Source organism: Lolium perenne, chromosome 4 (genome assembly GCF_019359855.2).
Source record: "Lolium perenne isolate Kyuss_39 chromosome 4, Kyuss_2.0, whole genome shotgun sequence".
Classification (NCBI taxonomy): domain Eukaryota; kingdom Viridiplantae; phylum Streptophyta; class Magnoliopsida; order Poales; family Poaceae; genus Lolium; species Lolium perenne.
This window is the reverse complement of record NC_067247.2, coordinates 29715089-29784665: the sequence shown is the minus strand read 5'-3', so window position 1 is coordinate 29784665 and position 69577 is coordinate 29715089. Positions and strand designations below refer to the sequence as shown.

The 69577-nt window shown below is 46.4% G+C and overlaps 7 protein-coding genes and 1 long non-coding RNA gene across 8 annotated transcripts; 3 read left to right on the top strand and 5 right to left on the bottom strand.

Moving 5' to 3' along the window:
- Positions 1–18186: 18186 nt before the first annotated feature.
- Positions 18187–20908, bottom strand: LOC127292042 (polyubiquitin). The gene is made up of 3 exons (XM_051321391.2): positions 20653–20908; positions 20426–20515; positions 18187–19294 (listed from the first exon to the last, which is right to left on the bottom strand). Exons 1-3 carry the CDS (start codon positions 20905–20907, stop codon positions 18407–18409), a joined length of 1233 nt encoding a protein of 410 aa, XP_051177351.1. The 5' UTR covers position 20908; the 3' UTR covers positions 18187–18406.
- Positions 20909–25676: 4768 nt separating this feature from the next.
- On the top strand, positions 25677–29288 carry LOC127292039 (GDP-mannose transporter GONST1). Its single transcript, XM_051321389.2, has 10 exons — positions 25677–26033; positions 26135–26354; positions 26451–26640; positions 26806–26945; positions 27080–27209; positions 27348–27446; positions 27960–28114; positions 28547–28663; positions 28782–28879; positions 28962–29288. Exons 2-10 carry the CDS (start codon positions 26146–26148, stop codon positions 29009–29011), a joined length of 1188 nt encoding a protein of 395 aa, XP_051177349.1. The 5' UTR covers positions 25677–26033; positions 26135–26145; the 3' UTR covers positions 29012–29288.
- A 1188-nt stretch (positions 29289–30476) lies between these two features.
- On the bottom strand, positions 30477–31087 carry LOC127292040 (uncharacterized). Its single transcript, XM_051321390.2, has one exon. The coding sequence runs from the start codon at positions 30952–30954 to the stop codon at positions 30595–30597; it is 360 nt and encodes a 119-aa protein (XP_051177350.1). The 5' UTR covers positions 30955–31087; the 3' UTR covers positions 30477–30594.
- Positions 31088–37037: 5950 nt separating this feature from the next.
- LOC127292038 (uncharacterized) lies at positions 37038–41074 on the top strand. Its single transcript, XM_051321388.2, has 3 exons — positions 37038–37538; positions 39320–40020; positions 40513–41074. Exons 1-3 carry the CDS (start codon positions 37152–37154, stop codon positions 40568–40570), a joined length of 1146 nt encoding a protein of 381 aa, XP_051177348.1. The 5' UTR covers positions 37038–37151; the 3' UTR covers positions 40571–41074.
- A 994-nt stretch (positions 41075–42068) lies between these two features.
- LOC127348296 (uncharacterized) lies at positions 42069–42719 on the top strand. Its single transcript, XR_007879726.2, has 2 exons — positions 42069–42218; positions 42358–42719. It is a non-coding gene; the product is annotated as an uncharacterized lncRNA (long non-coding RNA).
- Positions 42720–45187: 2468 nt separating this feature from the next.
- LOC127346658 (phosphatidylglycerophosphate phosphatase PTPMT1-like) lies at positions 45188–45847 on the bottom strand. The gene has a single exon (XM_051372934.2). The coding sequence runs from the start codon at positions 45845–45847 to the stop codon at positions 45188–45190; it is 660 nt and encodes a 219-aa protein (XP_051228894.1).
- Positions 45848–46099: 252 nt separating this feature from the next.
- LOC127346657 (probable L-type lectin-domain containing receptor kinase S.5) lies at positions 46100–52333 on the bottom strand. The gene is made up of 2 exons (XM_051372933.2): positions 51878–52333; positions 46100–47284 (listed from the first exon to the last, which is right to left on the bottom strand). The coding sequence occupies exons 1-2, from the start codon at positions 52230–52232 to the stop codon at positions 46320–46322; spliced, it is 1320 nt and encodes a 439-aa protein (XP_051228893.2). The 5' UTR covers positions 52233–52333; the 3' UTR covers positions 46100–46319.
- LOC139838885 (uncharacterized) lies at positions 52274–53165 on the bottom strand. The gene is made up of 2 exons (XM_071828901.1): positions 52402–53165; positions 52274–52277 (listed from the first exon to the last, which is right to left on the bottom strand). Exons 1-2 carry the CDS (start codon positions 53163–53165, stop codon positions 52274–52276), a joined length of 768 nt encoding a protein of 255 aa, XP_071685002.1.
- Positions 53166–69577: the final 16412 nt, after the last annotated feature.

Here is a 69577-nt window from a genome sequence, read left to right as displayed (position 1 = left end):
GTATTATGATGTAGTGCCCAAACGAATCTCATAGTAATCATCTTGTCATGTATGGTCTTTATTCTGTCAATTGCCAGATGTAATTTGTTTACCCAACATGCTATTTATCTGTATGGAAAGACACCTCTAGTGAACTGTGGACCCCGGTTCTTTTCTTTACACTGATAAAATCATCTTGTTCTGTTTACTTACTGTAAGCACTATTCTCTTTAATTTCACTGCAAACAAACATCTCTTTCCACACTATATGGTTAATCCTTTGTTTTCAGCAAAACTAGTGAGATTGAAAACCTCACTGTGAGTTGGGACGAAGTATTGTGGTTGTGTTGTGTGCAGGTTCCACGTTGTTGTTGACGCCGGTAGTGCGCCCTGCCACAAGTCAGCTAGCAGCACCTTCAGAAGTCACTCCTTTCTCCTACTGGTCGATTAAATCTTGATTTCTTACTGAGGGAAAACTTTCTGCTGTGCTCATCATACCTTCCTCTTGGGGAATCCCAACTGCTTGTATCGAGCACCATCAGGTAGTGGTTGATCATTTGACCAAGGTAGCTCATTTTATACCCTTGAAGATCACATGTATCACCGTCAAGCTAGTTAAGATTTATGTCTGCATGAAGTTCCCAAGAGAATTGTGTCCAATAGAGGTACACAATTTACATCACACTTTTTTGCGCCAACCACATGAATCATTTGGAACCAGACTCGAGTTTAGTACATCCTTTCACCCACAGACTGATGGATATACCGAAAGAGTTAATCAGATATTGGAGAACTTGTAGACATAAGAGTTCTTCAAATGAGATCATAGGATGGGAGAAGGTTGTGATGATTCCAAGCATAGATGATTCGTTATAGGAAAAAGGTAGCACAATCTAGACATCAGAGTTCTGATGATTCCAAGCATAGAGAAGTGATTGATATATAAGGTTGGAGACAGAGTATAACTCAGAGTTTCGCCACGATGTGGAGTTAAGAGATTTGGCATGAAAGAAAAGTTAGCATCTCGTTTTATTGGGCCATACAATATTCTAGCATGCGAAGAAGAGGTTGCATATCAGCTGGAGTTACCCAAAAGTGTTGTGTGCCATTCATGAAGTGTTTCACGTACCTCAGTTGCAGAAGTGTCACCTAGAGATGGTAGATATACCATTGAGAGACACCATTTGTCAACACCCGGATTTTTACGTCCGGATGCCTATTATGTCATACATCGCAATCCCAGGAAATTGTTGTTGCGAGGCATAATAGTTAAGTATCACAGTCATCATTCATTACAAACCATAATGTCTTACAACGTGGAATCACATGATCCATATTACACAAATAGTTGATCTAATGATCAACGAACAAACACAAGTTCATAGCGGAAGCGTAAGATACAAGGACTTTCTAGTCCACAGGCCAACGCTTGACGTTAGAAGCTCCTAGTTGTGGTAGACGTCCTGCTGATCGTCCTCCTCGTACTGCTGCTCGGCTTCATAGTCTGGCCATTTGAATAGCCAGGGACAAAGCCGTGAGTACTTTAAGTACTCGCAATCTAACACTAAAGTAAGTACTAGCATTGACATAATGGTATTCTAAGCTCTAAGTTTATTTGCATAAAGCCAATTTTATTTCATAAACACTTTTGTAAACAACTCCCCAAGTGCTAACTAACTCAAGTGGGAACATTAGTGTCATTCCCACCACTCAGTTGTAAATCAAAGTCAAAGTCACCGTTCAAGTTCAAGTTCAAAAACACCAGTCACATAGATATAAAATTCTGATGACGGAAACAGAATGGCCTTTCCAATTGTCCATATCTGCGGACGCGGCTATTCGAATAGTTCTACACTCTGCAGAGGTCACACACTTGTGCCACAACATTTGATTACATCCGTCAGGGATAAAACCCTGAATAATCGTACTCAGTACGCGGATCATCAACCGTTAACCTTTCATTTACACACCCTAGTATAGGCACCTCTCCCCATGAGCTTGGCCTCCCGGTGAAAACCAACTGTTAACCCGGGAACTGCACAGGGCTTGGGCCGGACATTCACCTCATATTCACGTCATATCACATCATCTCTTTTGTTGTAGAGGCAGCTTTCGGCATAACCCCGATGACGCTTGTTTAGAGGGAACCCATACTAAGACACATAAATTTCCAGCTAAGCCCTACCCATAATCAGGTATTGTGGGGGTACTCAAAAATTGGGAAGGTATCGCATCCAACTCAATCATCAGTTTTTAGCCAAAGTCATCAAGTCAACTTCAGTGTCATATTCACCTTCAAAATCTTTCAATGGAAATGACTAATCATTTCCAAGGTTTTCACCATCATCATTTCCTCAACACAAGTTCCCATCTAGAGTAGTCATTTTAAAACTTAGCACTAGCAACTATGTATGAGGGTGCTAAGTATTTGCTTTGCTTCTAGGCTAAGTTTGATACTCTTGTACTAACTCCATACTAACTTGATAAATCATAAATCAAAAAGTACTTTGATAAAACAAAAGTAAATAAAACTTGTAGAGTAAAGCGGGAGATAGGATCATAAGCATAAAGTAAATGGGGTAATGCCTTGCTCATGGTGAGCTTTGCACTTTGCAAGAGTATTATCTTGCCTTGGTTGGGAAACTGGTCAAAGTGGTCTTCTTCTTCCTGGAAGTAGACCTCCTCCTCCTCCTGGTACTCCTCGGTACTAGCGTCTAAAATACGAATACGGGGTACACAATCATCATACCAAACTAATCTACTAAACTATGCACAAACATGGTTCACACACTTAAACTAGCATCACATTTGACTATTAAGTTGGTGGATGTGTTTTTCTTATTATTTAAGAAAAATAATTTCCTCTCATTATCTTATTAAGATTTAAATTCTCTTATGCATAATATGTGACCTAGGTTGACCCAAGTCAACCTCTTCACACTTAACATTTGGAGAAAAAGATTTAAATGAGGTGAGCACCTCATACCATTTAATTCTAGCATAACAAAGATTTAATATCACCAACCCTTCCTATGGGACCTAAATAACCAGAGTCTCCACTTCATTTGGAATTGGTGGTGACAAGATTTAAATGAGGAAACTCCCACATAAGATTTATTAATAGTTTTGGACACTATCTTTGACTAGAAAATAGCCAGAAGGCATTTAAATCAACTAAACCATGATCATTCAAAGTAAGCATGGCATATTTTTGTAGAAACAATTAGTATAAGTGAAATGTGAAAAATTGGAGGTGGAAGTAACTGAAAAGCATTTATGGTTGATTTTTAAGAATTATTATAAGGCAGAAAAGTCCCTGCCTTGTTTATTTTGCCATTTTAATTCTACAAAAGATCTAGGGTTCTATCCAGTGGCATTGTGTAGACAATTTCATAAGGTTTCCAAAAATATAAAGTTTGTAAAATTTGGCTCAGTATACTTGTCACAATTGAATTTCAAAGTTTGCATCAGATTAAGATATTTTTCTAATTTCCAAATTTGAGTTCAAACGGTGGGCTTCGCGCGGGAAAGAACTTGGGCTGCGGAGAGAAAAAGAGTTGGGCCGGCCCACTTCGCGTCCAGCGCGAGCAGGCCGTCTGACAGCGGGTCCCACGCGTCAGCGGGAGTTACTCACCGAACCGGTACGGGGAAGGAGAGGCGTTGGATCAGGCGATGATCTAACGGCCAGGGGTCGTCGTCGTCGACGGCGAGAAGCAGAGGCGAGCGCGGCGGCAGCAGGGGGTCGGAGAGGTCGTCGGAGCTCCGGCGGTCGTCGGAGTGGTGCGCCGCGACGTTGTCGACGAGGGTGAAGCGCCTGGAAGCAGCGGCGCGTCCTGGGGCGGCCTCCTTCTTCGGCGAGCTTCGGCTACGGGCGGCGGCAGCGAGCTAGCAATTGCGGCGGTGCGGTGGCTAATAGATGAAATTGAGGCGGCGAGGAGAACTGTGGTGAGGTGGGGAAGAGATTGGCGTGCTCAGTTTGGGGCGCGGAGTGCTCCTTTTATAGCGGCGAGAGGTGGCAGTGGGGCGGAGCTGGGTTCGCCATGGTCGCCGTCGGTCCAGGGCTGCGAAGAGCCAAGGCGTGGGCGCGTACGGTAGCTGGTGCTCTGGCGAGGATGACGCACGTGACGGTGATGAAAAAGAGGCACTACAGCGGCGGCGAGCGTGATGGGAGCTTGCAGGTCATGGCGGAAGGGCGTGGATGCTCACGTCGTCTGCGGCGTTCCCGCGGGCCAGGGGCCATGTCCAGGCGTTGCAGACGGTCGTTGTGCGTCGACTGGTGGTGAGCGTGAGGGCGGAGGTGATGCGAGGACGCGGGGCGTCGTCACGCTCTGGGCGTCCAGGGTGAGCGCCATGCGCGCTCTGGCGCGGCTTGGGCGAGTCCTGGGCGCGTCTGGGCGCTCGTGTTCTGACGCGTGTGAGCTTGGTCTCGGTCAAGGGAGGGCACGAGCTCGTCCAGGGTGGTGAGAGGGAGCCAGTGGGCATGGTGGTGCAGGCTAGAAGTGAAGGGTGAGGGAGATGGCACGGTGAGGCCATGCCATGCCACGGCATGGCATGTTTGAGTTGATTTAATCAAACCCTGGCCAATGCAAGTGGTGGTGATGGTGTAGTGAGGTGAAAAGGGAGACTCCAGGGTGCAGAGAGGGCAAGGTTGGACCAAGTCCAAGTAGAGAATGAGGTATGGGCTCAAAATTTTACCCTGCCTGCAATGTGTTCGACAGAATGCCCGCAAGAAAAATATTTTTGAATTTTGAAATTCTTTTTGGTGGGTTGTAATCAAATAATAAATGGAGCATTTTGGTGGTGGTGGTGGTCAAAATGGAATTGAGATGCAAAATCACATTTTGCATAAGATCTTGTTTATGTGAAAAAGTTCCAACTTTGCTTGCTTCCCATTTGAAATTGGTGAGGAATTTGGGGTGGTGGTTTTGGGCAAAGTTGTAGTGCTTGATGTTGTCTTGGATGAGGTGAAAAGGTTTGACAAAGTTTAGAAGTGGAAAGAAGAAAACCAGGGGCTCAAAGTGGCCATCAAACTAAAAATGGCACAAGTGACCATATTGCATGTGACTTGGATTTTGACTTTGATTTTGGTTTGAGTTGAGTTTCTTCACTTCCAAAAGTATTTAAAAGTGTTTAGTAACCATCTACAACCAATGGTGCAAGCCAAAGTGGTCTAGGTTAGGTATTTGCAAAAATGGCATAGGCCTTATGTGAGGGTGAAATGGATTTTTGGGATTTCTTTTATATTTCAAATTTAATTGGCTAAGGGTGATCAAGTGATCATTGCTAGGGTTTTTAGAGTGAGAGAGAACACATAAGCAAACATCATGGCAATTGCACACTCAAAATAATTAATAAGGTGATCTATATGCATAAACCTATATGATGAGAAAAAGTTTTTGTTAACCCTGATTTTTGGATTCTTGAATTTCTCCCTTGCTCATTTTATTGAAATTTGGGATGTTACAAACCCTTCCCCCTTACAAAAGATCTCGTCCCGAGATCTAGAGAAAACTAGGTACTAAAGAGATCTGGGTATTCCTTCTTCATGTCTTCCTCGCGTTCCCAAGTTGCTTCTTCTTCGGTGTGGTTACTCCATTGTATCTTCAAGAACTTGATACTTCTGGTGCGGGTGGTCCTGAATGCTTCTTCAAGGATGCGAATAGGCACTTCGCGGTAGGTTAGGTCCTTGTTGATATCAATGGCTCTGTGGTCGATGTTCTTAAATACTTCGGTCTTCTCAGGCACTTCTAGACACTTCCGAAGCAGTGAGATGTGAAACACATCGTGTACGGCGGACATCTCTTCCGGTAGTTCCAACTGATATGAGACTTCTCCTCGGCGATCCAGGATCTTGAATGGTCCGACATATCTGGGGGCGAGCTTTCCTTTGAGTTGGAATCTCTGCATTCCTTTGAGGGGTGAGGCTTTGAGATACACAAAGTCTCCGATCTCGAACGTCATCTCTCGGCGTCTCTTGTCGGCGTAGCTCTTCTGTCTTGACTGGGCGGTCTTGAGGTACTCGCGGATCTTGTGCACCTTCTCTTCGGCTTCGCGGAGAACATCGGGGCCGAAGACTTGACTATCTCCGATTTCCGACCAGTTCAGAGGGGTACGGCATTTCCTTCCGTACAGGGCTTCAAAGGGGGCCATCTGTAAGCTGGCTTGATAGCTATTGTTGTAGGAGAATTCTGCATATGGTAAGCAGTCTTCCCATTTGGATCCGTACTCTAGCACACAGGCTCTCAACATATCTTCCAATATCTGGTTGACTCTCTCAGTCTGTCCGTCAGTCTGTGGGTGGTATGCTGTGCTGAAATTCAGACGGGTTCCTAGTCCTTCATGCACTTTCTGCCAGAATCTTGAGGTGAATTGTGATCCTCTATCTGACACAATTGACTTCGGTGTTCCGTGCAGGCTGACTATTCTGGAGATGTATAACTCTGCAAGCTTTGGGCCTTGGTATGTGGTCTTGATAGGGATGAAATGGGCAACCTTGGTTAACCTATCGATGACTACCCAAATGGAGTCATTTCCTCGGCTAGATTTGGGCAATCCTGTGATAAAGTCCATACCGACAGAATCCCATTTCCACTCCGGAATCTGTAAGGGTTGCAACAGTCCTGCGGGTCGTTGATGTTCTGCTTTGACTCTCTGACAGATATCACACTTGGCGATGTAGCTTCCTATCTCTCGCTTCATTCCGTGCCACCAGAATTGTTCCTTCAGGTCTTGGTACATCTTGGTTCCTCCGGGGTGAATGGAATACAGGGTATCATGAGCTTCTTTCAGAATGACTTGTTTCAACTCTGAATCTGATGGTACACACAGGCGTTCGTTGTACCAAAGAACTCCTTCTTCATCCACGGTGAATCCTGGGGCCTTTCTGCAGCTATCTCGACTCTTTATTCCGTCAATGCTGGCATTTCCCTTACGGGCTTCCTTTATCCGGCTCATCGAGTGGGTTGGAGTTCAATCTTTGGCGAGGAATCCTTCGCTCACTAGCTCTAGTCTGAATTGTTCAAACTCTTGGTACAGGCTTGGTTGCTCTATTGCGATCATGGAGTTCAACTGACACGGCAGTCTGCTCAAGGCATCCGCTACCACATTGGCCTTGCCGGGTGGTAGTGAATTTCCATGTCGTAATCCTTGATTAATTCTATCCATCTGCTTGACTGTCTCATGTTCAGCTCCTTCAGGTGAAAATGTACTTCAGGCTCTTGTGATCTGAATATATCTCGCATCGATTACCCATGAGGTAATGACGCCAAACCTTCAGGGCTAACACTACGGCTGCTAACTCCAAGTCATGAGTTGGGTAGTTCTGTTCATGTTGCTTCAATTGCCTTGATAGGTAAGATATTACTTTGCCCTCTTGCATCAACACACATCCAAGTCCAGTCTTGGATGCATCACAATAGACATCAAATGGCTTGGTGACATCGGGCATGATCAGTATTGGGGCTGTGGTTAATCTGAGCTTGAGTAGCTGAAAACTTTCTTCACATTTGTCATTCCAGTCAAATTTCCGGTCCTTCTTCAACAGTTGAGTCATTGGTCTTGCGATGCTTGAAAATCCTTCAACGAATCGGCGGTAATATCCCGCCAATCCTAGAAAGGCTCTGACTTGATCCGGGTGGTTGGGGCCTTCCATTCCTCAACAGTTTTGATTTTTGCGGGATCTACCGCAATTCCTCCTATGGACAAGATGTGTCCCAGGGAATCCCACTTCTCTTAACCAAAACTCACATTTGCTAAACTTGGCGTACAAGCGATGTTGCCTAAGTGTTTCTAGAACCACTTCCAAATGTTGCTCATGTTCTTCTTCTGATTTGGAGTAGATAAGGATGTCGTCGATGAAGACAACGACAAACTTATCCAGGAATTCCATAAAGATCTTATTCATGAGGTTCATGAAATAAGCGGGGGCATTGGTTAGTCCAAAGGACATGACATTGTACTCATACAGTCCATATCTGGTGGTAAAGGCAGTCTTTGGAATATCTGTTGCTCGGATCTTCAGTTGATGGTAACCTGTCCTCAGATCAATCTTTGAGAAAACTTGGGCACCGGTTAGCTGGTCAAACAGGTCTTCTATCTTTGGTAAGGGATATTTATTCTTGATGGTGACATCGTTAAGCTTACGATAATCCGAAACCAAACGAGTAGCACCGTCCTTTTTATCCACAAACAAAACTGGTGATCTCCAAGGCGACGCACTTGGTCGAATCAGACCTTTGTACAGCATATCATCCAGTTGCTTCTTCAGTTCCATTAACTCTGCGGGGTTCATGCTATAGGCTCTACGGGCTATAGGTCTGTTCCAGGGATTAACTCGATGATGAACTCGATATCCCGATCCGGGGGCATACTGGGTAGATCATCAGGAAACACATCGGGTATCGACAAACGACCCTGATTTGATCCAGAGTTGGCTTTGCTACACTTTGGTTGCAGGTGAATTTTCTTGGTAGTTTTTCAGATAGGTGTTCTATTATTATTCCGGTGCTACTTGTCATGGTGATGGCCTTCTTGGCGCAGTCTATCAATCCATGATGTTTCGCCATCCAGTCCATACCCAGGACTACTTCCAAACCTTTTGTTCCCAGAACAATCAAGTTTGCATAGAACTCTATTTCATGGATTCTGATGGGTACATCTTTGCAAAATTTTCTAGCTTTAGTTGTTGATCCAGGTATTTGAACTACCATGACATGTTTCAAGCTGATTGGTTGAATCTTACTAGTGCACACAAAATCTTCTGTAACGAACGAATGCGATGCTCCAGAATCAAACAACACACTTGCTGGTATTGAGTTAACAGAGAACATACCCAGCACCACGTCAGGTGCTTCCTGGGCTTCCTCAGCATTCATGTGGTAGAGGCGACCCCCGCGGTTGTTCGGGTTGTTGGGGGCGAACTTCTTGCCGGTGGAGACACGGCGTTGCTGCTGAGCAGGTGGTGCGGGGTTGCCTGCGAGCTTGGCGAGCCTCTTGGGACACTCATTGGAGTAATGCCCCACTACACCACACTCATAGCAAGTGATGGTGGTCTTGTCTTGCTTGTTCGCGACGGGGATTGCATTGCTCCCGGTCCTTGGTGCGGTGTTGGTGTTGTTGTTGCTGTTGTTGTGGTTGGGGGCTCTCGGCGGAGCGCGGTTGAAGTTGTTGTTGGTGTTGTTGTTGTAGTGGCCTCCTGGCCTGGGGTTTCCTCCACTCCGGTTCTGATAAACCGGACGTGACATCTGTGCATTGGGCTTGTTGGTCCTGAAACCTCCTCCTGAGTTGGGGCGATACCTTGGGGCATTGCTAGGCCCACTCTGATTCATCATGCGGCGCTTGCGGTTCTCGCTGGCTTGGTGCAGTTTGCCTTCCATCTGGATGGCGGAGTCAACGAGGGCTTCGAGGTCGGCAAAGGGGATGTTGATCAACACAGTCTGCATCTCATCATGCAGTCCATTTAGGAACCTTTCCTTCCTCTTCTCAGTAGTGTCAGTCTCATCCGGGGCGTACCTTGACAGTGTGAGAAACTTGTCGCGGTATTCCACCACGGACATCCGGCCTTGCTTCAGTTCACGGAACTCATCTCTCATCTTCTTTATCAGACCCGGGGGCACATGGTACTTGCTGAACTTGAGCTTGAAATCAGTCCAAGTCATGAACTGTCCCGCGTTCATGGCACGGGTGCTTGTCCACCAAGCTCTTGCTGGTCCTGCTAAGTAGTGCGTGGCAAACAGCACTTTCTCATTTTCTTCCACTCCAGCTACTTCTAGATTGTTCTCCATAGTTTGGAGCCAATCATCTGCATCAAGTGGTTCCTCAGTCTTGCTGAAAACTGGCGGGTTGGTATTCTGGAAGTTCTTGAGCTTTGATCCTGGGTGATCATGGTGACCTCGATTGTTGTTGACAAGCTGTTGAAGTGCTGCAATGTTGGCTTGCCTTTCAGCTCTTTCTGCTTCTCTATCTTCTAGCATAACTTGCAACATCTGCATCATAGCGTCTTGGTTCGTGTTGCGAGTTGGTGGGGCCATCTGAGTATTGAGATAGATCATGAGATAAGAGGGAAATTTTCTATGGCTTGTTTTGTGTTTGAGTTCAAAGTTTAAAACTTGAAGTCTTTTCATGATGACACAAACATACATTCATTCATAACAAACAACACACATTACAAGCTAACACACTAAGGGTTTTAAGAACCCCTCTTCTCCAAGCTACGATACATGGGGCGGGATACAACTCACACCTACGATAGTGCATAAGTGAACTACTCCTCCTCCTCATCAACATCGATGGGGGTGTGGTCATCATCCTCGTCGTCCAGGAACTCGTAGTCTTCCCCCTCGGTGTTCTCATCCTCCTCGAAGTCGTTGTCGTCACTCAGGTAGTTGCTTCCTCCCTGAATGTCTTCTCCATCTTCCTCCATCTTCTTCATCTGCTCCTCCTGGGCTTTGACAGTGGCCTCGAGTGCGGCTATCTTCGCGCGGAGGCGGGTGATAGTGGCATCCTTCTTCGCGCGCTGCTGGCGGAGAGTCCTGCGGTCGTTGGCGAGCATCTTGATGGCGTCTCCTTGCTCGATGATGCGGGCGTGAGTCTGGTTGGCGTGCTCACGGGAGTGGTCGAGATCCTGCTGAGTGTGGTACAGCATGAAGTCGAGATGCTCCACATGGTGCTTCAGCTCCGGGTGAGATGACATGTCCATGGGCTCTCCAGCGGAGTTACGCCTCGCGAGGTGCGAAAAGCGAGGGTGCTTGAGTGCCTCCCCGCTCATCCCGCACAGGCGTGCGAGTCCCTCCTGAAGTCCGCGAGCAAGTCCGTCCAGCCAGTTGCTCTCCATGAAGGAGAAGAGGATCCTCTCAGAAGTGGGAGGCTCCATCTTGCCCCTCAAGTCAGCAGTGATGATCCACTGCCGGTTCGCCTCTGGCTGGTTCGCGATCCGGGCTCCGTGGAACTCCGGGTGCGGGCGACCAAGGTGGTCGGACAGGGCGTTGAGGTCGTGCTCGAAGATCAAGCTCCCCCCATTCCCAAGCTGATAAAACTTCGTGTTCACGGGCTCCATCTGAAAGTGAAGTAAAGGATTAAGTTAGAGAAGTGAACAGGTGTGGCAAAATTTTAGTTATATTTCTAAGGAAGAGCATGACTTTTTGTTTTTCCAAAGAGCTCGAGGAGAAGACAAAGATTAAAATTTTCAGAAATACTTCATTCCTTTTTGAAACTCAATTTTTCAGAACGTCCATTTCTAACTAGGGTCCCCTAAGGTCAAACAATGGCTCTGATACCAACTTGTCAACACCCGGATTTTTACGTCCGGATGCCTATTATGTCATACATCGCAATCCCAGGAAATTGTTGTTGCGAGGCATAATAGTTAAGTATCACAGTCATCATTCATTACAAACCATAATGTCTTACAACGTGGAATCACATGATCCATATTACACAAATAGTTGATCTAATGATCAACGAACAAACACAAGTTCATAGCGGAAGCGTAAGATACAAGGACTTTCTAGTCCACAGGCCAACGCTTGACGTTAGAAGCTCCTAGTTGTGGTAGACGTCCTGCTGATCGTCCTCCTCGTACTGCTGCTCGGCTTCATAGTCTGGCCATTTGAATAGCCAGGGACAAAGCCGTGAGTACTTTAAGTACTCGCAATCTAACACTAAAGTAAGTACTAGCATTGACATAATGGTATTCTAAGCTCTAAGTTTATTTGCATAAAGCCAATTTTATTTCATAAACACTTTTGTAAACAACTCCCCAAGTGCTAACTAACTCAAGTGGGAACATTAGTGTCATTCCCACCACTCGAGTTGTAAATCAAAGTCAAAGTCACCGTTCAAGTTCAAGTTCAAAAACACCAGTCACATAGATATAAAATTCTGATGACGGAAACAGAATGGCCTTTCCAATTGTCCATATCTGCGGACGCGGCTATTCGAATAGTTCTACACTCTGCAGAGGTCGCACACTTGTGCCACAACATTTGATTACATCCGTCAGGGATAAAACCCTGAATAATCGTACTCAGTACGCGGATCATCAACCGTTAACCTTGAATTTACACACCCTAGTATAGGCACCTATCCCCATGAGATTGGACTCCCGGTGAAAACCAAATGTTAACCCGGGAACTGCACAGGGCTTGGGCCGGACATTCACCTCATATTCACGTCATATCACATCATCTCTTTTGTTGTAGAGGCAGCTTTCGGCATAACCCCGATGACGCTTGTTTAGAGGGAACCCATACTAAGACACATAAATTTCCAGCTAAGCCCTACCCATAATCAGGTATTGTGGGGGTACTCAAAAATTGGGAAGGTATCGCATCCAACTCAATCATCGATTTTTAGCCAAAGTCATCAAGTCAACTTGATGTCATATTCACCTTCAAAATCTTTCAATGGAAATGACTAATCATTTCCAAGGTTTTCACCATCATCATTTCCTCAACACAAGTTCCCATCTAGAGTAGTCATTTTAAAACTTAGCACTAGCAACTATGTATGAGGGGTGCTAAGTATTTGCTTTGCTTCTAGGCTAAGTTTGATACTCTTGTACTAACTCCATACTAACCCAGTAAATCATAAATCAAAAAGTACTTTGATAAAACAAAAGTAAATAAAACTTGTAGAGTAAAACTGGGAGATAGGATCATAAGCATAAAGTAAATGGGGTAATGCCTTGCTCATGGTGAGCTTTGCACTTTGCAAGAGTATTATCTTGCCTTGGTTGGGAAACTGGTCAAAGTGGTCTTCTTCTTCCTGGAAGTAGACCTCCTCCTCCTCCTGGTACTCCTCGGTACTAGCGTCTAAAATACGAATACGGGGTACACAATCATCATACCAAACTAATCTACTAAACTATGCACAAACATGGTTCACACACTTAAACTAGCATCACATTTGACTATTAAGTTGGTGGATGTGTTTTTCTTATTATTTAAGAAAAATAATTTCCTCTCATTATCTTATTAAGATTTAAATTCTCTTATGCATAATATGTGACCTAGGTTGACCCAAGTCAACCTCTTCACACTTAACATTTGGAGAAAAAGATTTAAATGAGGTGAGCACCTCATACCATTTAATTCTAGCATAACAAAGATTTAATATCACCAACCCTTCCTATGGGACCTAAATAACCAGAGTCTCCACTTCATTTGGAATTGGTGGTGACAAGATTTAAATGAGGGAAACTCCCACATAAGATTTATTAATAGTTTTGGACACTATCTTTGACTAGAAAATAGCCAGAAGGCATTTAAATCAACTAAACCATGATCATTCAAAGTAAGCATGGCATATTTTTGTAGAAACAATTAGTATAAGTGAAATGTGAAAAATTGGAGGTGGAAGTAACTGAAAAGCATTTATGGTTGATTTTTAAGAATTATTATAAGGCAGAAAAGTCCCTGCCTTGTTTATTTTGCCATTTTAATTCTACAAAAGATCTAGGGTTCTATCCAGTGGCATTGTGTAGACAATTTCATAAGGTTTCCAAAAATATAAAGTTTGTAAAATTTGGCTCAGTATACTTGTCACAATTGAATTTCAAAGTTTGCATCAGATTAAGATATTTTTCTAATTTCCAAATTTGAGTTCAAACGGTGGGCTTCGCGCGGGAAAGAACTTGGGCTGCGGAGAGAAAAAGAGTTGGGCCGGCCCACTTCGCGTCCAGCGCGAGCAGGCCGTCTGACGGCGGGTCCCACGCGTCAGCGGGAGTTACTCACCGAACCGGTACGGGGAAGGAGAGGCGTTGGATCAGGCGATGATCTAACGGCCAGGGGTCGTCGTCGTCGACGGCGAGAAGCAGAGGCGAGCGCGGCGGCAGCAGGGGGTCGGAGAGGTCGTCGGAGTGGTGCGCCGCGACGTTGTCGACGAGGGTGAAGCGCCTGGAAGCAGCGGCGCGTCCTGGGGCGGCCTCCTTCTTCGGCGAGCTTCGGCTACGGGCAGCGGCAGCGAGCTAGCAATTGCGGCGGTGCGGTGGCTAATAGATGAAATTGAGGCGGCGAGGAGAACTGTGGTGAGGTGGGGAAGAGATTGGCGTGCTCAGTTTGGGGCGCGGAGTGCTCCTTTTATAGCGGCGAGAGGTGGCAGTGGGGCGGAGCTGGGTTCGCCATGGTCGCCGTCGGTCCAGGGCTGCGAAGAGCCAAGGCGTGGGCGCGTACGGTAGCTGGTGCTCTGGCGAGGATGACGCGCGTGACGGTGATGAAAAAGAGGCACTACAGCGGCGGCGAGCGTGATGGGAGCTTGCAGGTCATGGCGGAAGGGCGTGGATGCTCACGTCGTCTGCGGCGTTCCCGCGGGCCAGGGGCCATGTCCAGGCGTTGCAGACGGTCGTCGTGCGTCGACTGGTGGTGAGCGTGAGGGCGGAGGTGATGCGAGGACGCGGGGCATCGTCACGCTCTGGGCGTCCAGGGTGAGCGCCATGCGCGCTCTGGCGCGGCATGGGCGAGTCCTGGGCGCGTCTGGGCGCTCGTGTTCTGACGCGTGTGAGCTTGGTCTCGGTCAAGGGAGGGCACGAGCTCGTCCAGGGTGGTGAGAGGGAGCCAGTGGGCATGGTGGTGCAGGCTAGAAGTGAAGGGTGAGGGAGATGGCACGGTGAGGCCACGGCATGGCATGTTTGAGTTGATTTAATCAAACCCTGGCCAATGCAAGTGGTGGTGATGGTGTAGTGAGGTGAAAAGGGAGACTCCAGGGTGCAGAGAGGGCAAGGTTGGACCAAGTCCAAGTAGAGAATGAGGTATGGGCTCAAAATTTTACCACTGCAATGTGTTCGACAGAATGCCCGCAAGAAAAATATTTTTGAATTTTGAAATTCTTTTTGGTGGGTTGTAATCAAATAATAAATGGAGCATTTTGGTGGTGGTGGTGGTCAAAATGGAATTGAGATGCAAAATCACATTTTGCATAAGATCTTGTTTATGTGAAAAAGTTCCAACTTTGCTTGCTTCCCATTTGAAATTGGTGAGGAATTTGGGGTGGTGGTTTTGGGCAAAGTTGTAGTGCTTGATGTTGTCTTGGATGAGGTGAAAAGGTTTGACAAAGTTTAGAAGTGGAAAGAAGAAAACCAGGGGCTCAAAGTGGCCATCAAACTAAAAATGGCACAAGTGACCATATTGCATGTGACTTGGATTTTGACTTTGATTTTGGTTTGAGTTGAGTTTCTTCACTTCCAAAAGTATTTAAAAGTGTTTAGTAACCATCTACAACCAATGGTGCAAGCCAAAGTGGTCTAGGTTAGGTATTTGCAAAAATGGCATAGGCCTTATGTGAGGGTGAAATGGATTTTTGGGATTTCTTTTATATTTCAAATTTAATTGGCTAAGGGTGATCAAGTGATCATTGCTAGGGTTTTTAGAGTGAGAGAGAACACATAAGCAAACATCATGGCAATTGCACACTCAAAATAATTAATAAGGTGATCTATATGCATAAACCTATATGATGAGAAAAAGTTTTTGTTAACCCTGATTTTTGGATTCTTGAATTTCTCCCTTGCTCATTTTATTGAAATTTGGGATGTTACACCATTCCACTTGATTAGGTTCAATTGGAGACACTACAATAACTCGGGCAGGTCCTGGCGGTTTTAGACGCTGAGACACACGCTTATATGCGAGCTCGAGCTTAGTCTACAAATAAAAGCCGCGTGGAATAACTGCCACAAGAATAGTGAAGACACGTTTTTTTGGAAGTTATCCAAATGAGATCGTAGGAAGGGAGATGAGGTGAATGGGTTAGAGTTGGTACAAAATGCTAAGCTTTGTAATATCTGAAATCGGAAGGGTGTCCTCATTTTTATAAAACTGAAGTCAACAATGTTTTTAAAGATGAGGGCACACACAATTTTGTATATATAAATCCCAAGATAGGAAACAACTATTATTTACATGTGTCGGCGTCCATCCGAGGCCACGTGTTCATAATCCTCGGTCCATCATCTCCATTATAGATTAGACAGACCCCGCTTGCAAGTTTACACTGAATTTAAAGTGTGTTTTCGATGTCGAAATTTCTCCCGTGCCTATCGAAACGTTTGGGTTTCGCATGTAGTAGATTTCAACTTGTCATTCAAACAATTTCAAAAATTCGTAAAGAGGGTTTTGTTTGCCTTGATACCATGGTCGAGGAAGTTTGGTCAAGAAAACGTAGGAGGGTCATCATGAATTTCATGATGTGGCAACAATGTCAAACCTTTATTTTGGGGCCTGATGACTTGAGTTTGACGCAAACACTCGTCCTCCTCCCCCACACCGCGAACATGGCACCGCCGCACGCGTCGTCTTCCTCGATCCTCGGCTCCCCCGCCGGCCCGCGACCTCGCTACCTTCCGCCGCACGCCGGCTCCCCCTCCTCCGCCCGTGCCCCGAGGCCGCGCCCGCATTGACCCCCGCGTCCCGACCTGCACCGACGCGCCAAACCCCTTCTTCCTCGCCCCCTTTGCGTCGTCTCCAAGCCCCTTCATGCCGTCCAAAGGCATCTCCCCTCCTCCCCTTTTAGCATCTCCACTCCCCCTCCGCCTCCTTCCCGCACCACCTCCACTTGAATCTGGGTGGCTGGGTTGTACATCCACTTTCCTAACCAAATAAGCTAGGCTCGCTGCTTCCTGAATCTTGCCTTGACCTTCTTGATCGCGTCTATGCGCTATGGTTTTGCCATTAAAAGCCTTGACATATATCCACTTCTAAAAGATGACCAAATCAGCAACTTTTGGACAACTAGACATTCTACTTTGAGACAAAACGCAGAAATGAATATTACAAAAAGAAAATTAAAGTTTGATGCAATCCAACTATGTGATCATGGGTTTTGAGATGAAAGAAACCAAACCTTTGTATGGCATGACTTGTGCCAAATATGCCCGGAACCCAGTCAGGTATTAATTGATGAAGATGCTTTCAAAGTTGTGGCATCACTGCAGGCACCGTGCCTGCAGTTCATGCTTAAAGTTAATTAGATTCAAGGTCATCTCATAACCCTTCGCTCCTAAGGGGACCCTCAGGCGATTAGGGTTTCTTTGCCTCCCGGCGGCGGCCGCCTTCGATCTAGCCGCCTCTGTGGCCTTCGGGCCATGGAGGTGCGGCGGATCGGGGCTTTCGTCGGTTGGAGGGCTCCGTTTTCTAGTTTTGGGTGCTTCGTTCCCCGTTTTTAGGGTTTTTGTTTATAGGACGACGCTCAGGTGGTGGTGGCGGCGCCTCGTGCAATAATGTTTCCCCAGCTTCAACCCCATATCGACGGTGACGTTGAGAAGCTTGTGGGTGTGGTGTGGTCTTCGAGGATTTCGTTTGGCAGTGGGGATCTTCGGATCGTCAAAGAGCTTCATCGGCAGTGCATGCTAATTCTTCGTCTCCGGAACGGATGTGGTCTTTTCAACCCATTCGACGACTTCCCGTCTACAACCAACAACGTCAGGCCGATTCAGGGAGGAGCGGCAGCTGCGGCGCGCTGTCGACATGGTCTAGAGGTTGAAGATGAAGGGCTTCTCAAGGATCTCGTTGTAATTTTCGTTTTTCTTAGGCTGCTTTATATTTTTCGATGTTTCTTTTAATGCCAGTGTCCTATTCACAAAAAAAAAAGGTAATCTCAGTGTCAGTTAACCAGAAGGGACGGAAACCTCAGTATGTCAGGGCCGCGGTGGCGCAACCGCCTCTGACCTCTCCATGTCATGCTGGCGCTTTTCTGTGCGCTGCCCCGCTGAACCATAGCTCGGGCTTCACCACGCGCCATATCGGAGCTTTTCATACAGCAGGATCGAACAGCACATACTAAGTGGATCCATTAACATGTACATAACGAGCTCGGAGCTAGACAGGGTATTGTTGGATACTAACTTGGTTTAGCAGAGCTCTAGTCGATGTCATCTCGGCACTCGTTGGCACTGACGTGATCAAACTCTTCATCATGAAAGCGAGGTATATTAGCTAATTTATTTATAGCGGTAATTTAATGGACTGCAACTAACGCAGACTTTGTAAAAACTGCGCAAGCATACATAATGCGAAGCAACCAAAATATTCAAATAATCACACAACATGTCAAACCTTGAGCAATCGCATGCATCAAACGAAAATGCTTCGCACAAAACCAAATAAACCTACTGTTCGAAACTAGCTAGAGTGCTTTAGGCAAGATCATCCAATATATGCATTGATCGTACGCTCAAGTACTCCCTCCGTTTCAATGTGTCACGACTTCATTTGGATACAGATGAATCTACAACTAAAATGCGTCTACATACATTTATATATAGACAAAAGTGCGATACTTACTTTGAAAAGGAGGGAGTAGCAGTTTATGACTGTAGTACTATATAATATACAGGATGAGCTAGATGGTCAAGAAGAATGACACTAACAATCAGAATAATAAAGAACACAGCGCACTGCACTACTACTAGCTCATTAGGTGACCATGGCATAATATCTCAGACACCAAGCCTGGGCACCAAGTAGATGGTGGAATACATCTGGATTTTGTAGTTTGCCAGGGTCTGATTGACTTTCAGAAGCTTGCCTAAAAAGATGAGGCGCTGAACGTTAGGGGGGATGTCACTCTTACGGTGGATCATTGCCATCACATCGTAGACGGTATCTGAGCTCTCAACCTCAAGAGTGTAAATTTTGTTTCTTAGTGTCTTCACATAGATATTCATCTTACCTCTCGGACATGGGTTGCCTAGGACAAGGAGAAGGGTTGACTTATTTTGGATGTTGTGGTCCGCCAGGGTGTAGTCGTCATCTAGCTGTCGGTTGGTAAAGATGATGTGTTGTTTGTCCATCGGAAAGCAATGCTTATCTTGAATCTTTGCCTTAACATTATTGATGGTATCTATGGTTGCAACCTTGAGCGTGATGTTCATGCCCGTGAGTGACTCGGTGACAAAGATTTCAATCTTCTCTTTGACACTGAGATCTTGTTCGAGAATGGATCCATTCTGGACCCCATAATCAGCCAATGTAAAGCTGTCCAGCAGCTCCTCCCCGTTAAAGATAAACCCACAATGCTTATCCTTAACTTGCATCTTGACAAACCAGATGGTATCGAATGAATTGACCATGAGAGGGATTGCTTTCCCAGCAAGGGTCTTCACAAATATCTGGAGCTTGAAGTTGAGAAGAAGGGTACACTCATTTTGGATGTTGTATTCACCCAACGTGTGTCCTTCACGCAGTACATTATCAGCGAAGCTAAGGCTTTGTTGGTTTGGAGGGATTCTCTCCTTGTCCTGAATCTTAGCTTTCACACTCTCAACTGTGTCTAATATCCCGACCTCTAGCGTGATGGTCCTGCCTTTGTGGATCTCGACATAGATCTGCATACACCGAACATTAGTAATTCCAACAAATAGTATAACCAGGAACACAAATCAACATACTAGAAGCAACAAGTCGACAAGTTGGTAATACACATGAAGGCAATCGTCCCTATAAATCTGGTTAAAATGCTCATTTATGAACACTTTGCACAAATATGCTTCGCATGAGGCAACAACATCTTTAACCAAGAGAGCACACAAACAAACAAAAAACATCTTTGCCCAAGAACAAACCCTATCCAGTGAAAAACTACTGCGGAGGGACTCTCCAACACCTCCTCCACCTCCCCTTCAACCCTCACACGTCTTCCTCAGCAAGTTTGTGGCGGGCGACGCTCTTGCATTGCAGATTTCAGGGCGGATTAAAGTGTCATAGTGGTCGTTCAGGCGACCATGAGGGGCGCAGTGTAGCAGGTACCAATCGAGATGCACGTTGGCAGCTGCTGCGGTGGCCACGTGGCCCCTCTTCAAAGTGGATGGCACATGAGGTTCCTTCCTTTTTGGTACCACATGCCGCCGGGTCTGGGTGGAGGACATGATAAAGGTAGTATTACTATGCATTATAATTAAAGTTTATAACGTAGAATAGTGTTATATCCATGACACCAATCTAAGTTACTCCACGCTATGTATTGTACAAAGGGTTATATAGATCTTATTTTCTAGGTCGGCATAGGTTGTCATGCTGAGCTCTTGGGGTGAGCTTTCCCTATGTTCGCTGACGAGTTGGCGCCCTTCATTTCAAGGAGAGGGGGCAACGAGACGCCTTTACAGCTAGGTGGCGATGCAAATTCGACCAGGATTGTTGTAACTTTCATCGGTGGTTATGTGAGAAGTCAAGATCATCGTTGTTTTGAGATGTGCTTTATTGTTTGCTTGATATTGTTATAGTCCTTGTAATATGTATCATCAACAACAACACACCTTGTATCATTTGGTTGTTTAGATCTTCTCTGTTTCTAAAAAAAATGTGGTAAATCTTCTATTTCGAGTTGGAGTAAAACTAGAACAATTTTTGTACTCTAGATGGGAGAGAACACTATATTCTGCATTCTATTTTGCCCGGTCTAGTTAATCCAACCAGAGACGAAAGCACCTGAGGTTTATGGAGGTGAAAAGAAACCAAACCTTGTTATGGCCGCAGTCGTCCCACTGATATTCGGTCATGTAGATATCACGGATGTCCTTGCGTCCAAAGCATTGGCCGCACTGCGGGCACTGAGCAGCTCGAGGAATCAACATAGGCAGATAATCAGATTCTTAGAATCATCCAATCACAGGTTCACTTATAATAATAACTCACGATTTATCATCTCAAAAAAAAAAAAACTCACGATTTAGCCAATCGCACGCACCTTAGGCCTCCGGCCGGGGCCTTCGCCGCAGCGGCGCAGCATCGTCTCCAGGCACGATCTGCCGTACACATGCCCGCAGAGGACGAGGCAGCAGGCGCGGTGCTCGCCGTCGGATGTCCAAGGCTCCATGCAGACGCAGCAAGCGGCCACCGGAGAGCGCTCCACGACGGCGTCTGCCGGCTTGTTCTCGACGCTGCACTGAACCATAGCTCCGGCGAGTTGCTCCTCCTGGTGGGTAGTAGCATCACGCGCCATGTCACGGGGCGGCGGCTGACACTTGGATGGACGGCACGCGGTACAAACTGGGATCGGGACGACCTCTCTATGCAGGGGGCAGATATTGGATCCTAATCCAAGACGTGACAAAGCTCCAATATAACTTTCCGGATCAACAAATCAACCGACGCCAATACGCTCCAGGCTGCGATCGAGAGGCGATCAGGCGAGATAAATCGTCGTGGCGACTGATGAGCGCATGGAGGTCCAGCTATTGGGTCCAAGTCCAAAATATGTAACGAGGGCCCAATGAAACTTCTCGGGCCACCAAATCAAACAGGTCAAGCTGTGCCTCGTGGGCTATAGCCCACCACCGTCTCCTTCCTCTTATCTTCTTCTGCCAACCAGACCGCCCACCGCTCACGCGGTGCCTCTCCGCCCCACCCTCCTCCACCGCAGCTCACCGCCGGTCTGCCGTCAGCCCAGCCTTCCCTACAAACCTCCCCCAAGTTTGGCGAGCTCTCACCCGCACTGCACCCGTTGGCCGCTAAGTTCTCCGGCAATTCCCCACCTTCCCCAAAGATCTCCGACGAGCCTCGCACCCGCACCTGAAACCCTAAGGTTTTCTACCTCACCTCCACCGGCGACGCCTCGGCGCGTCGTCCCCATCTTCAGTGAGGTCCCTGCCTCGCCTCCGTCGGGGACGCCTAGGCCCCGCTTGGATTGACGTTTTTTTAGCTTAAAACTGACATAACTTAAGGTTAGGACTAATTTTAGCTACATCCTTAAGAAACACACTTTTGAATTTTGAACATTTTTCAAATCTTAACATTTTCTAGAAATTCAAAATTTGAATGATTTGAATTTTGAACTTTTTAAAAAAATCTTAACAATTTTTTAATCTGAATATTTTCCAAATTTGGAACATTTCTCAAATATGGTTTTCTTTTGAAAAATCCAAACACTTTGAAAATCTGAACTTTTCTCGGAAATAAAACAGAAAAAAAGAAAAAAACAAAACACGCTACGTGGGCCATGCCCATCCTACATGACGTGTCTGCGGTGGTTGGTAACCATTGACCTGGTTGGCACTGGCGGAGGTTGAAAAAATTTCATGGGCGGGCTAAGCTGAAAGAAAACACACACACAAAAAATCTTATATGAGTGATCCTTTTCATGGTTGTTGGTTGCTTCCATTTGCAAAACTGAAGATTTTTTTTTACAATAGATGTTATAAATTGATAATTAAAAAACTGGGGAAAGAAAGAAGACTACATGGGCAAGATAATTGGAGGCGAGAAGTGGATCAGTTTGGTCGGAGTTCTACCTGGGTCGCAGCGTGCAGCTATCGGCTGCTAGAACTATCGCATGCCTCATAGGTTGCAGTTCTGCCTACGAAGACCCCCTGGCTGCAGTCGGCGGCACCGCATTGTTGTGCCTTCTCTGCTCCACTGCTTCCCTCGATTCCCACCTCCACATCCATGGCCTTGTCTAGAGAGTCCACTAGACAAGAGTTACTCGAACAAATGTAAATGGAGGGGGAGTCTGTGCTGGTAGTGGGCTGAGCCTCAGATGCATAAGGGTTAATTATCCTTTTGCTTGTTCAAAAAATTATCCTTTTGCAAAAAGACTTGGGCGGGCCATGGCCCAGTTTGGTCCTAACTAAGCTCCGTAGTGCTGGTTGGCATATAACATTTACCCGCAAACCAACCAATAGCTTAAACAAAAATATGTACTTTTTCTTCAGGGCTTCCAACCCATCCCAAATTGTAGGGTCCACTTGAACTTTGCTCCACGTTTTGGATCTTCGTCTTCATTTCTTCCCGTCATTCCTACTTGTCCTATTTTTTAAAGATGGTTTGATCTAGTTTTGTACTGTAATTTAAGTTTAAGTTTTTTAGTGAACACGTTTGTAAAAAAATTGACCATGAAGCGACAAAAAATGTTGTCAGTTTTAGCGAGAAATATTAATGCATGTCCAAAAAAAAGTGTGCAGTTGCCTCAAGAGAGACTTTCCCATCTAGTTCCAAAAGGTTACTTAGCATCGTTGGAATTGGAGCCAAAATTGATGGATAGCAATATAGAATCACGAAAGCTCAGAATGGAGATGAAGATTTGGAAGGAATAATTAAGGGGGAATATGAAGGAAGGAAAAGCCCAATGATTCCGCGAGGATGAACAAGGGACACTTTCGTTTGGGAAGCGAGTATGTGCCACTGGTGGAAAAAGGGCCTTTGGTCGCGGTTCGCAACTGCCATTAGTCGCGGTTGCGCAACCGCGACCAAATAAGCGCGACTAAAGGCCCCCCCTTTTAGTCGCGGTTGCTTACGAACCGCGACTAAAGGTCCGTCCACGTGGGCGCCAGGCGTCCGTCGGGGCGGAGGACCTTTAGTCGCGGTTCGCCTGGCCAACCGCGACTAAAGGCCTCCGCGGGTTAATTTTTTTTAATCTATTTGATTTTCTAATTATTTTTCACTCCTTTTTTTTCTTTTTTTTTCCACAATTTCTAGTATTTCAGTTATTGGCCAAGTTTAGTCACTAACTACACTTAATCTCTAGTCAAATTCCTTACCTGTGGTCAAACTTCCCGCTCGGTCACCCATCCTCCCACTACTCCAGCACTAGCACGCTTAACTTCCAAGTTCCTTTCCCATCCTCCTTCCAAGTGCTTCGCGCGCATGTTGTTGATACTAGTATCATATCAATCCTATTAACATGTTGGGTCGATGTCACACTTCTTTATTGTTTGAATTTCAAATAATTATTTTAATAAACAAAAGTAATGATGTAATAATAATCTTGAATAAATAAATAAATATTAACTTTTTAAATTTATATTATAATTAATTTTTTAATTTTATAATTTTTTAAATATTTTTTTTGCCAAACCTAAAACCTGAAAATTTGAAAATCTAAAAATTGGCTAACTTTATGGTTAAGTAATAGTAATCTTTATGCAAGATGCAATTATTAATTTAAAAATTAAAAAAAATATAAAATACTGAATTTCTGGCAAAAACTAAAATCTTCCTGCTTTCATATTTTCATTTGGAATTTTGAGAATCTAAAAATTGGCTAACCGGGTAAACCCTGGTGAATTCGGATGTAACTTTTTCCCAGGATTTTTTTGATATATTATACGTTTTTTTCCGACGTCGTATGCAAAAGTTATTGTGGTTTTACCATTTTTTAAACTTTTTTTGCAAAAAAAGTGAAAATTCGAATTTCTTAATTTCTCCCAATAGTAGGTTGCATAACATACAACAATCTGAAAACAATTTTTTTTTTGAATTTTCTATCATTTTCTTTTGTATTTTACAAACCAAAAAAAGGCGATCCACGGGGGGGGGGGGGGGGTGGTGCAGGGTGCGTGGGTGTAAAAAAACTCGGAAAAACCTTTATTCCCGGTTGGGGCCACCAACCGCGACTAAAGGGTATTTTTAGTCGCGGTTGGCACGACCAACGCGCGACTAAAGGCCTTCGACACGAGGACCTTTAGTCGCGGTTGGCCTGGCCAACCGCGACTAAAGCCCCTTCCGTCCGCCAGCTGTCGACCGAGCCCGCTGGGCCCAGACCTTCGGTCGCGGGTCGCCTCCCGAACCGCGACTAAAGACCCCTTTAGTCGCGGTTCGAATATTTCCGCGACTAAAGGGGGCGTCTGGAAGCCTCTTTTTCTACTAGTGTGCGTTGAAGGATCCCAATCTTAGGGAATTGATTTTTCAGGAGGCTCACGATTCGTCGTATTCTCTTCATCCAGGCAAGACATATGGATCCGAAGGAAAGATTTTGATGGATCAATATGAAGAGGAAGATCGTTGAGTATATTGCTCTATGTGATGTGTGCAGCAGGGTTAGAGCTGAATATTAGAAGCCGGCAGGATTGCTACAATAACCTCATAACCGAGTGGAAGTAGGGAAAGATAGGCATGGATTTTTATTTTGCGTGGATGATAGGCATGGATTTAATTACATGATTAACCAAAACTATATCTAGTTAATTATGATTACATTTAGGTAGACCTAAAGTAGCTCACTTTATACCGTTGAAGACCACATATATTGGATAGACCGAAAGAGTTAATTACATGTATTGAATTTGATGGATAGACCAATCACCGATATTTCGGACTATTGATGGGTAGACCGAAAGAGTTAATCAGATTTGCGTGTCCGCATAGGGTAACTCTCATCTCATGTCATTTTCTACCTAACAAATAAAAGCCAACAGGGATAACTGCCACGAGAATAGGGCAGACGCGTCGCTTTTTTCGGAGTTCTCCAAATAAGATCGTAGTATGGGAGATGATATGAATGGGTTAGAGTTGGTCCAGAATGCGAAGGTTCCTAATAAATGAAATTGGAAGGGTGTCAACAAGGTTTTTAAATACGGGTACACACAAAATCTTGTTGATAGAATTGCAAGATAAGAAACAACTATTGTTTACAAGTGGCAGCGACCATCCGAGGCCACGTGTTCATAACCCTCTCGACATAGTTCATTTTCTCCATCATAGATTAGACAGACCCCGCTTGCAAGTTTATAGTACTAAATTTAAAGTGTGTTTTCGATGTTGAAATTTCTTATGTGCCTATCGAAACGTTTGGGTTTCGCATGTTGATTTCAACTTGTAATTCAAATAATTTTAAAAATTCGCAAAGAGGGTTTTGTTTGTCTTGAAACCATGGTCGAGGAAGTTTGGTCAAGAAAACGTAGGAGGGTCACCATGAATTTCATGATGTGGCAACAATGTCAAACCTTTCTTTTGGGCCCTGATGACTTGAGTTTGACTCAAACACTCGTCCTCCACACCGCGAACATGGCACCGCCGCACGCGTCGTCTTCCTCGATCCTCGGCTCCCCCGCCGGCCCGCGACCTCGCTACCTTCCGCCGTACGCCGGCTCCCCCTCCTCCGCCCGCGCCCCGAGGCCGCGCCCGCATTGACCCCCGCGTCCCGACCTGCACCGACGCGCCAAACCCTTCTTCCTCGCCCCCTTTGCGTCGTCCCCAAGCCCCTTCATGCCGTCCAAAGGCATCTCCCCTCCTCCCCTTTTAGCATCTCCACTCCCACTCCCCCTCCGCCTCCTTCCCGCACCACCTCCACTCCCGCCTCCCGAGCACCACCCTGCCTGCGCCTCTCGCCCGGCCGCTGAGGTTTACCCCCAGGTAACAACAGCAACAGCATTAGCACTTCAGTCCGGTCGATTGGGCAGGGCGGATGGTTCCATTTTCTGATGCTCGTGTGTTTCTTGCTGGAGCAAGCGCAGGCCCGGTTTCCATGTCACTGGACCACAGCCCCACGGGCTCCCTCATCGAGTACAGCGATGACATCGAGGAGGCCATGTCCCCCAACCGGAGCGTCGCCGCCGTCGCCGTCAAGGACGGCGACGCCTCCGTCTACAAGATCATCCACGGCTTCCTCAAGCAGAAGAACAACTCCATCATCAGAGTCGCTGCCAAGGTCGCCAAGAAGGCCGCTTCCAACAAGTAATGTAGAAAGAATTTCGTCATGCATGGTTGCCAGCTCCAGGGATGGAGATGTCGATTGCTCCCGACTAACGGATTGGTTGGGTTTGCGTGCAGGCTATCGAGGAAGACTTCCGATGTCTTCGACACCTTAATTCAGCAGCAGCAGAGCAAGTGGGGAAACAAAACTGGGCCCCTGCTCTCTGGGATATCTTACTGCATAGCTTCTTGCAGCATGATATTGCTCAACAAGGTGGTTCTCTCCAGCTATAACTTCAATGCTGGCGTATCACTGATGTTGTACCAGGTAATCAGCTTGTTCCTACTATCTCCTAGTTGAACCATTCTGAAATAGCTGCAGATAGCAATTTATCCTCTAGCTCAATTCTTGCACATTGTGTATGCATATGAGATATAGTACTAAGCTGACCATCAATATATCACTGAGCTGACCATTACTCATTTGGTTCAGAATCTTATATCCGTGGTCATTCTTATGGCACTTGAGCTCTTCAGTGTAATTTCAACAGAGCAACTCACATGGAAGTTGATTAAAGTCTGGATTCCAGTCAATCTTATTTTTGTTGGAATGCTGGTTACTGGAATGTACAGGTAGGCCCTGCTTCACACTAGATATATCGGTTACCAGTTTGTCACGCCATAGCCTGATGTGGTTTGTATGAATTTCATGGAATATTATTGGCATAACCTTCCTTTTGTACCCTTTTTCTCCATCATTTTTTCAGTTTGAAGTATATAAATGTTGCCATGGTGACGATATTGAAGAACATGACGAATATTTTAACAGCTCTGGGGGAAATATATGTATTCCGGAAGGGTCAGAACAAGCAGGTTTGGGCTGCCTTATTTATGATGGTACGCTCCTCTGCTTGGCATGTCCTTCATTTTACTTCCAAGTATTGGCTAATGAATTTATTATTGATCAGTAGTAAGAGTGTAACAACAGAACAACATGATTGATGACATCTACTTTCTCTCTGTTTCTGTTTGCAGATCGTATCAGCTGTGTGCGGTGGGATGACAGATCTTTCTTTCCATCTTATTGGTTACACATGGCAAATTTTGAATTGTTTTCTGACAGCAGCCTACTCGGTTAGTTAGTTTTCTGCTCATAATGTTACACATGTTGTAAATTACTCCCTCCGTCCCAAAATGTAAGGCATCTAAGATTAGTCAAAAGTCAATGTTTCCTAAGTTTGACCAAGTTTATACGAAAAAAAAATGAACATCTAAAATGCTAAATCAATATCAATATGTTCACTATAAAATAAACTTTCTCAATGTGTACATTCAATATTGTTGATGTAGATATTTTTTTCCTAAATACTTGGTCAAAGTTAGTAGGATTTGACTTTTTACTAATCTTGGACGCCTTACATTTTGGGACGGATGGAGTATATTTTAAGCCTCTTTACAATAAAATTCAGAACTTCTGATCAAATGGTTGTGTGAGGCATATTAAGCCTTGAAATAAAATGGTTTATTAATTCATATTAGATTAACGTGCATAAAATCCATAGGAAATGCCAACACTATGTTAGTCTTCATACTGGTTCTTCTGTATCTACTTAACATGCATCTCTGATACATGGTTTCTTATGACAGCTTACACTGAGGCGTCTCATGGATACAGCCAAACAGTCAACAAAATCTGGTTCCCTTAATGAAGTTTCTATGGTGTTACTTAACAATGCACTCTCAATTCCTTTCGCGATCATTTTGATCGTTGTCTTCAATGAGTGGGAATATGTTTATCAAACGTAAGAACTTAACCTTGCCCCCTATCTAACCATATCTTCAAGTAATGCAAAGGACAGGCCATGATATTATTAGTTGAGTTTTTAATTCGTCCAATGATCTGTTCTTAACAAGTTATATACTTATTTATTATTTACACAAGTTGTGTAATGTATGCAAACATATAAATTCCTTTTTAAGAAAGAACATATAAAATCTTTATATTGCACTTTGATGCTTTGAAACTTAACTTATTTTTGGTGTCTCTGTATGGAACTTTAATATGAAGCTAGACAACTAATTTGCCATATTTGTCTCCCTAGTTCCTTCTTTTGGAAAGAAATGGCAGGAGCCTTCCTTTGTATTAACCCGTACAAGTTGCTTCAGAGGTAGAATTCATTGCTGTGGGTGTTTCTCCAGTTGCATTTATACGAGTTTTTTCATGTCATTTGCAGTGAAGTTATTAGAGAGCCTATGTTCTGGTTTTTTGCGACAGCTAGTGGATTGCTAGGCCTGGCTATCAGCTTCTCGTCTGTGTGGTTTCTTCAGGAGACTGGCCCAACAACTTACAGGTGAGATACTATCTACTATCTGGTTCCTTCTTCATGGTGGCAATGGATATGCTTACATGACAGAATATGCATAACTGTAACACCATCAAAGGTTGACAAACATTTTTCTCCTTTTCAGCCTTGTTGGTTCACTAAACAAGATACCCATTTCAGTTGCTGGTGTCTTGCTATTCCAAGTCCCTGTTAGTGTGGAGAATTTATTCAGCATAGTTTTTGGTGAGTATTCTGTTTCATTACTGCTGATTTTTTCACTGCCTATGTGTGTATGCCTGATATATTTTTACTTGGTCTTAAACAGGTCTTTTTGCTGGGATATTCTTCGCAAAGGCGAAGATGTCCAAGTCCTAGTGTTTATTCTCCTGACGCGACGTTAACATGAAATGTCTCACGGCAAGGCTATGTACCAACTGTACAGATATACGTTCAGAGTTCATTTGTCCTTGACGAGGCAATCTGGATTTCATGAAAAGTACCCTTCATTCTTTCTCAATTTTGTTTCATAACTGTGGGATGCAGAAGGCAAGTAGTACTAGCCGCCAGTTCACACTCTAGCCAATTATTGGTCTCTGTCAAGAAGTTGAACAGAAGGATGATACCCAAATAAAAAGGAAATGATTCATGGCAATACTTGTTGGGTTTGTTCTTTCTCTCCAGAGAGATTTCTTTAATTTTCTGAGTTTTTTAGTTCATAAAATATCAGTAAACTGGATTATCAGAGTTGGATAGGATCAAGTTTTTTTATCCTGTACAAGATAGCTAGCAATGATAGTACTCCAGCCTTAGCTAGGATTGTCATGAAATTGTCTGTTGGATCTTAGGTTCAAGCTGATTAATTAATGCTGGGATCTTAGGTTGGATCTGCAGTCAAACTGAGTTTGACCACTTTAATGGACTCTACACACAGATTGTTTCTAGGATCGTAGAATCGTAAAATATTGCGATTAAGTGTTGTGATAATGAAAAATTGAGCCGGAGAAAAGGAACTTATGTGGAGTAGAAAAGAAAATATTGTGATTAAGTATATGCCACTATCACAGCAAAATATGTTGAGTGGCAACAGACACATATGAATCTTAGCGATTTTTCATGAATTACATAACACCGACCGGTAAGTAACCGAGCAGTGTTTATGATAAGCAAGGTAAGTAATCGAGCAGTGTTTATGATAAGCAAGCGCTGGTTCAGTGAAAGGCTGAACCAGCAGTTCAGTAACTGTGGCAAGTCAGAAGGCAGTTGCAAAACTAGCCAGCAGTTCAAACTCTAGCCGACTATTAACTTCTGTGAAGAAGTTGAACCGAACGATGATATACAAAACTAAATGGAATAATCTGGTCATACCAACACTTGGGTTTTTTGTTGTTGCTCTCCCAAGAGTTTTCTCCATTTTTCAGTTCCTAAAAATCAGTAAGTTGAAATATCAGAGCCAACCAACCTCTGGATAGAATGTAGATTTTTAACGCTGTGCAAAATAACAATCGCAGTACACCCTCCAATCCATAATAAGTGTCGATTTAGTACAACTTTGTTAAAGTTACCGTCACTTATTACGAATCGGAGTGAGCAACAAGGTTGTAAGGTTAGTATTTGGATCTCAGGTGCAAGATCATCAGTCTTGGGGATCTGACCCCTAATTGGTTCTACATAGAGATGGTTTCGTAGGATCGTACTATAAGATATGACGAGTGTCGACTCCCATGATTGATTAGCAGAAATATGGATCAAACTGAGCTGGATGAAGGGAAGAGAGGACCAAAAAAAGTTGTGTGGAGTGTAAAACTACAAGTATAAATGACATCATCACAGCAAAAATCACTTTGAGTGGCACCAACCAAACATATATGCAATCTTGGCGATGTTTCATGAGTTACATAGAGCAATCGAGTGCTATGATAAGTAAGCATGCACATACAAGTAAGCGCGTGCGTGCGTGCTCAGCCTTTCTTAGCGAAGAGGCCGCCGAGGTTGAACCCGCCGCCGCCTTCCTCGGCCGCGGGCTTCTTGGACATGGTGCCGCCGGCCTTCTTGGAAACGGTGCCGCTGGCCTTGGGCGGCGGGCCGTCGACCTTGTTGAGGAGCGGGTTGGTCTCGATGAACTCCTGCTCGTCCTTGACGATGGCGCTGACGATGAAGTCGAGGATGCTCTTCTCCTTCTTGGCCGGCGCCGGGGTGCCCCTCGTCGCCGCCGGTACGGCCAGCCGCGACCGCCGCGGGAGGCTGGTCCGTCCCGCTGCCGCCGTTGATGAGGCCGGCGCCACTGCCGCCACGCTGCTGCCGAACCCAACCGACGCCATTGCTGCTACGATTCTTTGATCCTGTTGGTGTTCTTGGTTGGCAGCGATCGATATGTGTGGTACTTGTGAACTTGGAGAGGGTGCGACGGAGAGAGAGGCGGGGGCGGGATATATGCGGGCTTGCGCCGCTGGTGATCGGGTGGAGATGGTGGCCACAAGCGGCTTATCCGCACCACGCGTGCCAGCCACCGGCGGGTGGGGTGCACCACAACTGGCCGTGCGTCTCGCGAGAGGTCGGCGTTTGCCTTCTTCTTGCTGTGCTGTGGTCAGAAGAGGGAAAGAAGGAAGCCGTGGCGTGAACTGGACGTGGGCTTGGCACGGGCGCCAGTGGATGCAGCGCGGGCCACGCGACGCCGGATTGTAGGGCCAGCCTTGCTTCGTCTCCTTGCAGACTCCACCAAAGGCATTGGAGATTCGTCGTCCCAAGTGAAGGATTTTGAACGCTCGTTTAACATTTCAGTAGTAGCATAACCAGGTTTTTGAGCTATAGAATTGATGCACTAGCAAACTCAACTAAGAATGGATGAAAAGGGGTTATAAATATATTTATAATCTAACACTAATCACGTCTTTCTTATTTTAGTCTTTAGCACGGGTTCGTTGTAGGTTGAAGGCTTTTTTTTTTCTTTTTTAGTCAATGGATTTCTGAAGACACCGCATAACTTGTTAATGCCTCGAGATCTAGTCGTTGTAGGCTGGATTGGGAATGATATCTTTTTTTAGGGAAAAGAGGGAGTCGTGTCAGCGGTGATGATAATCTTTTTCTTTTTCTCATTTTCAACCTCCAAGGTTTTCACGGGCACGAGGTCGGTGTTGTCGAGCAACGCCATGACATGTGTTCCACGTGAGGCTGGGAGCACATGCGCCTTCCATACAAGGTAGTTCTCATGTATAGTTTCTTTGGGGGAGGAGCCCCAAGTAGTGCCGCTAGAGGTGAATGTTGAGGATGCCATAGGGAGGAGGGAAGGGTTCCTGTGATCGGCGATCTTGATTAGCAATCCGAATTTGTGGTTGTTTTGCTGGGGATCGATGATCGTAACAAGCGATCAAGAATTGTTTGGTTTTGGATCAATTACCTTAATAGCGATCGAGGATTGCTAGGGATATAGCCAAATATTGGGGGAACGGAAGCTCTCATATCGCATAGAGTTGATGCACCAGACAACTCAACCCAAAATCCGAATTGGTAGAAAAAGGGTTATACAATATATTTATATTTAACAAAGTCTATTTGAAACCTTAAAATTTTAGTAGTTGGCTAAACCAAACCCTAAACTTTGAATCTTGGAAATCAGCACGCTGAACTTATTAATCCTGATCTAATACACATTACATCAGAATCCTCAAAGAAAAGATAACCTTCTGCAAAACTTAGGTGGTTGGGGGTCTCATTCTTTGGTCATAGGGATGGCGAGGAGCAGACGGTAGGGGATCCTGGTGTTGACGACACTTCGGCTTTGGCAACTCCCAGATCATGTTCCCGAAGACTAAGGGCATGTTTGGATTGTGGCCAAAAGTTACCCCACCAATATTTTGGGCATGGCCAAAACTTTGGTCTTTATTTGGATGGTTGCCAATTATTTGGCATGCCAATGGCTAGTTGCCTAATTTAATTAGTTCAGTTTTCTTGCCAATGTTGGCCAACTTATGGGCAACCAAAAGGTCAACCAAAATTTTGGCTAGCCAAATATTTGGTGGGGCAATCATGGGCAAGAACCAAACTTACCCTAACTCGGGGACAACGGGTGGCTGAGTTCTCGGGCATGGTATGCGGATGCTTCAGGGTGAAAGTTTAGCGCCTCGACGCCAACGGCGGCGATGCCTGTGGTTGTAACCCTCTTGGAGCGTCGTTTTGAGTATCTGCCCCGCGGTACAGCTCTGGGTGAAAACCCTAGACCTTGGGTCTCGACAACGGTAGTCCAATGCGTCGTTACCCTCTTGGGGGTGTCGCCGTGGAGTCCCGACTCGACTCGGTCTCGTGTCAATGTTCTCGGTGGCAAGCTTAGATTTATGTGTTCTTTGATCTTCTTTGTAAAGAGGTTCTTCTCCCCACCTTATATCGGTTCGACCGTTGCGATTTTATTGATAAAACAGGACAAAAACCTATTAATTACAAAATAAAACGTAGGTGTGAAAGAGCTGTTTGTGCTATGTCAAAGATCGTTCCTGGTTTTGACACGTCGTAGCGCTGGAGGCTAGCGAACATTTAATTTTTTTCTTTCTCCATATTTTCTAGAAAACTAAAATGGTAATTAAAAGTGTCAATTGAATCGTGCCACATATTGATAGGTCTCGAGAATATTTTGTAGACAGTATGCATGTAGTTGCGTGAACAATACACATATCTGTAGAAAAGTACAGATACACTTCAGGTAGTACACATACATCACTCGTGTCGTACTACACATGGCCAGAGAAAAGTACATGAGCAAAAATGGAAAATCCGAAGATATCAAAGAAGAAAAAAAATCTCACGGAAAACTGCTCTCTCGCACGGCATGCTGGACGCATGACATGTATCCTGGGGGTACATTCTACAATTTGGTTAGGGACAAATATTTGGAAACAGATTTGGTGCACATAAGCACAATTGCTCCTAGTTTTAAAATATTTTAAAATTATATATCTATGTTCTAAAAAATCGTCACATTTATTCCATAAATAAATACACGTGTCCTAAATACTCGTGCAAAATTTCGGTAGAAATTGCATTGTATTTTGACCTTCAGGAAAAAAAACAAATTTGTGGCTACATATATGGGCGGATATTTGTCCGAATTTTGTCTTTTTATATAACTCAAAACAACATATATCCATAATTCTTACTGTACCTTCAAAATATTTATATGTATGTGGGTATTTATTTTTAATATTTTTTAAAATCCAAAAATATAATTTTCAAAAGTCAGGAGCACTAGTGCTCATGTGCTAAAGCGCTTTTCGCAAATATCCTGCTTTCCTGGCTGCTTAGTTGGTGGGACATGAGTGCCATCAACATGGATAGAGATCAAGTGACATGCACCTTTTGCATGTCACCATGTGACATGCGGCCTAAATCCGAATTTAAACATTGCGAAAAAATTTGAAAAAAATCATGCATGTTCGCAACACATATTGAGATAACCCCTAAAAATTTCAGATCAAAATTCGAAACATACATCGAGAAACAAAAAAGAGAAATCTGTCATGAATAGTTCCCGAATTCAAATCTGAGTTTCTCTGTAGACTATTCACATCTGACTTTCTCTTTTTTGTTTCTCGATGTATGTTTCGAATTTTGATCTGAATTTTTTAGGGGTTATCAAAATATATGTTGTGAACATGCATATTTTTTTTTAGATTTTTTCGCAATGTTTAAATTCGGATTTTGGCCGCATGTTACATGGTGACATGCAAAAGGTGCATGTCACTTGATCTCTGTCCCACATGCCTAGTTCATCATCATATTGTAGGTTGTCTATAAAGAAAGTTCATCATTGTATTGTATGCATCACTCTATATTGTAGGTTGTCTAAAGAAAGCTCACCATCGTATTTTCTTTTGCATGGACATAGAATTCTACTGACCACACTGCACGGCCAATCACTCCACCATATTGGATCACATCAACTGGGAAATTCTCTAATTAAGCACAACGCACGTTTTTTTACTGTGACAATGCACGGTTAACAAGCTCCCTAAGTCGACATACCTAAGGCGGCTAGAACAGGATCTACGGTATCACATTCCCGCTAACAATGCAAAATCATGTGATAGCTAGAAAATGGACTAGCTAGCGAGGATAAAATTTATCTTCTTGAAGAGCAGCACAGACACTGACAAATCTTATTATACTCCAACATTCGGTCCTGGCACAGGAGGTTTTGGAAGATCATCTAAGCATCCAAATCCTTAAATTCATTGTTTTCAAATCTGTAAATTATATATTTGATATTATTATACCTAGGCAACTTGATATTTAGTATGTTACCCTTTATCAAGAAAAAAACCCATCCCAATTGCTTCCTACGATGTTGTAATGGAAATATAGCAACATATTCTAATGAATAGGCATAAGCCTACTAATGCACCTAGTGGTTAGGCAATGCCGATGTACTCCAAGCATTCCATTAAGATATGTTTATATTCAGTTCAAAAAAAGATATCTTTATATTAAATTTTGGCTATGCAATTTTTCCACGGACTTGTTATTTTGTTGATTCACAACATTTGTCCTACTCCCTCGATCAAAATTAATTGACATAACTTTACCTAGATACATATATATCTAGAGCTAAAATACGTCTAGATACATCCGTTTCTAGATAAAGTTGAAACACTTAATTTGGACTGGAGGAAGTATTATTTGCTTTTGGTTGAGCACCATTAATGATAGTGTGTTGCTATATGTAGATAAAACAAATTAGATTACCGAACTACAAGTCAACATATGGCACACATTGATGGAGCTGGCAGGTAACTTTAGTACTACTTGCAGCGTATTTATTGCATCATAATAGGAGTGTAGTATAGAAAGTTAATGATCCACCAGTAATTGATTTTCCCCTTCCCAAATTATATATCTTACAACTAGTTTCTAGTTCCGACTATATTGGATAGGTTTATTTAGTTTGTGGGAACCCGAATTCCATACTACTACTACTACCTCCGTACCGGTTTACAGGGATTTCCAGAAAACCATTTGACAACAAAAATATGAGATATATTCCGCAAAAATTATACCAATGGTTTCATATTTAACAGAAGTTTCCAATTGTATAATCTTTGTGATATATATCTTATATTTTGTAGACCAAATTAGTAGTCAAAGTTTTTTCTTGAAATACATAATAGCCTTGTAAATCGGTATGGAGGGAGTACCGTTTCTCAAGCCATTAATTCTCCTATTCCCCCTCTCAACATGCTACAATGCTTTGAGAGTCTTCCAGAGAAAACCAGACCGGTTCAATGGCCTCTTTGTCGGGATAGCCTCCCGGAGTTAGACTAGGAGAGGCACCGGAGTTAGGACTGCATATAATAGTAGTAGATGCAGTAGATCTAGAGGTTTTCGGCGGTTTGCCGATGACTGGCGTCATGTTGGGATGTGGCATCTGGATCCTCGGGCCAGGATCTGGAGCCGAATGTAGATCTTCTTCTTTGATGTGGAGCTCCGACGGTCGTAGACGAAGGTGACGCAGACAACATAAGAATCCTCCACAAATAAAAAATCCTTTATCAGCGTGTTGTGCCAGCGCGAGTTCCCTCTATTTGTTCTTCCTCTTTCTCCAGCCAGTCGTGGTGGCAGCGGGAGAGGTCGAGGTTCTGGAGGGCTAGCTGTTGATGCTTGATCCCAGCGGGAAATTGGCGCATAATCCCATAACCTAATATAAAGCCCATCTTCATGTGCGCATGTCCCGCATCTATAATATGGTGTTTACGGGTAACTTCATTTATCTTTTTGAGAATACACACCCTGTCATGGTAGGTGTATCAGTCACATAAAAGGTATGGCAAAGACATCAACTACACCAAAGAAGGATGCTTTGCTGTCAACATGAAGTGATAATAACTCGTTCCCAAAATAAAAATAAATACTCTCCTACAAGCAAGCAAATGGACAGCAGCTCCAGAAAACGAAAGAGGCAACTTCATTTTTGGTAACACGATCCACAATTCGAGACCTCCACTAAAATTGAATAGGATCAATAAAATGAGAAGGATAAAGTGGGAGTAAACACTACTAAATACTTGAAACATAAGAGAACCAACCTGAGGTTGGGTGGTTAGGAGGGTGGTTGTACCCCCAGTCCACCAGAGTTCAAACCTCAGGTTTGACATCTGTCGGTCTTCCGGAGGTGCTCATAGGGGTAGGGTGTGCGTGTGTGCGTTCATAGGGGTCAGTGTATGCACGTGTATGTGAGCGCCTGCGTTTGTACTGTGTTTCTAAAAAAAATACTTGAAACATAAAGAAAATTGTTGAAAGTGTGATTAAGGGCCGGTTTGGTTTTTATTTTTGGGCAAACATAGATGCATTAAAGCAAGTTGAAAAGCAAGAAAGGAAACGCAACGCGAGAGGAGTGCTCCAACAGTAAAGAATAAGCTGCAGCGGCAGAACTACCGAGCACTCCAACCCAGGCGCCAAAAACCCCAGGCCAGCAACGCCAACGCCGCGGGGGCGCGCGCATTCCCGCAAACACCTCGCCGGCGGAGCCCTCCCGATGGCCGGATCCGCCCTCCCGTCCGGCGGCTCCGGCGGCGCCTCGCCCGCGCCGACCACCCCGCAGCCGAGGTCCGCGAAGAAGCGCAAGCGCGGCGACTACTACTCCGCCGGGCCAGCGTCGCTGCCGAGGCGCGCCACGCGGGGCTCCGAGGCGGCGCGGAAGGACTTGGTCGGCCCGGTGCGGAAGGCGCGGCGCGCGGCCGCGGGCGCGCTCTGGTCGGAGAATACGGGGCGAGGGCGAGGACGCGGGCGGGGGCGGGGGCGCGGGCGAGGGCGCGGCTTCGGCGACACGGAGCGGATGCGGGCGGTGATCCTCGGGATGCGCCTCGCGCGCTCCGTCCCCGTCCTCGTCCCCGACGACGACCCCGACTCGCCGTACCCGAGGGTGAGCTCTCTGTCGCCATGCGGCGCCCGCGAAATCCGTCCTTAATTAAAGCGTGCGGAATGGGGTTTTGGCTCGCCGCGTCCGAGTTGGGGTGCGGGCGTGCACGGGGCTCGCCGTCGATGATGCTGTTGCTTGGTTTTCTCGGCTAAACCATTTTCCGTTCGCGGAGATTACATGTTTACTGCGCCAGCGATTGCACGAGCCTGCTCTTGTTAGGACACCGAATTATCTTTGCCTGTGCGTGATTTGGGGCTGGTAGGGTGGCAATTGGTTCATCCGTCGCTGGTCACTCATGTCATGCGTGTTAGAACTCCCTGTACTAGTTTCGGCACCCCGTCGCTAGTTTCATGGTCCAAGAATTGTGTAGGAACAGGTGGTGTGTCTCGTCATCCGATTCTTGCTTGCCCTGCTTGTTTGTCAGATGCTTCTGGTCCTTGGGGGCTGCTAATTTGATGACTAAGTAGGAGATGCACTTACTAGTTTCGTGATGTAATCTTCTTCTGTTAAGGTTAAAACAAACTATGAACTGGGTGGGGTTCGTGCTCAGCTGCTAACTCGTGTGTTCTGAACAGATGAAATGTTGAGCTGATGTCACCTCTTTTAATCTCTGCTCCACAGTTACTTTCATTGCTTCATTTTTGCTGCTATTTAATTTGTTTCCAGATTTGGACGGTACAGCAATGATGAATGTATATACTAAATAAATGAAACAAAGGTGGATATCTAGCCAATACATTACTTTTAAATCAATTTCTATCTCAAGCAATTGGTAATGTGATCAGCATAGATCGTGATGTATGAAAGTCCATGGTAGTTCAGATTTGGCATGTCTGAATATGCGCATTCATTTGTTCTGGTGTTAGCTAAGACTCTTGCCAAATCATGTTTGCAGCACCCCTGCCAATGGATGTTGCTGCATTTTAGGATTTCCAAGTCAGTTCATATGCTCTTTTCATGTGTTAAGTCCTAAAAGCTTATTTCTGGTTACACACTTGTCATGCTTGAAAAATAGATGGCAATTGTGGTCCTAGGGCCATCCAGGATTAGGTTATTGGGTTTTAAGATTCCTAAAACATGTCTTTGTGCCGAGAGACCTGGATTGTGCAGCACACATGTGTGCTTAATGCCCTAATCCTGCTAATAGGTCAAGTAGATGACCTGGCACTATGCCACCCTTCCTGTTGAGTTTAATTTAATGTGAATGTGTAACTCTCTGCTTGGTAATTGATGACGAGCTGCTGCTGTTTGAATCCTCCCAAAAAATCAGGTGCTGAGCCCCATTTGTCCCAACTTGGAAGTAGAGTCTGTTGGATTACTTCCAACAGAAAAGAAGCGTCACTGTTTATTTTCAGCCAACCTGGTTGCGGTTTATACCAAACGGCCTTGTTGAATTCCTTCATTGGCATACTCTCCTTGGGGATTTGTTGATCAATTTTTGCTTTCCCTTTCCTATCACGTTCTTTAGCTCCATTTTTAATCTGCACTGTAGTATCAAAGTAATTCTTAAAGAAACCTGCAGAGGTAGATATCATATCTTTACCGTCACCAAAAATGGAGTTATTTATGTGGTGACGAGATATTACTTGGAGTGGGATTAGAGGACAAGCAAATGCCACTTCAGAACATCTGACATTGTTATCGCTTGTTTTGCAATATGCTTTTATAAGTATTATGTGTCTTTTATGTATATAAAACTATCTTCGTTTATTTGGTATTATAATAAGCAACACTGTTGCTTAGTCTGTCAAGTCTATGTCTAATTTACTTCTGCATGTTGCTAGGATATGAGATCAGGCTCAAGGAGCGCTGAGAGGGTAAACTGTAATATCAGCTACTTATCACGTGATCCACCGAAACGTGCTATAACAGACCCTGTCAAGCATCAGGCTTCTGTCCCTGGGTGGGAAAATAAACCATCTAAGAAAGAAGCTGATGATTACAAAGCTAAAACCTTAGAAATGCTGGGCACAATTGTCTGTCCACTAAACATGGATATCCCATTAACTGTTGATCCAGAGAATGCTAAGAAAGAACGGGTGGACAAGTGTAACTGTTCTCATCCTCGTTCTGAGGGCTGTGTACTTGTTCACGTACAAAAGGCAAGGAGCTGGATCAAGGAGCAGTTGGGTGAGGAAGCTTTCAAAAATTGTGGGCTTGATGTAATGGGTGAGCAAGTTGAAGAGTTATGGACCGCAGTTGACAAAAAGAAACTTGAAGATGTTTACAAGTCGATTCCTCAGAATGAACATCAGACATTCATGAAGATTGCCTTAAAGGTGCACAGTGACAAGGAAAAAGAGCGTTTGGCGAGGTATTACTACAATGTGTTTCTTCCCAGAAGATTAGCAAGCTTTACCAGGGCAGGGCATAAGCATGAAGATGTTGACACGGGTGATGAAAAGAGTAGTGAAAGTGATGACAACAATGTACATCGTCCTCGAAAGAAGAGTAAAATCTCTGGATCTTCTTCTTCTTCCAAAAGGTAGCAGTATTACATTATGCTTCTGCAAATCTCTTTCACTTTCTGTAACATATGCCTGTCAGTTTGTCACTACTCTCAAATGTTATCATTTTGCACACTGCTTGACCCAAATAGCAAGTGGTTGAGCCTGCCCCTACCTGTGATTCAAATGCACTAATATCAACAAGTGTATTCTGAGTTCCATTGCAAATGGTGATGGGAACAGGAGGTGGGAGAATTCAAAGGGTTGTCTGTAGGGCTAAATTATTGTTGCATATACTGTCTTATAAGATGGCATGCATATTTTTGCACATCCCTGTCGGCATGTACACATTAATTACTTATACATGTCCTTGTTAGAGACTTTGTTATGGAAATCGATCAAAGGCTTCTTCACTGTGAAAGTCATGAAATATTCCATGCCCACTTGTGTTCTCATTTGCATAACAAATATTGTCTTTGCTCTTTGTTGGTATGGTAACTTAGTTAACTTGGCCTCTTTTCCTTTGACAGGTGCAGAAAGTGGAACATCCAGAAGAACTTGATGAGTGGGCAGCGGAAGAAAAATTGACAGTTTGTTGCAGTGGGAGAGAATTAACAGTTTTGTTGCAGTAGAAGAAGATTGGGGAACTTCAGAAAGTTTCTGATGACTTAGTAAGCCATTCTTAGTGACATAGTTTGGAGTGTGATCGGAGACTGTGGTTATGGATCTCCAGCGATCATATAAGTACATGGTTTTTAGCTTAGGTACTGGCAACGATAGTAAGCAGGTTTCGCTGCCACTGAGTAGACACGTTTCAGAGTAAACATGTGTTCATGAGTTTTGTTCGTTTCCTTTTGCTGATGTTATGTGTAATGTGCAAAAGAGAGAAGGGAAGGTGGTATACAGAGAGGGGATACAGAAGTTACCAGATATGTTGGTCGTCATCTAGGAATTCTTTTGGTTTATCCTGCCTGCAACTGAAATTTAGCAGATGTACTGGGTTGCTCCTTTGTTCGATCATAACGTGTTCCGAGGAATTTTACATGCACGTTTGAGTTGGTCTGATGGCATGCTTCTCCTCTGGCCTATTTTTCAGTATTGTGGGTACGCGGATTTGATGATATGGTGTATTAGTTTTTCTTCTGCCATGATTGTTGAAAATACATTGCAGAACAACTGGCAGCCTACCCAAACTATGTTCTGCTGGTAGAAGAGTACTCTGCTAAGTCCAATCCAATCCATGAAGTGAATGGAGAAATCAACGTAGAGGAGGAGCAAGTTGGGCTGCTGGGGAGCTAGATAGTTACCTGGCTGGAAGCAGAGGCAAGGCGCCGCCGGCCACCGTCAGCCCGCCGGCGCCGGCGACGCTCTCTCGCTGGCGGCGCCCTTTCCGATGACCAGGCGTCAGGTGACGATTTCGCGTCCTAGCGCAATGGACTCACGGTTGACTCATTAGTTGTAGAGTGGGTTGAACCTCATGGCCCAATGGGCTCATTGAGCAACTGGTCGGCGGTGTGTGCCTAAACACTAAACAGAGTATTCTGGGTGGCCTGACTGAGTAAAGCTGTGGAATTAAAAAAAAAAGAGTGACAATGGCAAAGGGTCCACCTTATGTGTGTTCTTTTGTTCCCTTGAAAAAACATGTGTCCTTTTGTTTTCATGTTTTTCTAGGGATCCTTTTGTTTTCATGTTAACACCATAGAATCTCCATGTCAAAAAAAAACCCATAGAATCTCCACTCACAGTTTTTCCAGCTTATATATGTACAACAATGGTGTACTATTTGCATTGAGGGACTGGACTCAATCATTCATGTAGTGTGCAAGGGTCAAAGATATCAAGCTTATATGTCATACATTTTGGAATAAACATAGAGTAGTATATGTTCGCCAGATGTTTCAATGGTAGATCCCCTTCTTCTGCTGTTTCCAGTCAAACAGAAGTCCACATCACGTCGATGCAAAGTACGACTTTGCCCATATCCATTTGCTGACTCGCTCATATCACATCCAAGACACCCACCGAGCCAAGAACTGCCTATATAAGCACTAGACATTCCAGCTTATTCCACACAAACAAAACTGGAGTTCATAAAGTTAAAAAGAGGTAGAGATGGCTTTATCGGCATCAGTGAGTCTTAGAGCTCGCGGTCTTGTCGTCTTCATCCAGGCCATGGTGCTCATCTCCGTGGTGATCATGAGCACTGCAGCTACACCTGCCATGGCAGCCGGCCGATGTACGAGTCCTTTCTTCTAACCTGTTTTGTTAGTAGCTTTTCTTGTTCTTCAGAAGATAGCATATATCCTTGATTACTTCTCCCTTGTTCTGCTATTTTCTGACGGGTTCGATTCGATTCCCTAATGTGTTGTGTGCAGCTCCGCCGCCGTTCTTCCGCGAGGAGAAGCCACCCTATGCACTCAAACCTGCCCCTTGCCTCCTCCCGCCATGCCACTAGTCACTAGAACTAACTAAGCAAGCTATAGTCCCCCTAGGTAGCAGTAAAATAAGCCATGGAGAAGGCATGGGCTATATGATGTGTGAATTGTGATGCGTGCTTGAAGAATGAAGATGCTAAGCATGCTATATGTATGATATTACGCAATCTATCAAAAGTTCCCGTTTAATTATGTGTAAAAACGGTTGTGTATCTATGAAAAACACGAGTTTGCCATATAGAAGTATTTCATATATAAATAAGGTGTGACTAATTCGCAGTCCACTGAAAATTAGTGTCGTTTGTTCTGTGCGTACAGGACCTACCCTGCACACATCCACCCTCCATTTTATTGTATTTGCTTTAAGATTTAGCACTTGAATGGAATATTTGCATGTAACCTACATCTACCCCACCCTAGTACCATCTCTCTCATTTTTTTAGTACATGAAATTAATTTCTATCGTTGAATCTGAAAGTGCCATATTTATAGAATATATATCGGGTTAACCATTTAAATATGTGTATTTCTTTCGATGCTATATATTAAACAATCATAAAGAGGTTTTTTTTTGAAAAAAAATCGAAAATTTGAATTATCATGCACAATCAACCATGACGATACACAATGAAACATGATAAAACTTGATACTCTAAGACAATTGCCATTTTTCCAAAGTATGATGAAACAGAGCGAAACAAAATGTTTCTAAGAAAAGTATCATAAAGTTTACCAAAGTTTTATCCAGTGTTCGGATGTTGATTTTAAAAAATTATCAAAACTATTCAATAGTAGTTTTGTTTTGTAGCTCCTTTACTAGGAACTCACATATTCAAATAGTTTAGAACTTGAAATTGTGGTTCAAAGTAGTTGATTTCAAAACTTGAATCTAGATCAAATAGTGTGGCATTAGGGTAATCTAACCGGCACATAATATTTAAAATAAGGAAGATAGAGAACGTGAGCCCGTGCACGGAACAAACATAATTTAGCTGATCCTTATAATTTTGTACCGAGTGAACCATTTTTCGATTACAACTCACTTATGATTTAAAAATCTCAATTACAACTCGACTTGGAACTAAAATATATTTTGGTTATAACTTGACTTGCAACTGAAAAATGCAAGCTGCAACTGAAAGGATCTTGTTTTGAACCCCACTTGCAGCGAAGAATCTTAATTGAAACTTCACTTGCAACTCATAGGGCTGATGCATGTCTATTGGTTTTGAATTTGGCTTTGCACTAAGTTAATTTTCAGCTAGCTAATAATTAGCAAATCTGATATAAATACTTCATATTTACATGTTGAAGGCTCGCTCACTTCCCCCCTTCTCTTCTCTCTCTTGTCTACAGTAACTGAGAGCCTTTGGTGGGTGCCGGGCCACCCCGACGCAGATCTCGCCGGCGACGCCGGTAGAGATGTGCGGAGGGGAGGCGCCGGAGTACATAGTCTAGCTAGGGTTTGCGGCAGTTTGCTGGTAGCGGGCTTGTTTCCCGGTAGTGGAAGCGGAGGTCGAGATCTGGCCGCCTGGATCTCGCCTAAGGTAGGGTCTCTCAGGGTTCTTATTCTTCTCCAGTGGTCGGAGGGAAGGGGGAGCGGGAGACTGACGCTTCTTCCAACAAAAAAGTGGCGGTGTTCCTCCTATTGCAGCGTGGAAGCGGCGGGCGGTGCCTTTTCCTGGTCGGCCTTGGAGGTGAGGGGGGAAAGGTGCGCACGCCGGAGAACAACGACGTCGACGAGCTTTGGCCGGCCGTGGAGGCGAGGAGGAGCTTAGCCACGTCGCTATCTTCTCGGCTGCTTCTTGGAGGCTGTATCTCTGCTGCTTCCGGTGTGGAGGTAGCACACCGGCGCTGTTCCTCTCGGCCGACCATGGTGGCGAGGGCGAGGACAGCAAGGGTGCTGCTGCTTCCCCGCACTGGAAGCGGCACCACAAGTGCGTTCGAGCTGCTACGGAATCATCAACGCCGATGTTCAAGCGGTGTTCTTCTTGGGATGTTCTTCACCAGGGGACCTGTGCCGGCGTCACCGCCTTGCCCCTGTACCTGACGGCCGAAGGACGGCCCTTCTCCAGGACTTCAACCTCCACTGAGAGGTTTCTCTCTGGCTCGTCGTCGACAACCCATGCTGGTTGCGCCCCAAGTGGCTTGTTCCCCGGCGGCGCTGACAGCAGTCGATGGCGGAGTCCTTCCTCCGGCGAAGACCAGGGACCTGATCGTGTTTTCAGTGTTTTCGCAAGGGTCCTGTATGCAAAATTGGAGGGCTGGTCTTTTATTTCTTGTTTCATGGAGGCCCTTTATGTAATTTGGTCTGGAATTAATGCAGCTCTCGGTCCTTCGGGGCCTTTCCTTTGAAATTCTGATGTTATCGAATGAGTAGCACCAATCACGAAGCAAACTAATGATTTACGGTAGTTGCAACCCATGACCAGCACGCAACACAAGACAATACAACGGTCGGGACTTTTTTCTAAGTTACAACCTCACTATTACCACTTATGGTAGCACGAAATACACTCGTAATTAAGGTTTAGAAAGTCAACCGAGAACTAAAAGGACCGATGCCATGGTGAATCTGGGATCCACACCCGTTCTACTGTTTTGAGGGACAATTAACGGAACAGAGACCAAACATAAACTAAACACGAAAAAGAGAAACTAAATATGATTGCGCGTGTCTGGCCTCGCTCGTGGTTAACAAGCTATTAGTAAAGTAATACCACCTCGCGCTCACATGATCCATACTAGAGTTTAAGCAGTCCATAGTTCACTACTTAGCTAAGCCGGTAGAGAACTCCTGCACCGCTTGCCACTGCGCGCCGGCCAGCGAGACCCTGGGCCGGCACGACCTGACATGCTTGTACGCCCCGACCGGCGTCATCCCCTTGTACCGCACCAGGTAGCACATCACCACCGTGGCGCTCCGCGCCCGCCCAGCCTTGCAGTGCACGTACGTCAATCGCCCACGTTCAGCGTTGCCGTGGATGAAGTCGACGGCGCGGCGGAGGTCGTCGGGCGACGGCGCGTAGAGATAGTCCCTGGTGGGCAGCACCAGGTTGTCCATGCCGTGGTCGGCGTACAGCGTCGCCGGGACGAGCCGCTCGTAGGGCTCGGTGAGCGTCACGACGGCGCGGACGCCGAGGTCGCGGAGCCGCGGCACGTCGCTCGGGAACGGGACGGCGCCAAGGAGGATGCTGGTGGAGTCGACGCGGTCCCACCAGTGGAAGCGGCTGGGGGAGAGGTGGTTCCGGGCCACGTTGTAGGCGAGGGTTGGGTAGAAGAGGACGCGGGCGCCCACGCCCACCGCCGCGCGCGCCGCGGCGCCGAGTGCCGTCGCCGATGACGACTCCTCGGCTTCCTTGTCGGCCACGCCGAGACCATCGTTGTCGTCGCCGTAGTCGCAGCACGGCTGCAGCTCCACTTCTTCCATGGGGTTGACAGGGAGGTCTCTCCGGAGCGCGCGCGTCCCAGATGAACTCGATCCTACACGCTGCGATCGGAACCCTCTGAAAAGAACGACACGAACAAGTATCTCCAAACCGGCATCTAATAAGGCCACAGGGGAGAAAGGAGAATAGCCCAGTCCGAATCGATTACGTGTTGGATGTGGAATCGGACATGGTCACGACCCCGGAACCGGAAGAATAGTTTGTGCCGATTATAGTTGGACGGGAGACCTCTATTTGTGTTCAACAAAAAAAATAGCACCCCGTCCCAATTTTTCTTTGGAACTGCAGCTGCACACAACGCAGTTGATCATACATATGCTTGACAAAAGCAACTTCACCAGAACCAGAATAGCTCTCCACCGGTTAATTAGCTGACCGTCGACGTACCATATGATTAGCCATATACTACATACTTGGCTTCTCCTCAGAGATAATAGCATTGTTGTCTTTGATCTAGACAGAGTGTTGTAGTTGAAACGAGGCATGTCTTCCAGTGACGCGCTCCTGTGCACCCTGTATTTGAAACGACGCATACCGTCCGGTGGTGCGTCCCTGTTGCATCGGCTGCCCCAAGCTGACCTGCTGCTCGTCTCTACTCCTGTCGACGTCGCTCATCATCGATGAGCATGTGCTATCATCGTCGGAGGCCCACCCTCCCGGCGGAGGCCACACGAAGCTTGGCTTTTGACGAGGCACCTCCGGCGGCGGCACTGACTTGACGATGACCTGCACCACGTCGGGCATGGTCGGACGGTCTGACGGGTTCGGGTTGCTGCACGCCAAGCCCAGGAGCAGCAACCGTGCGGCATCTTCGCCGGCGCCCATCTGCTCCTCCTCGTCCTCGGAAGCTGCAGCGAGCACGGCCGCGTCCACGCACTCCGATAGCCTCCCCTCGCGGTGGAGCCTCCATACCCAGTCGGTGATGTGCATGTCGTCGCTGTTCACCACATGATCATCATCCAGCGCCCGCTTCCCCGTGACGAGCTCGAGGATGAGCACCCCGAGCGCATAGATGTCCGTCTGCCGCGTCGCCTTGCCGCATATGGCGTACTCCGGCGCGATATAGCCCCACGTGCCGGCGACGCCCGTGGCGGAGTTCCTGTTGACGGCGACGGTGCAGGCCAGGCCGAAGTCACCCAGACGGGCGCGGAAGCTCGAGTCTAGCATCACGTTGCTTGCCTTGATGTCGCGGTGGAGCACCATCGGCTCGTACTCGTGGTGGACGTAGTGCAAGCCGATAGCTATGTCCCTGACGATCTCGTACCGAGTGGCCCATCGACGGATTGCTGCGCCAGTGCGTCGCCGCCCGTTGCTGCTTCCGCCGTTGCGACTGCCATCGGGGAAGAGATGCTGGTCCAAGCTCCCATTGGTCATGTACTCGAAAATAAGCAGCGGCTCTCCTTTGTTGTAAGACCACCCTGAAAAATGTGTTGGTACCTAGTTATGAATTATCTAATTCTATGGTGCAGGCCGGGTACGTAGCTAGAATTAATGGATTTGTAATCGAAGGATTCCCCATTTCTAAATCAGTGTCAGGCACAGTTTCATGTTTCCTGCTAGACATTTATTCCCAACTCTATATAGAACACAAAAATACTGCAGTACAATTTACTCAAATCTAGGTTTAACTTGCAAAGCAGTACTACTCGGCAACATCTTCTTTAGACTGAAAAATAAATTTCCTAAGTAAAAATGAATATATGCAATGTAGCATACCATGGTAAATACGTAAACAAGCTTTTCTTTGTTTGTTATGTAAAACATTAATAGAGAACCAGTCGTCATGTACATGCATCCAATTGTAAAACTAACCCTGATGTCTCTAGACAAATCTGCGTTAATTATTTGAAATGAAAGGAGAAATAAATAATATAATAGTAGTAATGCTTATGCATATTTTTAAAATTGGTCATATGTGAATGTATTCCCATTTCTTCCCTCCATACAACAATGAATTTATCCACCGACATGAATACACTTCGACGAAACATAAACTCTTGGAGCGGTGGATTATTTTGTTCTTGGAGTGATGTTTTCTTTGGAGAATGAACATTTTCCATGTACATTGACTTGGCAAATGCTAGTCACTTAGAAACATGTAAGCACTAAATAAGCTACAAACATACACAATATATGTAACGAAGTGGAACAGCCAAACAATACATTCTCTACTTTCTTATTTAGAGAATATAAGTTTACCAGTAGATGGATAAATGAGGAATTACGGCTTCGTCTATGCTACATGGAAGCCAAAGATAGGACCTAGCCACCTAGGCGATTGATTGGATCCAAAAAAAATCTACGACGCTCCATGTTTAGGTAAATTGGTTGGGGCATGACCATAGGGCTGCTCGAGCGCAGCAGCAGTCACTACTCCTGGCTCATTAATCAACCGAAAAGGCAAATCGGAAGCAGAAGGGCGAGGATTAACTTCTCATGCTATTCACAAAAAAAGACTAATTTCTCGTGGTCGTGATTGCTACAAGGAACCTCAAGTGGAGTAGAGCCTCCAATTCTAAGGAGCGATGGGCCATGCTTACAAGACCACGCCCAAGCTTGAAAGACCCACGTAGTGGGCTAGATGCAGTCACACCAAATGCACGAGTGGCCGAATCTAATCCACTATATCATTAATGGACAACACTACACGGCGGCGCCGCACCAAGAGCGGGTTCGTGCGGCGGATTTCCTTCACTAATGTGCATGCATGCATGCAGTGACACGGATGATGACATCATCTAGATTCCCTTCAACATCTAAATTAAAAAGCCTTTATCTCTCAAACCGGTAACTTGTTTCAAAATCCGTTTTCACCGTGAGCTTAGTCGCGACGAGATCTTCGAAACTAGATCCCATGTTGGTATATTTTGAAAACTTTTTTTTGATCAGTAATTGCCAGATTCTTTTCACTAACTTGCCAGATTATTCGCTACTTAATTTCCAGATTGTAATAAGTTGATTGGTAGATTCATGTATGTTATTTTACATCAATGTAAAGCTTCATGATAGCTAATTTGTGTGGAATGATATCATCGCTTAGCTCTTAAAGACACTTAAACACCGTTCATTTAGTTATGCATATCATTGCAATATTTAGAAATGACTAAATATTTATCGGATAACCATGTACAACTACCGTTGTAATTGTTCATTGTTAATCTAGCAACCATTTACTATAACATGATAATTGTCGTGACGAAAAGAACATCGTCACACCCACACTGTAGATGTGATTAATAATGCAATGTCTAGAAAAAATGTAAAAAGTTATTTTGGTAGCCATGTACAACTATTAAGGTAATTATTCGATATTAATCTGGCAACTGGTACATCGAAAAAAAAAGTCTTCGAAACATAGCAACAGGAGATCTTGTTTTGAAGCCCTCATCGAGACAAACTTAACGGTACAAACGAATCACTAATCGGAATAATGGTTTAGAAGATAAATCATTTTAAAATTTCGAATTTAGCAATTAATACGATGATGTAAGCATGATGTTCAATAGTCCTGCATGCATGCATGACATCTCTCCTATAGGGGAAAAGCACCAAAATTTTAACGCCGCGCGGAGAGAAGGATTGTGCGGCGCCTCCTACTAGATTTTCCCATCATTAATTTAGGGGGTTCTATATGCTGACCAGGTAGATGTACATCACCCGCCGCACACCTTAGGCGCATATGTTGAGCCGGCCTAGTCCCTTCTTTCCCTTACTTTGTTTTTTCTTTCTTTTCTGTTACACACCCCAAGCGGATATGTTGAGCCGGCCTAGTCCCTTCATTCCCTTTGTTTTTTCTTTCTTTTTTTCTGTTGTTTTTCTTGTGTGTTTTCAATTTTCTTGTTCTTTTAAAAACCCGAACATTTTCTAAAAAGTGAACATTTTTAAATCTCAACATTTTTCAAAATTTGATTGTTTTCCAAATTAGAACATTTTTTGTAATTAATTTTTTTTAAAGCTAGAACATTTTTCATAATTGAACATTGTTTCAAAATTTATTTTCCCCAAAATTTGAACATTTTTTGAAATTGAACATTTTTATAAATATTTAGGAATCAGAGCATTTCCTAAAATAACAACCATTTTTAAAACAATAAAATAAGAAAAGAAGAAAAAACCAGGCAGAAAAATGAAAAACGAATAGAAAACCAAACAAAGAAACGGAAAGGAAAATGAAAACGTCCTGGTGGGCCTAGCCCAAAAAGAACTCGGGATAAAACAATTCATGTCCCTGATCAATGGCATCGCTTACTGTTTGTTAGGGGGCAGTGCCCATCCCCCTCCCCCTCCCCGGCGCAGATTATGGGAGAGCTTAGAGCATCTCTAGCAGTTACTGAAAAAGGGGCCGGAACCAAAAAATTCCGGCGAGTTTACGGGTTCAGGCCGAAATAGGCCCAGAACAGGGCCCAAACTCGCGGCCTAGCCCGTAAACAGAGTTCGGGGGCCCGAGAAACTCGGCGGCCGCCCCGTATTAAAACGGGCCGCGGAGGGGAGTTCGGTTTCCAAACCCTACTCCCCTTCGCCGCTACCACTCGCTCCGCCGCCACAGCCTCCTCTCCGGCGAGCAATCGAACGCGCAGAAGCTTAGCTTCGCCCCTCCGCGGCCCTGTTCTGCACGGGGCGGCGCGGGATTGGGCGGCGGGGACTCGCCGCCGTGGCCCCCCGTGTTCCGCACGGAGGAGGAACGCCGGAAGTTCAAGTGATCGGAGGGCGCGCGCAAGCGCAGCGCCCGCCGGTGGACGAACTGGGGGCTCACGCCCCCAGGGAAGCTCGCCAAGTACGGCAGCAACGGCGGCGAAGGCTCCTCGTCCGGGGGTTCGAGCCGCCCACCGCTCGTCGAGGAGGAGCTCGTCCCCGTGCGGGAGCCCACGTTCTCCGTGGGAGACTACGTGCACGGCTCCGACGAGGAGGACGCCATCGTCGCGCAGATGGAGGCGATCTCTGCGGCGGAGGCCCGCGCTCGCTTTCGCCGAGAGGAGGCCGACGCCGTCCGCCAAGTGCGGGAGTACGAGGCGGCGCGTCGGGAGGCGCGCGTCCGCCGCGTCGAGCTTGACTCGGAGTAGCGGAGCTCTTCACCGTCCTCCACGTCGACGCCGTCCTCCGCCTCGACGCTCCAGCTCCGCCACCACCGGCACCGCCGCGCACAGAGGCCAATCGGGCCTCATTTAGCTCGGAATTAGTCCGCGCGGTTAGGGCAACTAGCTAATTTAGGTTTTCCGTAACTACTATGTAAATTTTGATGCTCAATCGGAGCATCAAACTACCATCTATATATGATCATCGACGAATTCTCCCGCGACATTTGAATTGCGTTTTTTCAGTCCGTGTTTACGGGTTCTGTTCTGCGCCAGCTGCAAAATCATCCTCCCCCACGTTTTCGGAAGACTAAATCTAGGTTTTTCGGTTCCGAAGTTTTCGGTTACTGTTAGAGATGCTCTTAGATTATAAATTTTTCTGTGTTTGCCCCTGTCCCCAAGAACTCCTAAATTTCACTGTCCCTGATGCACAAGGAGAGCACTATAAACTTACCTCCGTGTCATCCAAGTAAATTCTTTAGAACCATCAAATTCGGAAAACACATATTGTGCGATTAGGCATTGAAAGTAAGAACTGATATTCTCAAGCATAACTAATGCACAATTAATGTTGAATTTAAAAGACTAATATGGTATATTATACGAACACTTAATTTGCAAGGGAGTCTAACTCAATTCATGAGCCATTAGATTGGAGTTGGGTGTACGGTTCAGGATGTTTCGATTTCGAGCTCGTGCCTTCTGCATTGTTGTAAAGAATAGTACAATCAAGATACTTCTTGTGTTTTCGTATTGAAATTTATTTAAATTGTGATTCCCTAGCAAGTGAAAGCAGGTCTTTGATCCAATCGTGTTATGATATGCCTAGACTTTTCGGTCCAAATTAATTGACACATGGTACTATAATCAAAACTGGACTGCGATAATTAACTTATGCGGGAGGGAGTACTAAATATGAAAGAGAAAACATCCACTCACCAAAGAGGGGGACGATGTTCTTGTGGCGTAAGCGGTTGATGATGCTGACTTCGGCAAGGAAGTCGCCGTAGCGGCGGTTCTGCACTTCCCTGGTGAACCTCTTGACGGCCACGTCCATGGGCCACTCCGTCTTGGAAGCGGCGGCGGGAAGTGTGCACCTGTACACGGTGCCGAAGCCGCCGCCCCCCAGCTTCATGGTGTCGTGGAAGTTGCTGGTAGCCTTGTTGATGTCGGCGAATTCCACCTTGGTGGGCATCCCGGGAAGGCGCTCCATGGACTTGGCGAGCTGGTTCAGCTCCTTGTGCCACCTCCGGTATCTCGAGTTGAAATAGCCCATCACGGCGACGGCCATCATGGCGGCGGCGGCTAGAGAACCGAGGATGGAAGACAGTATTGTCACCTTCTTTTTGAGGAAGCCTCCTTTGACGGGGTAGTCAGGGAGGTTGTCGACGGTGGCGCTGAAGCGGATGCCTCTGGTGCGGAGCCGCTTCTCCAACGTCGAGAGGAGCCCAAAATAGACAAACGGGGATGTCCAGGAGACGACGCTGCTGATGTTGAATGGCACCGTGGCTATGGCGGTGGCAGGCTTGGGCTTGCTCTCCACGTCTACGTACACCGAGAGCTTTCCGATAGGGTCGTAGTCGATCCACACGGAGTAGTTGGAGGCAGGTGGGTAGATGACGATGTCGACGCCCATGGCACGTTTACCATTATCATACCCCGTCCGCGCGGGGTTACCTAGCTTTCCAATCTTCATGTAGACGTACCTGTCGAACACAGAGCCGGTCCGGTATATAGGGTTGGAGAGGCTGAGCTGGTATCCCCTGCCTGTTTTGTTCGCCAGTTGCTTCGCCAAGGGCAAGGAGTCGTTTACCTGATGAAAATCAAGGGCCTCGTCTGGGAGGACGAGCCAGGAGAAAATACTGTATTTCTGGCCTGTCGTCTGGTTGCGCATGTCGATGGTGATATTGAACGACGACACATCGAGCCCCCCGTCGGGGCGCCTTTGACAGAGTTTTATCAAGTTGCCAATGGTGGACAACACTCGGGTCTTCTTCGCCTGGTTGTTGGGTATCTTGCGGACGGGCTTTCGTACGAGCCCGGACTGGTTGGCGACCAGAAACACGACATCCGTGTCGTCCATGGCGTAGTTTCTCCTCTTGTCCAGACCAGAGCCTGGGCATTTGCACGGCTTCTCCTTGGCATGGGCCAAGGAGATGGTCGATAGGAGGAGGATGATGCAGCAGAGACGTGGGAGTGGGACAAACTGCTTTAGCTGGAAGGCCATCGTCTCTCCCACCTTAGTCACTAGCAAATCTTGGTTTATATGCTACGTGACAACTTTCTACTGAGTCTGCGAGTGAGCTAGCTAATATTGTATGCAGATTCCACGACCAAAAAAGAAACAAACTATGGTAGGGAAATGCTACGAGTGCAGGCCCGTGTGATAACGAAGGAGATTATCCGCCTGCGATATCTTTGTTTCTAAAGAAGTTGGCAGGAATTCTGGAGGACGGTGCTATTTCTTTGTTATTTTATTCGATTGACCTTTATTTGGCCTCCTCGCCTTTTCCACGTTCGGTGACGTTATGATTTCGGAAGATTGAACTGGTTTTGATAAATAATGAGATTTTTGTGTTTCTCGCAAGGGCAATTCATTTCTATTATTTCCAAAGATAGTTTTCGTTAGTTAATCCAATATATCACTAGTAGAAAAGGGCATTTTATCCCGGTTGGTAAGGGCCTTTAGTCCCGGTTAAAACCGGGACTATGAGCATCTCCACTCGTCTCCCCGACGAGGCCCCCGAGCGACGTTTTTTCCATTCGGATGATGAAATTCGGCCCAGTCGCGCCCCCGGTTCCTCGTTTTCGTCCGGATTTGGTCCTTCATCCATCCGGCGAGCCCACGCCATCCCCGGTCCCCCGGGGATCTGTCGGGGACTCCGGACAAGTGAAAAGCGGGGAAGGGCCCGATCTGTCGGTGGCTCGACACACGAACCCCACCGCCACCTCGCTCAAAATCTCCCCCACCCAGATTTCTCCGTCCCTCCTTCTCCACCTGCCTATATTCCGTCGTCTTTCGACGAAGGCCTATCTGGCTGCTCCTCCGCCGGCCTGTTTTCCGACTTTGGCATGTGCTTCATTTGTTTCAGCACTTGTTAAACATTGTACTGCTTTTCGCCGAACTTGTTTCAGCAATTTTCTGAATCTTGTTTGCCGAACTTGTTAAATTTTATGTCGAATTTGTTTGAAATATGTCAAATGCCCCAAGTTGGGGGTGTCCTGCCGGGGGGACGGCTGGAACTTCGGCGCTCCCCAGGCCTAATTTTCCTCCAATCCGGACGAAACTTTCGCCGGATTTGGGCGTGGGGAGCGCCAACGAGTGGAGATGCTCTATGAAATCCGGACTAAATCCCTTCTCTTTAGTTTCGGTTGTGTTACAAATCAGGACTAAAGGTCCTCCACGTGGGCGACGGGCACGCGCTTGGGCAGCTTGAGGATCTAAAAATTGGCTAACCGGGCAAAGCCAGGTGAAATTAGATTTAACTTTTTGCGTAGATAGATTTCATTATTAAACATTTTTTCGAGTTCACATGCAAAAGATATTGTCATTTTACCGAATATACAATTTTTTGCAAAATAAGTTAAAATTCATGTTTGTTATTTTTTATAAATAATTAGATCACCTAACCAACCTATATCTAATAGGAATTTTAATTTTGAATTTCCTATCCTTTACTTTTATATTTTACAATACTAAAAAAGAAGATCCACGATCGAATTGGTGTCTCCAACCGGACATTTAGTTCCGGTTGGGAACACCAACCAAGACTAAAGAGGCTCGCACCGGTTGGTGTCTCCAACCGAGACTAAAGGTTTATTCTGAACCGGGAATAAAACCGTATGGGTGTCATAGCCGTTGGAACCGGGACTAATGCTCACATTAGTCCCGATTCCAAACACGACCGGGACTAATGCTTTTAACCTTTAGTGTTTATATGTCGACCTAGATCTTTTTGGCCTTATGCTTTGAGAATCAAATGCAGGAATCTTCCAAAGGAAAAGAAACCAGCGTCCACTTTGATGTGGAGCTCAGTACAAGAATTGGTCGACCATGCGCTCTTTTTAAAAGGCCGTATACGTATTTAATCACTTAGACCGAGCATGGGTCATGCACTCATGCATGTCTATCCGATCGATCTATCCAGTCAGCTGTCTCGGCACCTTGCTCTAGTCAAAAGTCAATACTCAAAACATTCAGACTTCGATTTAGATAATCTATGATCATCCTCCTGGCGACAAATGCAAGCTGTGGCCAGCGCCGGCGAACAAATTAAACCTGCATATGAAGGGCTGATAACTCAGGCGCGATATCTTTCCATGGAATTGGCTCTCATGCGACGTCATCAATAGAAATAGCTCACATGCTGATGTGGGCATTACCTTCGGTTAACCGATATTAGCCTACCCCCTCTAGCTTAACATGGAGCCCATGTTAATCATTGCAGTCTATGAAGGACCAATACGTCGGTTGTGTCGATGGGAATAAGGAAAGAGGCGAATCCTTAACGGACAAGGCAAGTAAGCGTCATTTAAAGGAAAGATAGATTAGATCTTGCTGTAATCTAGTCGAATCCGTGGGGTACTCTGGGATCTAACCTCCTATATAAAGGCCAGGAGAGGGTCTGCCGAAGGACATCTACACAACTATACCTACACCAGGAACCCTAGAAAGCTTACCTCACTGCGAGATCACTTCCACACAGTCTATCGGCTGCCTCATTGTAACCTTTTTCATTGATAATCAAGATCAGACAAGCAGGAGTAAGGGGTTTAACTCATTGAGGGCCCCGAACCTGGGTAAAATCTCGACGTCTGTTTGTTTGGTATCCGATGTCTCGTGCTAACCTGCAAGATTCCATCAACCCTAAGCCCTCAAGGTGGGCATTGCTGAGGAGCCCCCTCGATAATTGGCGATGTTTGTGGGAATTCTGCTCGTTCAAAGGACACCATCGGCTGTTCCGATAACACCGGCTACACCTGCATTGGCATCAACCTCATCAACAACGTCGTCACCGATCTTGGAGGACTTGATCTGTTTTGGGTCCTTCAATTTCACCTCTCACACCGTCGCGTCGTGTTCGGCCTTCTCAAGTTTACGCGGCGGGATGGACCTGGCGATCGGGAGCGTCCACCTCAGCATCAACGCGGTGGCGTTCTTTGACTTCCCGACATGATATGCTCGGAACCTGCAGCAGTCGTGACTTCATCAACTACTACATCTGATGTTTTATCATCAACCGTAGCCGATCTATCGGCTCCAACTTCATCGACTACACCGACAAAACTAATCATGTTGGCTCCTTCATCATCATCGGCGCGCTGTACCACGAATACAATGTCCGAGTCGTCGGATCTAACATTGTATTACTGCATCGGTTGTGACTGCACGCATGAGCTTGGCTCGGACGCGCCTCCCTTCGTGTGCGGCATCAAGTACTCCTTCGACGAGGAAGATGTCGGCAGCCGTAGCAGCACCATCCTTCAACCCGCGGCTCAGCTGACACGCTACCAAGTCTGCGTCACCTTTGACCCGGAGACCGGAGCCGAAGACCCTGCGGGTGGCAATTCTGCGTGCATCGAGGAAGATCGGCAGCGAGGCGGCGAAGCTAGCAGCGGTAACACCGACGCCACCATTTTAGTCTCCCATGCGGAGTGGGACGCAACACATAACAATGTTCGGATAGTCAAGGAACAAGCAGAATTTAATCAGCGTCGGCTGGCAGCTGATCTATCAAAGGCCATCACCAATTTGATGAAAACCACCAACAGTTAGGCTGATGGTGAATACCACATGCGGAAACCTCGCCCGCACATCAACGATAATGAAGACAATTGTAGGTACATGAGCGACACGGGTAGCTGAAGAGACCGCAACAGCAATCACCGCAAAAAGAGGAGAAGTCACGGTTGTGAAAAACCCACGATACCGCAGCTGTTCACTCCAATCAGCGTGATAATCGGTGCGGCGATCAAAGCGCTGGCCACCATCAAAACCATCGAGATGAATCTAGAGGCAGCCGAAACAATCGGCGGGACCATACCCTGCGGGTGCCCGATCTACCAGCTACAGAGCAACTGGACGCTCCCTGTTACATGCTTGCCTACATCGACCCAAGGGACAATGTGAAGAAATCGACTCATCCGCTCAGGGATTGTCGGCAGTTCCTCGAGTTCCATAAGCTCTACGAGACATTGAATTCTTGAACCAATGCCCAAGCGATGCAGAGAGCAACCGCCCCTAGTCCACCGCCCGAGTCACAGCTTCAGCAGGACCAACCCCGTGCTCTAGCCAAAGTTTTTTCCTTCGCCTCGAGGGGGGATAAGTATGATACATAAGACCGGCATCTCCAAAAGGGAGTTGAAGAAATTCACGTGAGAGATAAACCTCGCATAAGTCACCATGACGGACACCCCTGTCTGAGCAGAGTATCCTGTTTAATAGGGCCGACCAGACTGTCCCTAGGCCAGGCCACTCTGCACACTGGAATTGGACGAAATCAACGCCCAGGGTCCTATTTTGCCACGAAGCTTCCAGAAGACCGAAGAGGAGACGAAGTGGGGCCGACCTATTTTGCCACTGGAATTGGACGAAATCAACGCCCAGGGTTCGATAAACCTTGGTTTCTAACTGAGGGAAACTTACTGCTGTACGCATCACACCTTCCACTTGGGGTTCCCAACGGTCGCGTGCTGTACGCGTGTCAAGCTAAATTTCTTGGCAGGTCAAGGGGCGTCACGAGGGGCCCACACTACAGGTCGGCGCGGCCAGGGCTTGGTCTCCTCTTCGGTCTTCTGGAAGCTTCGTGGCAAAATAGGACCCTGGGCGTTGATTTCGTCCAATTCCGAGAATATTTCTTTACTATGATTTCTGAAACCAAAAACAGCAAAAACAAAGAATCGGCACTTCAGCATCTTGTTAATAGGTTAGTTCCAGAAAATGCACGAATATGACATAAAGTGTGCATAAAACATGTAGATATTATCAATAATGTGGCATGGAACATAAGAAATTATCGATACGTCGGAGACGTATCAGCCGTCATATGCCCCGAGCTTGTGAACGTCAGCAGCTTGACTTCCCCATTGGCCAGATCCGAAGCACAGACCAAAGCAAGCCTCACCGTTAGCGTCATCACCTTGATGGCTCTAGATTGGGGTTTGGCCGGCAAGATCCGCTAGATCTGATCCGCCAGATTCACCATTAGCCAGATCTGAAGCCGATGACAAGATCCCCGCCCGCATTGCGCCATTCTCCTCATGGGAAACACTAGATCTAAGCTTACAACAACAACTCCCTCGGATCCAAATGAATTGACTCAACTTTGCTTATCTAAATATGGATGTATCCACACACGTTTTTACTATAGATACATACCGTCTAAGGAAAGTTGAATCAATTAATTTAGATCAGTGGGTGTACGATATACAGAGAGAAGTCGGTCTCGTCTCCGGCCGGTGATTCCGCCGGAGAGAAGGGGGAGAGGAGTCGGGGGAGTGGGAGAGGGAGAAATAGAAGAGGAAGAAATGAGAGCTCCCTGGGGAGGAACATTATTTTTGTCATTCTGCTCGTAGCTTGAAACTGAAAATTTCGGCCGCGTGTTGACGCGTAAAGCACACGCCCGTTGGGAACCCCAAGTGGAAGGTGTGATGCGTTGAATGGATCGTAGCGAACAAGAGGGGGGTGAATTGCGCTACGGCAAGTTTTAGTCTTTTTCAATTTTTATGCAACGGAAGGTAAAGGTGAGAGCTTTAGCAATAGGGGTGATCCTACAATGATTATCGGACAAGTGCAACAAGTAAAGGAATCAACAAGATAACGAGAGTAATGAGCGAGACAACCGGGGGCGCGAGGCGAGTCGAGGTTTGTTTCCCGTAGTTTCTTCCACAATAGGAAGTATGTCTGCGTTGAGGAGGTGCTAGTCTCACACAAGAGACTAGACGGCCACACCACGAAGGAAGGCCTCACCTTCTTCCTCGAGAGAGCTCCACGAAGGTGCTCTCCCTCTTCCACTAAGGCACCGGTCGAGGCGGTGATTCCTTCACAAGGTTGGGGCGAGCTCCACACAAAAGGATGCTCCCAACACCCTATGGAGCTAGTACATCACCAAGCTAGACTCCATAGCTGCACATCTCCAATGCTCCACCATAGGAACCCATCTCCAATGCTCCACCATAGGAACCCTTCCAATGCTCCACCAAAGGAATCCTTCCAATGCTCCACAAAAGGAACTCTTCTCCAATGCTCCACTAAAGGAACCCTACCACCAAGATCCACTAAGGAATAGCTAGTATTGGTGAAATCTCTCTTTGTTGAACTATAGATCGGGGTCTCCTCCACCAATCCTCAAAGTTTGGGCAAGATTGGTTGGATGGGGAAGGAGATCCTCAAGGATTAAGCTCAGCAACAATGGAGGAGAGAGAGAGGGAAGAGATAAAATCGTGTTGGGGAAGAAGGAGCCCTTAAATAGGCTCCTCCAAATCCAACCGTTATGTCCAGTTTTTGCCTAAGCGGTACTACCGCTTCTGGGAAGCGGTACTACCGCTCTGAGTTCGAATTCCCCCAGATCTGGTCAATGGACGCAGAGCGGTACTACCGCTCGAGGTACCGCAACAGGGTCCAAACCTTACTGGACTCGAAGCGGTACCAGGGCGGTACAGCCATAACTCGTTTACGGTACCTGGGCGGTACCGTGGGCGGTACTACCGCTCGTGAGCGGTACTACCGCTCAAGGTACCGTACAGGTACCGTAACCAGTACTGTGGGACGAAAACAGCGCAGAACTCAGAGCGGTACCATGGGGCGGTACCTATAGGGGTAGTGGTACTACCGCTACATGTACCGGTAGTACCAGCCTGGCTAAAACTGGTTTTCTTCCCTTTTTCTCTCCAACCATGTCACCTCGCTAAACACACACAAAACCAGAAAACCTATCAACTACGCTTCAGTCTTCCGATCTTGACGTGTCCGGCGAGGTCACCGTGCTCTTGCAAATCTAACAATGATACTCAAGATACACGGTGAGATTTCTCAAGTGTTGTCATCAAACACACAAAACTTGGGGTTTAAAGTTTGCTCTTACAATCTCCCCCTTTTTGGTGTTTGATGACAACACAAGAGTTGAAAATAACATATGATATTATGATGAGATACTTAGATTTGCAAAAACTCGACGGAGCTCCCCCTACACATGTGCATATCATGAATATGTATTTGAATACAAATACACATGTTATAGAGACATCACTCCCCCTATTTTTTACAAACCAAGCACATATGCAACATAGATAAATGACATGTTCAAGTATCATATGCACAATATGGAGGCAACATAAGATCATGCACGGAAATTTGGGTGAAGGTATCATACCATATAGCCTTGAGAATACCCAAACTCACCATAAGATGCCTCCATAGGGTTGTTGATGTAGCCATAAGAAAAGATAAGCAACTAGAACCAAACGGCTACCCATCCACCTAGGAACTTCTCCCCCTTTGGCATTGGAACACCAAAAAGGAGGAGAAAGAAACTAGAAGGATGGAGAAAAAGAACATACAACCAAGCTTGCAAAAATCACGAGAAAACAAGCTTGAAGGAGGTTCTCCAAAAACAAGAAAAAGAAAGCAAAGAAGAAAGACAAAAGAAGGTCACAACGAAACACAAAGAACCGAAAAACCCCTCAAAGAGGGGGTGTTGGTGGCCGAAGCCACCGTGTAAGAGTATAGTAGTGTGAGGTCGCGTAGATGTATCTAGGACTCACGGACTACAACTCAACATGAAGCTCATAAGTCACTTAATTGACAAATAGCAAATGTTTTGAATTTCTTTATGCATTATGGGGGAGGGATAGCTCAATGGATTTAAACCGCACTCCCCCTATGTTCATGCGTGCCTTTCATCTAGATATAAAGGTTAGGAGTGGTATGTGCGCACGACGGTCAAGCAAAGTTCGATGGATCAATGATATTTAGCTCATGCCTCAACTCAATGAAACGCTTCTCATCCAAGGGCTTCGTGAAGATGTCCGCTAATTGCTCCTTGGTGCTAATATAGGATAGTACAATATCTTCGCGAGCAATGTGATCCCGGATGAAGTGGTTGCGTATCTCAATGTGCTTCGTCTTGCCATGAAGAACCGGATTGTAGGCGATCTTGATTGCGCTCTCATTGTCACACAAAAGAGGCACCTTGCTATACTCGAGTCCATAATCCCGCAAGGTTTGCCTCATCCACAAGATTTGAGCACAACTACTTGCCGCGGCAATATACTCGGCTTCCGCAGTGGAGACGGAGACACAATTTTGCTTCTTCGAGGACCAACACACCAAAGATCTTCCAAGAAAGTGACACGCTCCGGAGGTAGACTTCCTATCAACCTTGTCGCCCGCCCAATCGGAGTCGGTGAAACCAATCAAAGCAAAGTCCGTGTCCCTTGGGTACCATAATCCAAAGTGTGGGGTATCAACTAAATATCGAAAGATCCTTTTGACCACCACAAGGTGGCTTTCCTTCGGACTTGCTTGAAACCGTGCACACATACCAACGCTTAACATTATATCCGGGCAAGAGGCACAAAGTTAAAGAAGCGAACCTATCATCGAACGGTAGAGCTTGGTATCCACCGCCTTGCCGGCCTCGTCAAGAGAGAGTTGACACTTGAGTTGCATCGGAGTTCCAATGCCCTTGGCACCCTTCATATCAAAGCGCTTGAGCATGTCTTGGAGGTACTTTGCTTGATTGATGAAGGTGCCTTGTTGCATTTGCTTGATCTCGAACCCAAGAAAGTACTTGAGTTCACCCATCATTGACATCTCAAACCTATTTGTCATCAACATAGCAAACTCATCATTGAATTTTGTGTTAGTAGAGCCAAATATGATGTCATCTACATAGAGTTGGCACACGAAAAGCTCCCCATTGACCTTCTTAGTAAAAAGAGTGGGATCGATTTCCCCACTTCGAAACCACGGTCTTCAAGCAACTCCTTGAGATACTCATACCAAGCTCTAGGAGCTTGTTTGAGACCATATAGGGCCTTTTTGAGCTTGAAGACATGGTTCGGGAAATGGGGGTCCTCGAACCCCGGGGGTTGCTTCACATATACTTCCTCATGTAAAGGACCATTAAGAAAAGCACTCTTAACATCCATTTGTTGCAACTTAAAGCCATGATGAGAGGCAAAGGCAAAAAGGATACGGATGGACTCAAGCCTTGCAACGGGTGCAAAGGTTTCACCAAAGTCCACGCCTTCGACTTGAGAATAGCCTTGTGCCACCAATCTTGCTTTGTTGCGGATGACCGTGCCACTTTCATCTTGCTTGTTCTTGAAGATCCATTTGGTGCCGATAACATTGCGGCAATGATCGGGTCGCTTCATGAGAGTCCACACATCATTCCTCTTGAAGTTGTTGAGTTCCTCTTGCATTGCATTCAACCAATCGGGATCTTTGAGAGCATCATTAACTTTAAGTGGTTCCTCCATAGAGACAAAGGCGTGGTGCACACAAAAGTTTGCAAGTTGCCTCCGAGTGGTGACTTTTCTCTCTAGATCACCAATGATATTACGCAAGGAATGAGACTTGAGACGCAAGTGTCTTGTAGTAGGGTCTTCACGGCGAGTGTCGGCTAAAGGAGATGATTCTTGTGAGTCCTCTTGGCCTTCATCACGGTTTAGGTCCTCGCCTTGACCTCCATTGTCATTGAAAGGGGCACCATTGTCATGAGAGCCGGATGGTTCGGGGGTATTAGGAATAGTATTGTCCATAAAGATCATCCCCGAACCACTCGGAGAAGAACTTGAATCTTGACCTTGGTCACTTGATGTTGGTTGTTGTGGTAGATGAGCTTGCGGTGAATGTTGTTCTTGAGCTTGTTGAGGAGAACTTGGACTTGATTGTTGTTGTAGATGTCGAGGTTGAACTTGCGGTTGAGGTTGAACTTGAGGTTGTTGTTGAGGTTGATTTGCATTTGTAAGATCAACGGAAGAAGCTTGGCCTTGTGGTGTAGATGGCTCCACTTGGGTGGAACTTGGTCCTTCCCCGGTACTCATAGAAGGTAGCTCTTGAGGTCGGCGAATGCCAACACCCATCCTTCCTATGGTATCCGGGGGAATTGCATCTCCTTTCTCACAAGAAGCACTTCGCTCCTCCAAAGATCTATCATCTTCATCGAATGTCACATCAAAAGATTCTACAACACGCCCACTTGACTTCTTGAAGACTCTATAGGCGTGAGAATCCGTAGCATAGCCAACGAAAATTCCTTCTTGAGCTCTTGAATCAAACTTGGATAGGCGCGTGTCTTTGATAAGTATGTAGCATTTGCATCCGAAGACCTTGAAGTATGACACATTTGGCTTGTTGCCGGTGAGGATCTCATATGGTGTCTTCTCAAGACCTTTGCGAAAGTGGAGGCGATTAGTAGCATGGCATGCGGTAGAGATAGCTTCCGCCCAAAAACTCTAGTTGGACTTGTATTCCATCATCATGGTTCGAGCGGCTTCGATCAAGGTTCGATTTTTCCTTTCGGCGACCCCACTTTGTTGGGGAGTATATGGCGTGGAGTATTGGTGTTGGATTCCTTCTTCGCCGAGGAAGTCATCCAAGGTGTAGTTCTGTTATCACCAGAATTTGACCGAGTCAGAGGTGGGCCGCGACCAAGGTGGACTTGAAGATTTTATGTTGAAGAATATACGTGAATCGGCCTTGCTTAGCAAGTTTGGGCTAGTTTGCCCTTGTATCTGTAACATAGTAGGATACGTGTCGGTTAGTTAGATTTGGGCCCGTGCCCGGTTGGGACTATTCCCACGATTAGAAAGTCCGCTGGACTATAAATATGTATCTAGGGTTTATGGAATAAACAACAACTCACGTTCAACCCAAAACAAACCAATCTCGGCGCATCGCCAACTCCTTCATCTCGAGGGTTTCAATCAGGTAAGCGACATGCTGCCTAGATCGCATCTTGCGATCTAGGCAGCACAAGCTCCACGTTATTCATACGTTGCTCGTACTGAAGCGTCTTTGATGGCGAGCAATGTAGTTATCATAGATGTGTTAGGGTTAGCATAGTTCTTCGTATAACATGCTTACGTAGTGCAACCCTTGCATGTCTAGCCGCCCTCACGCCTATCTCAGGTGTGGGGGCGGCACCCTGCTTGTTCATCATCTGGTAGATCTGATCCGTTACGATTGCTCCTTGCTCTGCAAGGATTAGTTTAATATCTGCAATAGTTAGGCCTTACAAAGGGGTGGAGGATCCAGCGGCACGTAGGGTGGCGTTCGCAAGTCCTAAACAGGATGTTCCGAGGATCAACGTTATGTTGGTTTTTAGGCCTTGTTTAGGATCGGCTTATGAGCACCGTGCGTGGCCGCGAGGCCCAACCTGGAGTAGGATGATCCGATTATGCGGTGAAAACCCTAAATCGTCGTAGATCTCATTAGCTATATCTTGATCAAGCAGGATCACCAAGTATTCGTGCACCCCGTACGAATCATGGGTGAATCGGCTCTTTGAGCCGATTCACAGGATAACCTGAGAGCCGATCGAGGCTCGTATTTAATGTTTACGTGTATGCCATGCAGGAACTAAGCGAGGCATCCCCATCACCTTCCTGACCAGGTATAGGTCAGGTGGCACGCCCTTGCACTTCGCATCGCCGCGTGTGACCAGAAGAGCATTGCGGGCCGTCGCTCGGAGGGGTCTCAGCCAGCCGCAGCTCTAGGCTCTTCCCGGCTCTACACTGTGTTGACAGGCCGCTGCCCGCCGGTGGGTTTTGGCAGTCAACACATTCTGGCACGCTCGGTGGGACAATCGTCTACATCAGCCACATCGCCATCTACATCTGAGATGGCGGCGGACGGCACGCCAGTCACCTACGAGGAGCTGCCTGACGAGCTCAAGAAGAGATATGACGAGATCAAGGTCACCCTCGAAGCCGACCTCATCGGCTCTTTCGCAGAACCCGTTCCCATGGCATCGATGGAAGGGATTCTCACCGCAAGGTGCACTCGATGGGATAGATCTCTCGCCCCCGTCGGAGGAACGCACCAGGGCCTACGGCAGGAGATCAACTACTTGGTGGCTCACTCACTACACCGCCACTGCAAAACTTGGTCAACGTGTTGGAGCGTCTCGCTCTGCGCGTGATCCAGGAGATCATGAGCCACCAGTACTCGCCGTCAGGACCAGCTCTTGGGACGCATCAAGGAGAGTTGCCGCTCCAGTCCCGTCCACCGCTGCCATATGCGTTGGCAGCACCACCTGAAGTGCCGGCTACACCGGCATTCGTCGTCTACAAGATTGGTGGTGACCCTAGTGACTACCAGTTCTTGACTGAGGCGCCTAAGGAGATCCCTCAAGGATACGCGTGCACGTATGTGCCAGATTGTGGCAACTGGGTACTCTCAAACCAGGCCACAACATCAGGGACTCCGGCGAAAACAGGAGAAACGTCGCCGACGTAGCTTGAAAGCGTACGTGGCTAACTAAATACGCCACCCCGACGAAACTCCCGAGCCCAGCTCCTGCAGTTGGCTCAGAGCTGGAAAAGCAAGCATGGCTGGCTAAGTACGCCACCCCGGCGAATCTGTCGAGTGCAACTTCGCAGCCAAAGACGGGATCAGATCAGTACCATCGAGAGACCAGTTCGGCATGGTGCCGAAAAGAAGGGCAATCGGCTATTCCAAGCCGTACCCTGACGAGTACGAGATGATCCCGCTGCCACCTAAATATCGGCTCCCTGACTTCTCCAAATTCAGTGGATCAGATGGCTCCAGCTCCATCGAGCACGTCGGCCGATATTTGGCGCAACTGGGACCGGCTTCAGTGTCGGATCAGCTACGCGTGAGGCTCTTTTCACAGTCCCTCACGGGATCGGCTTTTGGATGGTACACCTCTTTGCCAGCAAACTCCATCCAGTCTTGGAAGCAGTTGGAAGAACAATTCCATACGCAATACCATTCAGAAGCTTCCGAGTCTAGCATTGCCGATCTAGCACAACTACGTCAGAAGCGCGGAGAAACGGTGACAGAGTACATCCAGCGCTTCAGGAATCTTAGAAACCGATGTTATTCGGTTCGTATAACTGAGAAGGAAGCAGTCGAGTTGGCAGTAGCTGGCCTTGCAACACAGCTCAAGGACATGGCCTCCCAAGCAGATTATCCCTCGATGGCGCACATGGTTCAGAAATTATCAGCATATGAACAGCGCCACCCAGACCTGTACCAAGACAAGTTCAAGCGTGCAGTAGTCATGGTCGATACAGTGGAAGATGAGGTGCCTGCGGGAGACCAAGAAGTAGCAGTGGCTGAGTGGACTCGGGGAGGAGCCCCCGTGTCCTGCAAATGGGTAAAGCCACCAGGGCCGCCCAGGGGATTTGATTTTGACGTGACCAAGACTGAACAAATCTTCGACCTCCTGCTCAAGGAGAAACAGTTGACGATTCCTGAAGGTCTCAAGTTCCCCACGGCGCAAGAGCTAAACGGAAAGCCGTACTGCAAGTTCCACAACTCGCTTTCCCATGCCACCAACGACTGCAGGGTGTGGCGTCAGCACATCCAAGCGGCGATAGAGAAGGGGCGTCTAATTTTCAACCAGTACGCCATGAAGGTCGACACCCAGCCCTTCCCCGCCGTTAACATGGTAGGAGTCATCTACCCTGAGGGTTGCCAGCCAGGTCCCACGTTCAGCATCAACATGGTAGGACCTGGGAACCACTCTGGCAAAGATGGAGATGAGGGCAGCTGCTCTCATAGCAAGGATACAGAGGAGGCCGCTCCACGCGATCGGCTCCATCATGATGGCAAGCGCTACGTCACGGAGGGAGAAGTGAAGAACATAAGATATCAACGACCTCTCTCTGATCACCTCCTCAACAAATATGTGAGTCAGTATGACCAACGCCGACGGTCCAACTATGATGATGAAGGAGATCGTCTGGCTAGAGAAGCCAGAAGACATCGTCGGCAGGATCGCGATGAGGAGGAGCACGAGCGCCGTGCCACGGACAAGTCAAGGGAGCAAGATGACAACGCCAGACACTGGGACTGCCCTTTCTTCAGACACTGCTGGGATTCAGGAATGAGCCGATTGCCCACAATCGGCAATTGCCCAGAATGCAACCAGAAGAAGAAGGAGGCAGCCAACGTGTCTGTGTTTAAGCGCTTAGGGCCTCTCCCGCCACAAAGCAAACGCGCTGAGTCAACTCGTTGGGCAGATCTTGAGGATTCCGAAGACGAGGGACCAGAAGAAGAAGACAGGTACCACCGTCCAAGGTGGTGTCCTGACGGACTCAGCCGTTCACAAAAACGCAGGGTTCAGCGGTTACGCGGCCTGGAGGAAGCCGAAAGGTTATACTTGCATACGCTAAGGAAGGCACAGCCTGATCTGGCTGCAAAGGTTCAGCGAGCCCTGGATGAAGAGGGTCGTCCACGGAAAATGGAGTGGCGCCCCAAACAAAGGAGAGCCGATGATGAAACATCGGCTGGCACGAACATGGTGTTCATCCTCCCTTCAGAGTTCAGTGCTCCAGGGTTAGATGAGACATCCGTGGCACAACTTGACTGCGGCCCACGGCCGGTTATCTTTGAGAAGCCACGAGATAGGAGCTACAAGCATCTGAAGGCCCTGTACTTGCGAGGATATATCGATGGGAAGCAGCAGGCCAAGAACCCCTTTCAGGCATCAACTTGGACGACTGCGAGCGCATCGATGTGACAAAGGGAAGGGTTAAGTTGGTTTTATCCACTGGCCTGACCATATAGTTGAAGCGAAGCGATGTGCAACTTGGCGAGGCTGATCCTTGTGATCGGCCCCAAAGGTCTATGAAGGGACATTACAGAACCTTCAGTCAGCGCTCCAATCATTGTGGAGGCCGATCCCAGCAATCGGCCAAAATTATCCTCACCACATGTTCTGCTTGTGTTCACCCTCGACCCTATCAGGAACCGACGTGCGAGTTACAGAGCCGATATCTGCCATTCTTTGACAGCTTCGGCTCGGGGGGGCACCTAAACAGGGGAACCAGATGCAGGGGTACATGTGCAGGGGTAAAAAAAACAGAATTTTACAGCCGATGCAAGGGCATCGACTTTAGAATTGAGAAACAGCCGATGCGCAGCCATCGACTCTAGTGGAATCATGCGATGCTTATCGAGTCTCCACCAAATCCAGGCCAACGGTGGTGCCTTCTGTTGCTTCGAGGGAATAAAACAATGAGAATTTCTTCAGCGGCTTCGAGCCGATCCGGGTTTCTGAACCTTTTCTCTGGGGCTAGTTTAGCTGAAACGGAAGGTTATCGGCTGTCTGAGGAAGGAAGAGGATCGGCTTTGGCGCATTCTCTCTGACATTCTCGCCTCGAGTAAGGCTCGGGGGGCAGCAGGCTCGAGTAAGGCTCGGGGGGCAGCAGGCCTAGTGGATACTTTGTTTAAAGAGCCGATGGGGATACCATCGGCTGGTCCTTCATTACAACCTTCTTCACAATGATGGGTACTGAAAAGGATTATTGGGTTTGGTTGGAAAAGTTTAAAGGTTTTCCTGAAGATCCTGCATTTTCTACCAGATTCAGAAAATCATCGGCTGAAGAAGAGAAGGGTGAATTTCAAAGGACCGATGCGGTGCGATCGGCTCATTACGCATTGGCAAAGGGGACGAATCGGCAAGGTCAGTAGAAGAGGGAATCGGCTCAAATTAAACTCAGAAGGAATCGGCAAAATCAAAATTTGGGAAAAGTTCTTCATTGATTAGATGAGATTTCTTACATAAAGAGCTGATTGCTCTCAAAAGGGAAATACTAGGGGATCCATTGCCCCATCTACTACTACTGGCCCTATTCTAGAGGCCCTATCTATGGGCCGTCACTGCCCTCGTCGTCGCCGTCGTCGCCACTATCGGCGCTGCTCCCGGCGGGCTCGTCGTCGCTCCAATGGCCGCCGACCGGGCCCTCGTTGTCTTCATCTTCTTCGTCAGCGTCGTCCTCGTCGCTGTCGAAGTCGCTGAGATTGCCCGGCCAAGGGCAGAACCGCTTGGCCGGTGGCTCGTCGGAGGGGCTCTCGTCGTCGTCCTCCTCCTCTTCTTCCTGCTCCTCTTCCCCGGAAGAGGTGAAGTCGCAGGAGAAGCTGTCGTCGTCACTCTCCTCCTCCGTTTCCCCAACGGCGAGGAAGCGGAGGTCGCTCTCCCCGTCCGTCGAGGATTGGTCGCCCTCGGACCAGATGGAGAAGTCGTGGTCTGACTCCTCCCCGGCCGCAATGGCGCGGCGGGTGTTCGCCGCGTGGACCTCTGCCGGGCTGTACTCCGGCGTCGGCTCACGGGATGTGGAAGACTGGCTGGAAAGATCCGATGGGGCAGAGGAGGAGGAAGACATGGTGGCAGGAGGGCTTTTGGAGTGCTAATGCGGAGGAGATGCAGAGGAGAACTGTTCATGGCGGTTAAATAAAAGGGGGATATAGTGGAAATTCAATGCCACAGCAGTTTCCGAGGAAGTGGTGCCTAAAGGAAAAAAAAAAAAAACTGCCAGATCACGCGGAGAAGTTGAGAAGGCAGGACATCATGATGAAGGATACTGCGACAGTTCTGCCACGACATGACCCGACGAAGGAGTGATTTTGGAATTACCAATTCCAAAACCAGGGGGGCATGT

What these genes read in the sequence shown, in the direction of transcription:
- LOC127292042 (XM_051321391.2), bottom strand. Translation starts at nt 20,907, where the DNA reads ATGGCGCGTGATGCTACTACCCACCAGGAGGAGCAACTCGCCGGAGCT. An exon ending in GCCCCGGCCGGAGGCCTAAG is followed by an intron (nt 20,516 to 20,652) that starts GTGCGTGCGATT and finishes CGAGCTGCTCAG; the next exon opens with TGCCCGCAGTGCGGCCAATG. An exon ending in ACGACTGCGGCCATAACAAG is followed by an intron (nt 19,295 to 20,425) that starts GTTTGGTTTCTT and finishes CGGTGTATGCAG; the next exon opens with ATCTATGTCGAGATCCACAA.
- LOC127292039 (XM_051321389.2), top strand. Translation starts at nt 26,146, where the DNA reads ATGTCACTGGACCACAGCCCCACGGGCTCCCTCATCGAGTACAGCGAT. An exon ending in AAGAAGGCCGCTTCCAACAA is followed by an intron (nt 26,355 to 26,450) that starts GTAATGTAGAAA and finishes GTTTGCGTGCAG; the next exon opens with GCTATCGAGGAAGACTTCCG. An exon ending in TGGGAATATGTTTATCAAAC is followed by an intron (nt 28,115 to 28,546) that starts GTAAGAACTTAA and finishes TGTCATTTGCAG; the next exon opens with TGAAGTTATTAGAGAGCCTA.
- LOC127292040 (XM_051321390.2), bottom strand. Translation starts at nt 30,954, where the DNA reads ATGGCGTCGGTTGGGTTCGGCAGCAGCGTGGCGGCAGTGGCGCCGGCC.
- LOC127292038 (XM_051321388.2), top strand. Translation starts at nt 37,152, where the DNA reads ATGGCCGGATCCGCCCTCCCGTCCGGCGGCTCCGGCGGCGCCTCGCCC. An exon ending in CCGACTCGCCGTACCCGAGG is followed by an intron (nt 37,539 to 39,319) that starts GTGAGCTCTCTG and finishes GCATGTTGCTAG; the next exon opens with GATATGAGATCAGGCTCAAG. An exon ending in TCTTCTTCTTCTTCCAAAAG is followed by an intron (nt 40,021 to 40,512) that starts GTAGCAGTATTA and finishes TTCCTTTGACAG; the next exon opens with GTGCAGAAAGTGGAACATCC.
- LOC127346658 (XM_051372934.2), bottom strand. Translation starts at nt 45,847, where the DNA reads ATGGAAGAAGTGGAGCTGCAGCCGTGCTGCGACTACGGCGACGACAAC.
- LOC127346657 (XM_051372933.2), bottom strand. Translation starts at nt 52,232, where the DNA reads ATGATGGCCGTCGCCGTGATGGGCTATTTCAACTCGAGATACCGGAGG. An exon ending in GAACATCGTCCCCCTCTTTG is followed by an intron (nt 47,285 to 51,877) that starts GTGAGTGGATGT and finishes CACATTTTTCAG; the next exon opens with GGTGGTCTTACAACAAAGGA.
- LOC139838885 (XM_071828901.1), bottom strand. Translation starts at nt 53,165, where the DNA reads ATGGCCTTCCAGCTAAAGCAGTTTGTCCCACTCCCACGTCTCTGCTGC.